Source organism: Felis catus, chromosome D3, assembly GCF_018350175.1.
Source record: "Felis catus isolate Fca126 chromosome D3, F.catus_Fca126_mat1.0, whole genome shotgun sequence".
NCBI lineage: Eukaryota > Metazoa > Chordata > Mammalia > Carnivora > Felidae > Felis > Felis catus.
The window spans coordinates 25,172,074-25,243,498 of record NC_058379.1 but is presented as its reverse complement, the minus strand read 5'-3'; the positions used below and the strand labels follow the sequence as shown (position 1 = coordinate 25,243,498).

Here is a 71,425-nt window from a genome sequence, read left to right as displayed (position 1 = left end):
CTCAGGTCCACATCTGAAGGTCTGAGAACTCGCAAGGCTGGAGGTTGGAAGCTCCAGGTTGAGTCTGAGTCAGAAGGCAGGCGCAGACCAATGTCCCGGCTCAAAGACCGGCAGGCAGGGAGACAGAATTCTTCCTTACTCCACCTTCCAAGCCCTCAGTGGATTGCATGAGGCCCACCCACGTTGGGGAGGGCACTGTGCTTGCCTTAGCCCGTGGATTCACATGTTAATCTCATCCAGAAACACCCTCACAGACACACCCCAGAAATTATGTTTAACCAAATATTTGGGCACCTCCTGGCCCCGGCAAGCTGACACATACAATTAACCATCCCATAATATATGCCAATAAAATGACAGCTGACCAGGGAGGGAAACATCACAGGGCCAGCACCCAGGAGCGGAATGAATGTGTCACTTATGCCCGGCGGGTCTGAGCAGGTCACAGAGACCAAGCGTCGGAAAGCTGCAGCCCGCAGGCCAAGTCTGGCCTGGTTCCTCTTTTTGTAAATAAAGTTTTATTGGCACACAGCTCCGCCCATTCATCTATGTAGCGTCTGTGGCTGCTTTGGCCTGCAAAGCCTAAAAGATATTCACCGTCTGGCACTTTACAGAGGAGTTTGCCTGCCCCTGCCTCAGACACATAGTGCCTCAGTTTTCTTGTTGGGAAAATGGGTACAGTAATAGTACCGGGAGGATTCAGTGGGGCTGGTGAAGGGCCAGGCATACAGCAGGCGCTCCACAACTGGCAGATTTCAATGTGGTCGTGGTTGTATTATGGAGTGCTGGTGTGGCCACCAGTTATGAGTATCCGATAAACCTGAGAAACCAGTTTGGGGTTGCCTCTGGCTCTTCAGGAAATGGATGCTGCTGCAGAGGGTTGAGGCGGCCGGTCCAGGCCTGGCTGGGATCCTTTTCAATACGAAGGAGCCATTCCCGCCCATGAGAAATAAAAGACCAACTGGGGAAGTCATGCCAGGCGTCCGTAATCGTCTGTGATTTGGACTCAGCCTCTCGCAAGACAAAAGGATTTTGTCAAAGGCTTTTCACAGTCCAGTGCCCCCGTAGCCCAAGGTCACTTGGATCACGTCCTCGCTGACACATATTTATTATCAGGTGGAAATGGCGCTTGGGTTTCTCCCAAGCTGTGCGCAGGCGCTGTCTCAGGCCGCCGCTGAACCCTCCAGCAGGTGACCTTGGCAGAAATGTGGCTGTGAGTGGGGCTGGCCCCGGGGTGGGTTTACCCATGAATGCCAGTGGCCGGAGGAAGAGTGGGTGGGAGGCTCTCCCTGCTGCCCACTCAGCAGCTGTGCAATACAACTTCAGGGCAGGCTTTAAACTGAGCCTCAGTTTCCCCATCTCTAAAATGTGCGTGAGCGGCACCTGTAACATGTGAACTATGCCTGGCCCACGTGAGTGCCAGATAACCCGCAGATGTTATGCATACTTTTGTTCACAGCCTCCTCATTTCTGAAGCCACAGCACAGTAAGTAAGAAAACAGGCTCTGCAAACAGGCTCTGCAAACATGTAGGATTCAGCTTCAGCACCTGACCGGATGCTTAGAAGCTATGGGACCTTGGACAAGCTGCCCTTCCTAAGACTCAGTCTCGCCTGCAAAGTGGCTTAGGGACAGCATCAACCTCAGACAAAGCACAGGCTTCAAAGCGGCCAACACACACCAGGGGCTCCAGAAATGGTCCCAACCCTCATGGGAGGATTGCACACCCCACATAATTCCACCATGAAGTGAAAAGACTGAGATGGGCAAATACCACGGAGACCAGAATGCACCCGGAAGGTACTGGTTTCCCCAAAGAAGAGAGAGGTGTTCTCCATCCCCTTCCAGTGGACTGCTGTGGGTCGGGGTCAGCCCATGCCTGATAGGGGCCAAGGCAATATTCCAGAGTAGCTAATGCCCTGCTCAGCTCAGACAGATTTGGGTTCTAATTCTCTCCAGGAGAGACTGAGCAAATTGGTTTCACTTCCTGAGATTCTAAACCCCCTTTCATTTTTTATTCTTTATTTTATCCAATATCATACTGAATGCCTACTATGCACCAGGAACCATCCTAGGTGTGGAGATACAGCAGAGAGCAAGATGGTCAAAGGCTCTTCCTACTGAATATGTGAGACAGGTGGCAAATAAGTAAGTGAATAAATATTGAGTGCAAGATGATAAATGCTAAGGAAAAATTAGAGTAGGGTGAGCATATTGAAAGGGAAAGAGGTGTTGCTCTAGGTTTGATGATCAGGGGAGACCTCTTTGCAGAAGTGACTCTTGAAAGGAAAACAGGGGTAATAATAGTATTACCTCCAGTATTACCTCCTGATATTGTCAGGCTTTATTCAGGTAACCAGATAAAGCTCTTAACACATTGCCTGGCACATAGTAGACACTACATGCATGTTGGTTGGATGGTGGGTGGATAGGATGGATGGATGGATGAGAGGATGGATGGATGGATGGATGGATGGATGGATGAGTGGATGGATGAGTGGATGGATGGATGGATGGATGGATGGGAGGATGGATGGATGGGTGGATGGATGGATGGATGGATGGATGAGTGGATGGATGGATGGATGGATGGATGGATGAGTGGATGGATGGATGGATGAATGAGTGGATGGATGGATGGATGGATGGATGAGAGGATGGATGGATGGATGGATGGATGGATGAGTGGATGGATGGATGGATGGATGGATGGATGGATGGGAGGATGGATGGATGGATGGATGGATGGATGGATGGATGGATGAGTGGATGGATGAGTGGATGGATGGATGGATGGATGGGAGGATGGATGGATGGGTGGATGGATGGATGGATGGATGAGTGGATGGATGGATGGATGGATGGATGAGTGGATGGATGGATGGATGAATGAGTGGATGGATGGATGGATGGATGGATGAGAGGATGGATGGATGGATGGATGGATGGATGGATGGATGAGTGGATGGATGGATGGATGGATGGATGGATGGGAGGATGGATGGATGGATGGATGGATGGATGGATGAGTGGATGGATGGATGGATGAGTGGATGGATGGATGGATGAATGAGTGGATGGATGGATGGATGGATGGATGAGTGGATGGATGGATGGATGGATGGATGAGTAGATGGATGGATGGATGGATGGATGGATGGATGAGAGGATGGATGGATGGATGGATGGATGGATGGATGGTTGGATGGATGGATGAATGAGTGGATGGATGGAGAGACAGATGGATATTTGATGCATTGATGAGTGGATAGTGGATAGATGGGTGGATGGATACATGGACGGATAGATGGATAGGCAGATGGATGGATAAGTGGATTGATGGATAGGACATAAATGGTATACTCAAATGGTGTAACTAAAGAGATATTAAGGAAATGACCATGCACAGAGGTGTGAGCAGGGCTTAGGGAACCAACAAGGAATGTCAAGGCACACAGGGGCTAGCTACAGAGGAAGATAATACCACTACTGGTCTTGAAGGGCAGAAGAAGCTAGAAATATACCAGAACCTGCACTGTGGCCTGACCAGAGCTATCACTATAGGTGGAAAACTCAGCCAAAACAAGGGCCCAGGAGGGAAGAAGGAGATCATAAATACTGGATCTCACTCCCTTCCAGCCTCTGATCTCCATCTCGCACCTGTCATTGATCCTGCTCACCCAGTAGCCAGAAGCTAAGGGACCCCAGCCCCATGTGGCCCACAGAGGGCACCGTCTCAGAACTACAGCAAAGCAAAGAGGGGTAGAGAAAGGATCTGGAGACAAAAAGCAAATGACCAGTGCTGATGGGCAGATGAATCTGGAAACGGGTCTGGAAGTTGCTAAATGAGTGCAGAGGCCTCCATTACAAATCACACCTCTGGCTCCCTTGGAAATATTCTTATTAGTCAAGGGAGGTGAATATCTTTACCATCAAAAAAAAATCTTAGTAACTGAACACAAGGAACATCTATTTCTCAGTCATGTGACAATCCAACGCAGGTTGTCCTTGAAGAGGTGACACGGGAACCAGCCGGGACTCCACCATCTTTCATAAGTGGGGGAAGGGAGAGCCACCAGGTGCAGCCTGGCTCAAGGAGGAAGTGATCCATCGCTTCCGCTCACATCCCATTGGCCAGAACTCGTCACATGACCCCGCTGGCCACAAGGAGTCTGGGAAATGCAATGTTCTTTTGTTCCCCGGGGAAGTTCTGTCAGATTTGGACAGCAGACAGCCCATCCCCTCCACATTATTTCAGGACGTGAAGCTGCCTGGTACAAAGAAAGAAATCAGCCAGCTCTGACCTTAAGGCAGTAAGATGTGGGCAAGTTGATACACGCCTGGATTTGGAGGGTAGCACAGACTTGGGCTAGGGGCCAGCTGTGTTAGCACAGACAGGACACTCGCTTCTCCTCTCCTTTGTGTCAGTGTCTCTAGGATGGAAAAGTGCCTGGCCCAGAACGTGTGTGGAGGTTTGCAGAGTGAGTTGACCAGCGTAGTTACGAGTCTGCAAGGTGGTGGGGCGGGTGCAGTGTGCCCCACACCGGGACACATACTGTGCTCTCCGCCCACACGAGCGTTGTCCCATTATCCAGGGCCCAGGCGCTGCCCGCTGGCGGTGAGCAGCTGATAATAGCCCTGGAGGGAAGGAGGTAATGCCTACCGAGACCACATTTTATGATAGAAAAATAAGGATGAGGGCTATTTCCCTGATTTGTGAATTTCTTTATGTGCAACATCTTCCATCGGTATAAAACTGACATCGCATTTAGTTATTCATTTCTCAAATGGCCTTTATGGAAAAGAATACGACTGTGTGGTGGCCTGGGAAAACCCGGCTCCATTCACTGCTGCTGGAGACTGCCGGGGCCGCACGTCCTGCCAGGGGAGGGTGTTCTAGGGACAGTTCCCACCCCCAAATAAAGACACTTAGGGATGTCTAGTGGTATTGGGAGGGAGCCGGTAAGAGCACAGACCATGCAGTCTAAATGTCTGCGTTCTGACCCCTACCCTCGTTCCTCGTTCCTCGGCTGTGTGGTCTTGGAGTTGTTACTAAACCTCTCTGTGCTTCAGTGTCCTTAGCGGAAGCAGTTGTGGTGCCCTCCCAGGATCTTTGTGAATTACTACCCAGGAGCGCTCTGGTGCTCGACCTAGAAAATAAGAAGTTCTCAAGAAGTTATCAGAGGAGGGAGTGTCCTTCTGGGTTACCATTCATTCAACAGACATGAATCGAACATTCACTGGTCCTGGTCACCAGGGTGAACCAGATGGGGTTCCTGAGGGCACAGCCAGAATGCAGGGGTGGATATGGAAGGACAATCCCACAGATGCCTCTTCATTTGGAGACTTTAAGGAAAATTCTGGAGTGAGAGGTTGACTGCAGCCCCTGGGGGTCCCAGATGGGCTCCGGGATCTTGTCTTGCCACCCAATGACTCCTTGTCCTAGGACCTGCTGGGGCATTTCAAGAGGCGGTGCCCCTGGCCCACATGCTCATGTGACATCAAGGCAGAGACCCCGGGCATGAAGGCCACAGAGCCACACAACAGCAGGTGCATGGCCAAGCACAGAGGCTGAGATGGAAAAGTCTGAAGGGCAGCCCAGCCCCCACCAACTTTGAATCCCGGTCACAGCCTCCACTCCTACCTAGGCTGCTGCCCAGCTGTGGCCCCTCTGTGGCTCCTGCCTCCCACTCTGTGAGCCTTGGGGGGAGCCACAGGCCTCGGGGGTATAGGAGAGGAGGCTCTGGAGACGTCAGCATCCTACAGGTCAGACAAAGCAGGAGGCAAAGTGGAGAGTGAGCTTGCCTAGGGGCTCAAAGACCCAGATTCCTTGCTTGTGCTGGGACCTTGGATAACCCTCTCTTCGTCTCCAGCTTCCCTATTCTCATAATAGCATGATAACAACGTCACCTCCTGGAGCCATGGTGTGGGCTGATAGGATGAGCCACTTAGCATGGACCGCTACTTGAGTAGACCTCTGTCAAAGGCAGCATGGCCTATCATCAGGGGGCAGGACCGGGCTTGGGAGTGGCACTGGGCTGGGTTCCAAACCCAGGGTTACTCATTACCTGCCATGAGGCACTGGGCCCGTCACCAGATCCAACCTCTCTGGGCCTCAGCTTTCCCATCTGTAAAATAGGGACAGTGGGAACTCTACTTGAATCCTTGGTCCATTGTGAAGGTTAAAAAGAAACATGAGATCAAAAGCATACAGCACAGTGCCCATCGGGGAGCAGTCAATGAGTAATTCTGAGCACTACTTACCTTCCCAGCACTTGTGACAGCGCCCGTGGAGTTTACAGTCAGATGGGAGAGATGAGCACAGATGAGGCAAAATATAGAATATGTTACATGAGGGCAGTAAGTAAGGTACTTGCTTTGGAAGAAAGGTAGGCAGAGGGGATGAGATGTGTTGAAGGGGCTGGAATCTTGCTGGGGTGGCCAGGAAGAGCTCAGAGAAGAAGTGACATCTGAGAGAGCCAGTGGCAGCAACGGAATGAGGCGTGGGATCATCCAAAATAATGGAGGTCTGGGCAGAGGCACAGCAAGGACAAAGGTCCTGGGGTGCATCCGAGGAAGGGGAGGGAAACAGGGGACAGGACCAGAGAAGCGAGGGGACAGATGTGGCCATCATAGGAGCTTTGGCCCTTTCTCAGGATGAGATGGGAGCCCCTGGAGGATTTTGAGCGCAGCAATGATGCGATTTGACATGTTTTGAAAAGAACACTCAGACTGATACGTTCAGTGCAGACAAAGTTGGACACAGGGACACCACTAGGAGACCATGGTCCAGGCCAGAGGGGATGGTGGTGGCTGTTGAGGAGGTGAATGTCACCATGGCTTAGCTTACCAAGCCATTGCGGTCTGTGGGTGCATGCCAGGCTCACGGTACATACTTCCTCCCAGTGCTTGGCCCCCTGATGGCTGGACCTGCCTACAATGGCTGCCCCCTGCAGACAGATTCACCTCCCCTGTCCCCCTCTTCCAGACATTTTCCAGCCATCCCTTCCCCACAGCCTGGCCAGGACAAGAGGTGTCAGAGACCTTCATCTTCCCCAGAGCCAATCCCCACGTTCCCTGGTCATAGCAGCTGGCTTGTGCTGGCTCCGTTCCAACACGTCTGCATCTGTCTGAGACCGAGGGGCCCAGAGTAAACTCCAAATGCCCTCCAGATAACCACAGAATTGTCCCAGCTGGAAGGAGCTTCAGACAGCCCAAGTCTGGTATCTCTGTTTCATACAAAACAGAGGGTTGGTGAGGGTAAGCCCCCTGGCTCCCTGGGGAATTGCACCATTGACCAGTTGCAAGCCACCATTGGAACTCAAGTCCGGGTCCCAGCTCTGTAATCTCCAGCTCCAGCTGAATGGTCCCCATCCTTTGCAAAACTGTGCCTCCTCCCACAGAGGACTTCATCTGTCTACTATACAGGTACATGTCCCTCCCTCTGCAGACCTGAGCAAAGGTGGGTTGTGACCATCTCTCATGGTGACCCCGGGCTCCACTATGACCATTTGATTTGCTCAGTTCAGGGGGCTGCAGGGTGGCCAGAATTCTTAGTTCAGACCTGCCACTCAGGAGGGAAGAAGCATCAGAGAAGCAAGGTGGGGGACAGGGAACCCAGGCAGGAGCTGGCCCTGGGAGGTAGGAGGGGTGTGTGGGTGCTTTCCAGCACTTTTCACCACTTCCCTGGGCTGGCACTGTCATGGCACTTGCTTTTCCAGGCGGCCAGGACTCTGTTCCCCTCACCCTCGCCCACCTGGTGTCATCGCACTGCTGATGTTTTGGCCAGGTAACGGGAGGTAACGGGAGGTAACGGGTGAAAATGGGACCCTGACACAGGTCTGATTTGCATTTCTCATTACAAAGTGAGGTTGAACATCTTTTTTCACTTGTTTTGGAAACATCTTTATTTCAATTTGTACTACTTCTTTGTGGAATATAACACTTAGAACTTTTCTGTGATATAAATTCCAAGAATTTTCCTGTTTGTCTTTCTTTTCAGTATAGATTTTTGCCACGCATTTTTAAAAATTTCGTTGAATGTATTGATATTTTATTCTATTGTTCCTGGATCATGTTTTTACCCCATGCTTTACTCATTCACTCATTTATTAAACAGTTATTTATTATACACCTCCTGCTTGTCAGGTCCCAGGAATGCAGAATTAAGCAGGACAAAGAAGGCCCTTTTCCTTCATGGAACACGGTCAGGGAGACAGGACATAGGCAAGAAACTGATACTTAGACAAGACACTCTCAGACAGTGGCAAGTACAGTGATGAATATGGAAAAGGTGGCTTGAAACATCACAAAGGCTGGGGACATACCTGTTATAATTGCATTAGTTACCTATTGCTAAGTAACAAATTATCACACATCTAGCAGTTGCAAACAATGTGCATTTATTATGCAAATGTTTCTGGGTGCTCTGTCCAGGGTCTCACAAAGCTGCAATGGGCTGCATCTTCATCAGGAGGCTCAACTGGGGACCAGTCCCCTCCACCCTCATTCAGGTGATTGGCAGAATTTAGTTCCGGGGGCTGTTTGACCAAAGGCCCAAGCTTTTTGCTGGCTGTCAGCAGGAGACTGCCCCTAGGTCTCAGAGGTCAGTTCATAAGGGACCAAAAGGAATCACTTGCCTCAGGAAAGGCATTCCCCACCCCCCACTTTAAGGGCTTTTACCTGATTAAAAAAGCCCCAGAGTAGCCTCACCTTTGTTCCATAGCATAACCTAATCACAAGAGTGATGTCCCATCACCTTTTCCATATTTATTGATTAGCAGCAAGTCACAAACACCACCGTCATTCAAAAAGAGGTGACTACACAAGGTAGGCACACCAGGAGGCACTGGAGGCAATGGTATAGCCACTGTGGAAAATAGTATGGAGGTTCCTTAAAAAATAAAAAGTGGGAATGGGGTGTCGGGTGGCTCAGTCGGTTGAGTATTTGACTCTTGATTTCAGCTCAGGTCATGATCTCAAGGTTGTGAGATCGAGCCCTGCCTTGGGCTCTGGGCTGGGTGTGGAGGCTGCTTAAGATTCTCTCTCTCCCTCTGCCCCTCCCCTACTTGCACAGGCACATGCTCCCTCTCTCTTTCTGTCTCTCAAACTAAAAAAAAAAAAAAAAGAATAACCGAATGATCTGATAATTCCATGTCTGGTTATTAATCCGAAGGAAGCAAAAACAGTAACTCAAAAAGATATCCACACCCCTGTGTTTACTGCACCACTATTTATAATAGTCAAGATATGGAAACAATCTAAGTGCCCGGCAGTGGATGAATGGATAAAGAAACTGTGGTATATATATACAATGGGATATTATTCAGCCACAAGAAGGAAGGAAATTTTGCCATTCGCAACTACATGGGTGTACTTTGAGGGTATTATGCTAAGTGAAATAAGTCAGAGAAATGCAAATACTGTATGATCTCACTTACATGTGAAATATAAAAAAACAAAAAAACCTCAAACACTGCACAGATCGCTGGTTGCCAGAGGTGGGGATGGCAGGGTGGGGAACAGGTGACATAATGAAGTTCCAGTAATAAAATAAATAAGGCCTGGGGACTTAATGGACACAGCATGTTGACTATGATGAATAATACTATACTATATATTTGAAAGTTGTTAAAAGTGTAAATCTTAAAAGTTCTCATCACAAGAAAAAAAACCTGTGATGATGGATGGTGAGGTATGTTCACCAGATTTATTGCTGTAATCATGTTGCAATACATACAAATATCGAGCCATGTTGTACAACACAAAACTAATATAATATTGTTTTTCAACTAGAAAAAAATTATTGGGGGCCACCCTAGGATCTGTCTGCCACATAGATTTTATGAAGAATGCCCTTCAGAAAGATGACAGTTAAGCTAAAACCCAAATAAACAGAAAGAGATGACCATGCAGAGCCAAGGGTGTGGAAACAGCAAGTGCAAAGGCCCTGAGGCAGTTATGAGTTTGCAGAAAATGTTGAAAGTTGGATGTGACTGGAGTCTATTGACAGGAGGAGTGTGGGATGATGCAATGCATAAATGCAGTGCACGTGTAATGAAAATAAATTAAATTAAACGAGCGAGCATTAGGGCTTGGACCACAGGGCTGGAAATCAGGAGACCCAGCCTCGACTCCTAGGCTAGCCCCTCCCTTGCAGGGCAACCCTGGGCCACTCCCTTTCCTCCTTAGTCTGATCCCTGCCTCTGTGGGATGGAGCCTGATGGCCCTGAGGACCTTCCTAACATGAGCAACCCTAGAGTCTCTAATGGACTGAATGACACCCACAGCTAATTAGCCAATGACACCAAATTAATTAAAGCCTGGGAAAGTGATTATCTCCACCTCGGGCTTTCTCACACTTCTTGGATGTCATTGGAGGAGCAGGGATAACCAGTCAACAAGAAGGAATGCAAGAAAACCCGGGGGGACAGGAGCAGGGGCTTTCAATCCCCCGGAATCAATGCACAGTGTTCCGGGCCCTGGCTGGAGTGCCGTGGGTCTGCACAAATCATTAAGCCCCCTCGTCAGGCAGGATACTCAGCACGGAGCCCAGCCCTCCTCATGGACAATCCACACGGAGTTAGTTTGGCCCCGGGAAGCGTGGGGGGATCAGATTTCTCTGCTTGTCCTTGCCATGGAAAAGCAGACACGTAGCGGTGGTTGGGAGTTTGGGGTTTGTGGGGGATTTTATTCTTCATATTTTTGGTCAGTTTCCGAGGAAAAGTTGACTTTCAGCCGATCTGATGGAAGGATAGGATGGGCCTAAATCTAAGTGGGACTCTCTCCAGATTTCCTGGCATCTGTTTTTGGGGAGAACAGACTGTTTCCTGCTGGGATGGGGGCAGGAGAGAGGGACAATGGATATTCTGAACAACTGGCTCTGCTTCACAGTCACCTCAAAGGCACAGAGTTCAAAGAGGAGTCTGGGTGAATGGAAGGCGTTGAGAGCACCTGCTAAGAATCAGGGTTCAGAAGGGAGAGCTGGGCGTTCCTCTAGGGTGTTGTCCCGCCCAGGGCCCATGGTCTGACAGCCCTCCACTGGCAGGAGACAGGGAGCTTGGCGATAAAACGTCCCAGGGTAATGACAATTGATATTGTTTTTGGAAATAGCTTTAGTGCTTTTGTAAAATCAACACTTTCCAATTGTGTGAGAAAACAGCAGGAAGGGAGAGAGGACAGAGAGATGAAGAGAGGGAGGACGGAGAGACATCGAAAAGTGGAAGGAAGAAAGTAAAAGTCGTCTCTAGTGACTCTAGTCCCTCTAGACTGTGAGCCCCTTGAGATGGAAGGAGCTGTGTCTTATCCCCAAAGTCTCTATTAAGGGGGAAAGTTGCTCTTTCAGGGAAAAACATGGTGAGCTCACAGATTCGCCTAGGAGGAGGACCATCTGTATCCAATCGGCTGGAAGCAAAGGCCAACACAGAGAGGGATGCAGGATCTCAGGGTGCCCACAGTCCTCCCTCTCCAGGATCTCATGCTATGCCCCGAAGGTGGTGGTTTCTGCCAGCTTTGCCTGAGCTCACTTCCTATAGCCTTGGGAGCTTCTGAAGAGGGAGGGAGCATGCAGCGTGTGGTTTCTGGGATTCATACACGAGACTGTTGGGTGCATACGGGCAGGGGTGAGAGATGAGGGTGCAGGGCTCTGGTTTCTATTCAGAAACCCTTGTCCTGGGCAAGCTGGTGCTACTCATTTTTCATGCATAGAGAGGCAAGTAGCATCTGGATGCCTAAATAGGGGATCATCTTCTCCTTACTGATTTTGTCTCTGATGATAATCTCCTACTGGGATCTGAGATGTTCAGTGACACAGGGTGAGAGCAGGCAATGGCAGAGCAAGCACTCCCAGGCACGCTTGATGCTCACAACAGGCTGAGGGTTTATCCTTCCTCCTTCTCAAAACTGAGAAAAGGGAAGCTCTGGGAGTTGATGAAGTGACCTCGTCAAGATCACAAGGTTACCCAGTGGCAGAGGAAAGATAAGCATGCAGACCTCCTCCCATCTGGTCTTCCCTCTTATCTCGCCAGCTTCATTTCTTACCACTCTTTCCCCAGGGCTTTGCCCAGCACCAGTTGTGAGCTATGCACACCTCCCACCCACCCTGCAGTTTCTCATCTCCACACTGTTGAACATGCTAGTTCCTCTTTTGGAGGTCCTTTTCCCTTTCTGGAAAGCTCAAGATGTATCTGGAGACTTAGTTAACACATCCTCCAGGCTGCCTTCCCTGACACCCCACAGTGAAGAAATGCCTTGCCTGTTTCTGCACTGTATTTGTGCCATTTATATTTATTGTTGTAGTCTCCTAGTGTGTACCTCCAAGTATACTGGCATGCTTGAAGGCAGTATCTATATCCAATTTAGCTCTGTGTCCCTAGAGCTTCACGCAGATAAATATTTCTTGAATGAATAATGAATTCGGAATTGTAAATATTATTCTCATAACTTTTTTGCTAAAGTAGCAACCACCATATTAAGCTGTCTCCTTCAGTACCAGGCATGGAAACAGAGACATGGGGGTACCGATGTCCTATCACGGTGATGCTCTGCTGAACTGAACATTTTTCTTTATCCTGTTCCAGGGCCACGTGACTCCCTCATTAAGCAGATGAGATGAGCCCACCTCACTCCCCAGGAAAGCAACGTGCCCTCGCTTCCTTGGGCTGTCACCAGCCGTGTGATGAAGCTAATATCTTCTCAATTATATCCTTTCTAATTGAAATATTAATTATAAATACTTCTCCTAATTTTCTAATGAAATATCCCTGTCTCAAAGTCCATCAACCTTAGGACCAGGAGGGGATGGAGATGATAAATGGCCCAGAATCCCTAGAAATCAGTTGGAGGATTCAAGGCAGCTTTCTTGCTCGCACAGTTGTCGGCCTCAGGCTGGGGTACCTGGATACTTGTCTGCACAGCCAGGGGCTTGCTCGTGTGACCTTGGACATGCCCATGGCCTCTTCTGGGCTTCCATCTCTCCATCCATAACACAGAAATAAATGTGTTCTCTACCTCCCAGGACTGCTATGAGAGGGCCGCACGCTGTGCCAGGCATACACCAAATGCTAGCCTTTGCTGTTACTAGAGAAGGAGCCTCTGGAGCCTGAATGCCTGGGTTTCAGTCCGGGGCTTGCCTCTTCACCAGCTAGGTGACCTCAGACCAACAACCCGATGTTTCTGACTCTCTGTTTCCCTCGTTGCCATAGGGGATGATAATAGCTCCTCCTTCACAGGAGCGTGAGGATTAAGCAATAATAAATGTAAGCCAGCGCTTAGAATAGTGGCAGATTACGCCCAGGCAGTGCTCGGTAAATCATGGCCATGTGGAGGCTGTGGTTGCCTTTATTATCTTTTTTTTTTTAAGTTGCCTATTCTGGATTTTGAAGAAAAATTCTAAAATATCAGAAACAAAAGAGAACTCGGGAATTATGGGAAGAAGTCCCTCCCATTATTCAGCTGGGCAGACTGAGTGGTTAGGCCAGTTGCTGGAGGTCACAGGGCACAGGTAAAAGCAAAGTCTCCCTGGCCCCCGCCTCCTGCTTCTGAGTCCATGAAAGGGAGGTGGCCGCGTGGAGCTGGGGTGGGGGAGAGAGCAGACAGATTGATCTCGAATCTGCTTTCAACTTTTCTCTGAGATATCTCTGCCCCATAGGAGCTGAAGGCTTTCATTTGTTACTGGTTACCAAGACTTTCCTCTTCAAAGGAGCTGCTCCCTCCTCTTGGGTGTCACTCACCCCCAGGAAGCCCAGGGTTCCAGACATAGCTCCTCTTCCTACTCCAGGACTGGGAAATGAAGGGGACGCTGGGGAAGCATTCCCAGCCACGTTGAGGGTGAATTTGACCCCGGGAAACAAGTCAAGACACAAGAGGAACAAGCAATTCCTGAGTGCATTCCACGTGAGCCAGTGGGGAGTCCTGCCCGGGCTGGAAAGCACATTCTGTTTGGAAGATGGAAACAAACAAATCAGTAGTTAAAAGGTGATGAAATAGAGGGGGCTGGGTGCGGGGGCCCTATCTATGAGGAGGACAGAGAAGACTAACCTACTACTGCTCACACAGTGCCATGGGCCCCCATTCGATCCCCAAATGGATTTCCCCCCAGAAGCCTAAGGGTCAGTAGGGAAATTAACTCCTGGTGGTTCACCCAAATATCCCAGAGTTCCTAAGGTGAGTTTGTAGACCAGCTTCCCTCCCACCCTCACCCCCTGGGAGAAAGCTTCAGCATCCTTTGTGTTTGCATTCAAATTCTGAATTCTCCCTTGGCTTATCTCTCCAATGTGACTTTGGGCAACTTATTTAACCTCTCTGAACCTTGGCTGGTTATACCAATACCCAACTCACAGGGTTGATAGGAAGAGACCAGGAGATCAAATATTAAAAAAACAAAACCAAACAAAAACACATAGCCATGGATCAAACCTGTTAGCCATTACCGATTCTTTTTCTTTATCCTTTTTGTCTCCTTCCCTCTTTTCTCCATTCCCCGATCTTTTACCTCTTCCTTTGCATCCTTTTTTCTGTGCCCTGTGCCTCCCCCTCTTGCCTCTTCCCCTTCTCCTGCTTGACTCTTCTCCCTTTTCCTCCAGGTAAATACCAGAATAGATTTTACTCAAACGAGGCTAAGAACCCAAATGCCCTCAAACTATCTCCCAATGGCCAGGGCAAGACCATGCTCTGCCCAGGTGATCAGAGCAAGAAAGTTTGTCTGGGAGACACGGCTGGCCAGCCTCCTGGTGGTAGACGGGTGGAGGGCTCTTGGCTCCATTTCCCTGGCACTGAGAGGGTGCCCGAATCGGCCTCCCTGCTGCCCAGCGGGCCTCCTTTCCCTCCAGCACCTTGGAGGACAAATACATTATGGCCATACTGTGGCGGAGCAGGGCGGGGTTTGGAGGTTACTCGCGAGAGGCTGGAACAAAGGCATATTGCTTCTAACTTATTTTAACAGTTTTCAGTAACATAATTTTCAGTTCATTTGGCTATCAAAAACACGCTTTTCCCCCCTTTCATTTTACCAAAAAGGTGAAGCAGATCTAGGCTGTGCTGGGGGTGCTAGTGGTTTGGTATTCTTTTATATATATATATATACATATATATATATATTTTTTTATTATTTTTTTAATCCCCCCTAATTTCTCCATGCTGTGGAGAATTTGTCACACGCGCAGGTCTGTTTGATTTCATTAAACAGAATATTTAAGCATAAAAATTGTTTAATCGCCTTGTGTCATTATGAGATGAATTTCATTTTGCATACATTTGCATATTTCATCAGAATTAAGGCTGCTAATATGCAAATGAGAGACAGGTTGCGGCTGAGGTGTTTATTGTAATAGCTGCAGGCTGTTCCACTTGGACAGCTTTCTAGGTGGTGGGGAAGGAGGGGAGGGAGGACTCGGGGTGGCTCAGAACACTTCAGGAAGCCCGTGCGGGTCTCTGGGGCAAAGATGGGTGGGCATAGCCCGCCTCCCTGCCCTGGGAAACTGACCAATCAGAGCTGGTGGGCTGGGGAGGCGGGAGGAGGCCCAGCTGTCTGCCCCAGAGGCTCCTGGGAGCTGGTGGGTACCAGTGCTGGGGTGAGGGACCTGGGCGAGGTTGGGGCCAGGCGGTTGGCCCAGATGCCCCTCGGGATGGGCAGATGACATTCTGGACGCCTCCACTGCCTTCTCTCCTGGTGCTGCTGCTGGTGTTTTTCATTCCCTTTGTTTTCTCCATGGCTTTGTTTCAAGCCCTATTGAGTTTCTTTTTACCCCTTATTTCTTGCTCTTTGTTTTGGCTTTGTGTGTTTCCTCCCGCGCTTCCCTCCACCCCAAATGGGCTGGCATCCTTGTCTATTGTCTTCTTTTTTTCCTCTGCTTCCTGCCCCCTTTGTGCTGTTTCCCAGCCTGCCTTGCTGGCTCCCCTACTCTCCTTTGCTCCTGCCTCACTTCCTCCTTCCTCCTTCCCAGCCCCCTCTCCCCCACCTCCCCGGCTACCCTGGAGGGCATCCACAGCCAAGAATGGCTTGAGGTGAGGACAGAATTAGGCGGAGGCCCTGTCCCTTCATCTGAAATCTTTGATGAGTCCTTGCCCTCATTCGAAGGTCAGAGATTAGATGCGTACCATTTTCCTCTCGAGGGCCGGCTCTGCTGATCCCCAGGAGAGCCAGTTCTAAGTGCCCGCCCCCCAACAAGTGGCCCCCCCCAGGCACAGACCGAGGAGAGAACTCAGTATTTGGTGTGTAATGAGCTGGCTGCGAGGTCCAGGAGTAGTTTGATACAGATGCCATTTTCAGACGAAAGTGGCACAGATACTCCCTGTCCCCTCCTGTTCTGGACAGCCGGTGACAGGCTCACTCACTAGTCCTGCAGAGGTGACAGGGCGATTTGGAAAAAGACCATCCTTACAGAGCAAAATTGAAAGGCGGCTTGAGCCAGGCACTGGCCTGATCAAACCAACCCCCTTCCCTAGGCCTCAGTTTCCCCATCGATCTCTTGCAATTCTCCAGAGACTTCACTAGCAGCTGCAGGCAGGGGATGATTTAGGAAGGGCATGATGTGTTCATTGAATCAGCCACTGTTTATTGAGCACCTACTGTATGTTGGACACTCTGAGCACTGGATACAGCCCTGAACTAGACAGGGCCCCTGCCTGCCGGCAGCTGACATTTGTGGGGGGTGGGGGAGGTGGGGAAGGCAGACCACAGGAGGAAAAAAAACAACATCATGTCAGGCAGTAATAAATGCCAGAAGTGGGGCTAGATCCCCCACCACCACCACCTTTCCACTGCTTTCTGGCTCATTTTCTGGGCCACACCCCCCACTGGCCTGTGGCCCCTTCCTTCCAGATGACCCAGAGGACTCTGCGGAGATACGTTGGGGTTTTTTTTTGCCCAGACTCTTCCAGCATCTCCCCAGAGTTGGTAGAGCAGCATCTGCGGGGTTAGGGGAACCACCCCTGCTGCTCCCCCCATCCCCCGCCAGATTAGCTGTTTAGGCCTGTGTTTTAGAGCCGGAGCAATTAAAGCAGAATTAATTGGCCAGTAGGCAATCACCTTCCAATCCGAACAGAGAGCTAGCAGGAGGGGTGTGTTTTGCTGAGTCAGCAAACTGTACACAATGCTTATCGACCAGGGACAGCGGGGAGGGGGTGGTTAGGCGAGCAGGTGGGAATCGGATGCGTCCCCCTACTCCTCGTCCCCAGCCGAGCACAAGGGCCAGCCATCAGGCTCCTGGGCATCTCTGTGGGGAATCCAGCTTTGCTGGCGTGGGACTTTCCGGAAGAGAACTTTGCCTTCGCAACTTTGAGAGGCCCAACCCGGGGATGTTTTGCAATTTGATTTAATTTTTAATATCTTTATTCTCTTCCCAATAGCAAAAGCAATGCATCCCGTATTGACTTTTTAAAAATCAAATATTGCAAGTATGTACAGCTTCGAAAGCCCTATAAAATGATACGTCTGCATATATATTAGCATTTGATAAGGGCGTGAAATCTGCAGGAATATACGGCAAACTGTCAACAGCAGTTAGCCCCGGTGCGCGCGTGAAGGGGGGCGTAAAGAGGGCTTGGTTACATGCAAGCATTTAAAGGAGAATCAACTGGGCACCAAGATGGATCATGTTGCTTCTTTTTGTTGTTATCGTGGATTATGTCATTTTGTTTTTAGCATTATGAAAACCAAGCGCGTTCACGGTGAAGGGGAAAAAGAGAAACCCACGCAGACATGTATAAAAGACTCCTACGCCCCATTCCCTCCTTCCTAACCGAGAGTGGTGAGCCAGAAATGGGATCCTCTGGAGGGGAAAAGTGTGGCTCCTGGGCTGGAGTTCAGGCTCCTCTGCCTGCTGGCCGTGTGACTCTCTCCAAGTCACTTGCCCGCTCCGGGCCTCAGTGTCTTGAGCTGTAAAACGGAGAGGAGACACAGTGGCTACCTCAGCCTCCCGAAAGAATCGCACATAAAGAACTTCCCACAGTGCCTGGCACACCCTGAGCGCTCACAGAATAGGAGCCATTAATATTGGTTACTGCCAGCGCTTCTGGCAAAGTGCCAGACACACAGGTTTTTACAGGAACTTGGCTTATCACGTCGGAGTTCTCCAGGATGCGGGGGCCACCGACATCTCCTTCGACTGTGCTACCGCACCCAAGATGACAAGAATAAGGAAGTTCTATTTCCAGGACACCCGATTCCCTAGTGTCTCAGGAGGTGTCGGGAGATTCTCAGACAACGTTGCTAAAAGGCAGTGAGGAGCCCAGAAGGGACGAGAGGTGGTGATGGGGAGAGAGTAGAAGCAGAGACGGAACCGCTTCGAAGTCGAGGTGACGCGGAAAGCCCAAAGATCCGAGTTCAATTCCCGGCTTTGCCACGTCCCATGGGCTTGGGCTCATCCCTTTCCTTCGCTCTCCAGGGCCTCAGTTTCCCCATCTGAGACATGGGACAAGAACAAATAGCTGATCTAGTGCCCATTCACCGATGGGAAAGCATTTTGAATTCGTATCACTTTTTTTTTCTGCTAATGAACTTGTGTATACCGTAGTCAGGGGTCAAGGGAGTCGGGGAGAGGTTACAGCGATGGCCATCCAGCTAAGTCCGAGTGTTTGTTTGAGAGTGACAAATGGGGGCCCGCAGGACTCTGGACAGAGGGCTGTGTTGTAGGGCCTCGGAGCTCCCTCTGGAAGCCGGTGGCTGCTTTAACCACGTGTTCCAGGAAATCCTCTGCCTGAAGGTAAGTGTTTGTGTAGGAAGCCAGGGCAGGGCCAGCCAGGAGGGGGCCTGCAGTGATCATACCGAGGAGGCCGTGAAACCTGAGCGCGGCCTGCCTGCAGTCAGACGGGGGTCACCAAACCCAGACTAAATAGTCTGGCGGGTTGGGCTCTGGGCTGTCTGGAAAATGATCCCAGGATGGAAGGAACAAGTTGGGGAGGGGGCTGGGAGGGGGGCACGGTCCACAACGCAGAGCCCTGTCTCGGTGGCCACTCTGAGGCCACCTCCCCAAGGTGGGGCCTGGCCACGAACGAGATGGAGTTTTTAGCTTTCATTTCAGTTTCTGCTTCTTAATGCGAGAGGGGGAGGTGGGGAGCCGCCGAGGGGAGCCCAGGGCCCTCCTCCGCTTGCCTGCCTAAGGCTCCCGGTTGCACACCTTGTTCTGTTCTTCTGGCCTAGCGCCAGGTCCTCATACCAGAGAAGGCTCTGAGTGCTGCCGTGTGGCCTTACGCTGTTTGATTAGCCTCGCTGTGCCTTGCCAGACTAGGGACGAGCCCGTGTGCCTATGCCGATCGAGACTGGGGAGTTCAAGAGCACGTAGAAGCCTCTGTGTGGCTGGAAGCTGTCCCTTGGATTTAGACCGGCAACGCAAGTACCTGGACCAGGTGCCCGTAGGCGGCAAACAACATAATCACGCACGGCGGTTCTGGGCGGGAGCATGAAATGAGTAAGGCCTCCCACATTCCTGAGCACCTGCTCTGTGCCAATCACCACCCTCGGTGCTCTAAATCTCACACCAGCACAAGGAGACGGGTGTTCTTTCCCTCTTCTTCCAGGTGAGGAAATTGACACAGCCGGGAAATGACAGCACTGGGGTTCAAGCAGAAGTCCCCCCCCCCCCGAAAGCCCTCTCCACTGCACCTCACGGGCTCATTAATCTCCATGCATGCTGATATTTCCTTCTCAGGCATCAGACTTGGACTGAAACAGCACCTCATGAGTTCACAGCAACACTATCCCCAATAGCCAACAATCCAAGTGTCCATCGGTGGTTAAACGAACTGTGGTATGTCCATACAGTGGATTATGACTCAGACTAATGAGGAAGGAAATTCAGACACCTGCTACAATGAACCTTGAACCTTGAAGACACCTTGAAGACAAGATGAACCTTGAAGACGAGATGAACCTTGAAGACGAGATGAGCCTTGAAGACGAGATGAACCTTGAAGACGAGATGAACCTTGAAGACGAGATGAACCTTGAAGACACCTTGAAGATGAGATGAGCCTTGAAGACGAGATGAAACTTGAAGACGAGAGGAACCTTGAAGACAGTCATGCTAAGTGCACTAAGCCAGACACAAAGGGACAAACACTGTGTGAGTCCACTTATACGGAGTACTTAGCAGAGTCAAATTCATAGACACAGGAAGTAGAATAGTGGGTGCCAGGGACTGGGGAGAGAGGGGGATGAGGGAATTATAATTTACTGAGGACAGAGTTTCTTTTTTGGGAGAGGAGCAACTTCTGGAAAAGGAAGGTGGTGATGGCTGCACAACAGTGTGAACGTATTTGGTGTCACTAAACAGCACGCTGAGAAATGGTTAAAACGGTGGGGAGCGGGGCGGGGTGCGGGGGAGGGGTGGCGGGTGGCGCCCGAGTGGCTCAGTCGAACATCCAACTTCGGCTCAGGTCACGATCCTGTGGTTGGTGAGTTCAAGCCCCGCATCGGGCTCGCTGCTGTCAGCACAGAGCCCGCTTCAGATCCTCTGTCCCTCCTTCTCTCTGCACCCGCCCCGCTTGTGCTCTCTCTCTCTCAAAAATAATAAATAAAATATCTTAAAATGGTTAAAACGGTAAATTTTACCATTAAAGTAGTGCAATGGAAAAAAAATGCTTCTTCAGGGAAGCATTGAGGGAAGGGTTTGTGGCTCCCCACTCCCCTCCCCGACGAGGCTGCTCCCACAGAGACCTTTGCTTGTCTGCACCCCCAAAACCATGGGTTTCGTTATCTCCAGGCTCCCTTCGGGCCCAGAAAAGACGGTGGCCTTGCCCGCCCGCATGACGGCAATGTGAGGCAACGCCTGCACACGCCAGGCGTTGGGAAGATAATTCTAAAGGAATAAACACCAACTGCAGATAAACAAGAATACTGTCTGTTTAAATGTAATCTGATTAGAAAAGAGAGTTTTCACTGGGGACTATAAAAAATCCGGTTTGCCAAACCGCACTGGAAAAGCTCAAGCCTGTGGTGCTTGTCTTGTGGGCGAAGCACAAACGCCCGCAGTTTCTTCTGGAAATTCCGGAGAAGCCCCTCGGCACCTCCTCCCGGCTTCAGCGCTTACAGAGCATGACCGCCTCAACCAGGGTACAGTGACCTCGCTCTGTTCCCTCTGCGGATCTGAACACAGAGCACGTTGTTCTCCAACCCGTCACAGGACGCGGGGGCCTGGCTCTGGTTCCCAGTGCTCAGCGAGCCAAGCAGATGGCCGCGAAATCCAGAGGTGGCCCGGTTATCATGACGCCTGGGTCCCCCCCATGAGGACCCCATGAGGCTCTGAGGTCCTTTCCAGACCTCAGAGCGCCTCGCTGTGCTCCAGGTGGTTCTGGAGACTTCCTGCAGAGCGCCGGCATGTACAGAGAGATGGGACATCCTGAGCCCAGTTCAGAGTTGGTGAAACTGAGGTCTGGACGGGGACTACAAGACCCTTGAGCTGGAGAACACGGCGATCCAATTTTCCGATGTTTGTGAGTACTTGCGGGCGTGGGGCTGGGTGCTGGAGATAGTGTCTGGAGAGTGTGTGATCTGCTTTTAGGTATCTTTTATCTGAGTCCAGGGGTGGAGACAAATGTGTAAACTCTCCCAAGTAAAAGCAAACTGGGAACCGGGAGAAAGGCTGAGAAACGGAAGAAATGCGAGCCCGGAGAGCTGATGTAAGAAGAACGCTTGATCTCCTCTGGGGAGGCCTTTGTGCAAGGCTTCCCTGTGCGTCCTCCGATTAAGGCTCCTGATAAGCAGGCTGAAATCTGATCATGGGGAGGAGGCAGAGAACTTTCCAGACGGAGGGAGCACCACGTGCAAAAGCTGGTATGATGGACCGAGCAAGGTAAGCAGCCACGGTCAGAGAGAAAAGGTCACTGTGGCCACAGAACCCAAGCGGGAGGCGGGGCCGGCTAGCCACGCCCCCGCTCCAGGGACTCTAGCCACGCCCCCTGCACCAGGGCTGAGGCAGGACCCAGGGAGCCTGTGTTTTGAAAACACTGCACTCGTTGCTGAGTGTGCAGTGCGTGGAGGGAGCTGGAGGGCAGAAGAGAGATATGTTGAGGGCTACTATAGGCATCCAGGCAAGAGGCGACAGTACAGGCGGGCCCGGCACAGAGGAGCAGCGAGGATTGGGGAGGAGAAGTGGGATTTAGGCAGGAAATCTCCGGACCCTTGCTGGTGATGGGGGAGAGGGGGCTAGGGAGAGAAGGGGTGCAGGGAAGCCAGACTACCGTGATGGGACCTTGGGAGAGGAGGCATGGGGAGGAGGGGAGAGGAAGAATCTGCAATCACAAAATGCTTCTGGAGGTGGGCTAGTCAGTGCCCTGTTCATTGGCAGATGGGGAAACTGGGGTACTTAAAAGCAATGTGCCTCTTCTAATGCAGTGAGGTTGCTGGGAGCAGAATTCAGGTCCCATATGATGGATGATTAGACATCAGCTACAATCCAACCAGGAGGAAAACCTCATTCATTCGTTCATACGTTCATTCATTCATTCATCCATGCTTTCATTCATTCTTTCATTCGTCCATTCATTGTCCCATTTTTTCATTCAATAAACATTTTGTATTCCATTTCCATAGAGATGGAATATAGAGATGAACGCGTCCCTGTTCTGGCTCTCAAGGATTTCTTGGTGGGGAAGACAGACACACAGACTTGCCATCATAACCTGGATGGGTGAGGATCCAAGGGGGATCCACTCCACCCCGCGGGAAGCACAGAGAGAGGAGTATTCATGCTGCCTTGGGGGTGCATCTCCAGAAGCTTCAAGAAGGAGGTGGTGTTTTGAGCTGACTCTCTCAGTCTGTGCTTGCTGGGGGTCCAGGGCAGGGAAGCAAAGTCAGGCATCAGGTGTGGCAGGTGCGAGGCTCAGGGCCAGGAAAGTGCACAGGGCACATTCAGAAGTGGCAGAAGCAGCAGTTTCAATGGAGGGTAGAGGCAGCAAGCAGGGCTGGCCAGGGGCCCGGGTCAGACAGGTGTGCTCCAGAGGTGGAGTGTGGTTCTCAGGTAAACCTCCCTCAAAGCCAGGACCAGCCCTGCAGCTGAAGGCTTTGCTCGTTGTTAACTGGAAGCCTCCTTAAACGATGGGACCCTCATTTGCTTTTCCCGTGGGCTGTGACACTTCCTCATTTAACTGAGAGGCAGCTGAGGGTTCTGGGTGACCAGGGCACTCGGGAACACCCTGGGTCTGGGTACAGACTCCAACTCCATGCAACCCTGGGTAAGTCACCTTACTCTCTCGGTGTCCTCACCGGTAATGTGGGGGTAAGTCCAGGATTGGGGAGACGAACACGTGCACAGTGTTTAGAAACGTCTCGTTGAATGTTAGCTGTGTGTATTGACTTCACAATAATCCGGGAAGAAACATGCCTCTACCATCATCTCTAAAGATGGGGAAGTCGGGGGCTTAAAAGGAATATAACTTGGCCAGAGTTTCACAAACAGAGGTAGGTAGAGCTGGGAAATGAACCCAAGTCCCGGGTTCTTAAGTATTCTGCTATTCTGAATCTGATCTACATCTTTTTTTTTTAATTTTTTTTAACGTTTATTTATTTTTGAGACAGAGACAGAGCCTGAACGGGGGAGGCGCAAAGAGAGAGAGGGAGACACAGAGTCTGAAGCAGGGTCCAGGCTCTGAGCTGGCAGCATAGAGCCCAACATGGGGCTCGAACCCACGGGCTGTGAGATCATGACCTGAGCTGAAGTTGGACGCTTCACCGACTGAGCCACCCAGGCGCCCCTAAATCTTTTTTTTATGTTAATTTATATTACAGAGAGACAGAGACAGAGACAGAGTGCAAGTGGGAGAGGGGCAGAGAGAGAGGGAGACAGGGAATCTGAAGCAGGCTCCAGGGTCCGAGCTGTCAGCACAGAGCCCGATGTGGAGCTCAAACTCACCAGCACTGAGATCATGACCTGAGCTGAAGTCCGATGTTTAACCGACTGAGCCACCCAGGTGCCCCCTGATCGAAATCTTAAGGTCAAGGCTACAATCAGGGGATTCTAGATCAGGGAATCCAGTTTTAAGCTGGAGAAGGATGTAGTCGGCCTCCGTCAAAGCAGGGCGGACATTGTCATCAGGCACATCCAGGGGACAAGGGGCTTGGCATCTGGGCCACACAATTGCTTTTCCAGAACTGGGCATGGCCATGGTGGGGATACAAGCTCTGGGGACAGGCAGCTGTAGGTTCAGATCCTAGCTCTGGCCACTTCCTGGCTGAACGACCTTGGACGAGGCACTCACATCTCTGAGCCTCAGTTTACCCATCTGTGAAGTGAGGCAGCTGGCCAGCGCCGACGTGACCGCTAAAGTAACAAAAGCCTGCGCGGCCAGTTCAGAAAAGGGCATCGTCACGTCTCCCTGAGATCGGCTTCGCTGCGCCCTGCGGCCACCTAACCTCTCTGAGACGCCGGGGTACTTGCCTGATAAGCAGAATAAAAGTAAGCAGTGCCCTGCCTCCCTCTCAGAGTTAGTGTCTGTGCACACGACATGGCTTCGGAGCCTGGCGGCTCTGAGGTTGACTCCAACATCTGTCCTTCCCCGCTGATGCCTTTGGGCCAGGCTGCATCTCGGGATCCTCGTCTGTAACACGGGCACCCCAATGCCAGGTTTGCAGAATTTGACTGAATTGGAGGCAACATACGCTCAGCGTCGGGCACACAGTAGGCCTGCAGTTAATAGGAAATACCGCTCGTAACACCAACAAGAGCTGATATTTGAGGGCGTCTTTTTTTGGGCCGGGCGCTGTGCCGGCGTTATGCGTCCTGACCTCGTAGCATAACTCAGGTGAAATGTGCAAAGGTGCTTTATAAAGGGTGAAGTCCCGCGTGCACACACAGGACCCCCGCGGAGTCATTGAGTGTCTCCGGGACCTCCTTAGGAGCAGGGACCCTGTACCTGGAGACTTCACCGTCACCACCGCACATGGTGGGCGGCCCGGCTCCCCACCCGAAAAGTACTCATTTGTTAGGATTCAAGACCCGCGCGCTGTAGCAAAGTCCTCGGCTGCTCCAGCAGGGCACAGATGAGGCACCCGTTGGGTTCTTTTCAAGTTCCAAGAGCACGTAATGACGGCCTTTTCCTCCATTCATAAACCACATATGGAATTAATAGCCACTGGAATCAAACCAGACCAGGCTGGGTTTATTCGCCAGAAACAATGAGACGTTAAGAAACCAAGGCCGGGAGAGGCAGGGAAGGGCTTTAACAAGCTTCTAGGTGGGATTTTTTTTTTATCCCCCCTCCCTGTTTACTTTATTGAATCTGGTCCTCGCTGATTTGGTTACAGCCTGTGATTTCAGCTTATGATTCAATAAGCCATTTGAAAGCTTGTAAATAGCACCGTTCTGCTATCTGCTCCCTCCTCCCCAAGGGGGTTGCCACTGAGGAAAGGGGGAGCTTGCTCCCCCTCGCAGCTGGTTGGGCGGCCCTTGGAGGAGGTTCTGAAGCAGGGTATGCTGAACCGAGTGGATCCGGGGTGGGGTCTTGACCCTTGGAAAAGGTGGACTCAGCCTCAAGCATTGACTGGAAAACAGGGAGGAGCCAATAACATGAGGACTTCCTCCACTCCTGACATGACCTTGTCTGGGCATTCCTGACCCTCCTTATCACAACCTGGGTTGGGGACCCCACCGTACAAGCCTGGCCGGCCCCTCGGGAGATTCTGTGAGTTCTCACAGCCAAATATCCCAGAGCTCCCTCGACACTCCCCTGTGTCCCTCCCACACCTCCTCCGCCTGCCTCAACCCCCTGCTCACTGGCTAGCCTGCCAGGAGGAGGAGGAGAGACACATGGACAGGACCCCACCCCCAGCAAGCCCGGTCTGGAGCAGAGCCCTGTGCAGACCAGCGGATGCACACATGGACTCCGACAAGATGAGCCCCAGACAAATAACTGCCCAGTAAGATATCCTTGACATGACGCACTGATTTGGGGGTGGTTTGTTCCGCAGCTGTAACTAACCAATACATCATCCGCTAGGGGCTTTTCAGCTGTGTTAACCAAACGACCACATGAACAGGTGAATGGCGCACTTCACTAAATCCTTGGGTCCGTGAGCTGGAGAGGTCTTAGCAGTGGGATTCTGTGCTTTGGGGGTCTCTGGGGCTTAAATTCCTGGAGCAGAGAGTCTCTCCAGGGAAGCAGCATGGTCGGTGCAGAAAGTCCATGCTGATCTTTGCCCCATCCCGGGGCTGGCACCAGGCAGCCGAGTGCGAGGGAAAGTAGGAGCTGAGGTGTAAGCAATTGAACCAGGACACCTCCTCATGACTCCCATGCCCACAGGGAAAAGCCCAAATGCCGTGGAGGGACCTCCAGGCTCCAGCTTTCTATATCTTGTGGCTTCTTCTACTGCTTATACACACCATAGTCCCTAAGGTGGGGCACACAAGTCTGCCAAATGGTCTCCAAACACACCAAGCTTTTTCATGGATCCCTGCCTTTGCTCCTACCATCTGCCTTGCCCGATATGCCCTTCCTCCTTTTAGCTACCTCATCAACTCCTAGTTGCACTGCAAAACCCAGCCAATATAGCCCTCTTGTGAAGTTATCCCCAAACTTAGCTTACTTTTCCTATGGTACTGAAGTAATTCAACAGCATGTCAGATCACACCCCATTCTCCCAATTAGACTGTGAACTCCTCCCAAACATGTTCAATATAATTGAAGACAGATGAATGAATGAATGAATGAATGAGTTATCAGTGTGGGTACCTTTCCAATAAACAGGATGGCTCTGCAAAAACACCATGGGTTCAGATGCAGATCATTGTTATTCCATGACACTAGGCTGGTTTCATTGTTTCTCAGGTCTCAGTTTCCCCGTCTGTAAAGTGGGACCACAGAGTGATGATGTAATGGCATTCCACGCCCAGGGGAAGGACTCCCTCTCTTCCTTTTTTCAGAGAACTCGAAGCCCTCCTCTTCTGGGGGTCCCTGCCTCCTGGGCCTCCTTTCTGGGACCTCTCCCAGAGGCGAGAGGTCCCAGGAGGATGGGAATCAGAGGGAGGCCGGAGTTCGAGATTCTCTGAAGGCAGCTTTCCCTGTATGAGAAGATCTCTGTGAGCAGTGTGATAGCATCATCATCCTCTAATGAGGACCTTCCATTCATTATCTCACAGCAGTCCGATTATCCCCATTTTACAGATGAGGACACTGAGGTTCAGGGAGGTGACAGGACCTGGCAAGATTGCTTTCTTGGGTGCTCCCTCTCTCTCCTCCGTGTTCTAAGGATCTTTTATCTTAGACCTTGTGTCTCTGTGCAGCTAGTCTTGGGGAAACCATTTTTTTATTTGGAACTGATCTCAACGAACCCACGGTTTGGGTTTCCCGGGTTCCTGACTGCTCCCCAGAGACCAAGGGGGAGAGGGTGGGAAGAAGGACCCAAAAGACTTGCAGTGGACTTAGTGAGGCATTTCTGTATGTATCAGCACACTGTGATGGGTTGTCCCCACTTCCCAGATTCCCGCACTTGACGGACACTTCTTCAGTGCCTAGTGTTCTCCAGGCTCTGTGCCGGGAGGAGGAGCTGCTGAAATGAATGTCACTGTCGTGCCCCCAAGAGCTTCCCAGTCTGATGGCTGAGGCAGCCACGAAGGCAAGCTTCTAGAGGTCGTTTATCAGTAGGCAATGACACTTGGGAGTGGGAAGCCATTGAGGCATCATCCTGATGCCAGCTCCAGTCAATTGCTCATGGCTGCCTGGGGCTCCAGGGCTTGAGAAGAAAGGTGCGTGATTGATTAGCAATGTCTGCCAGGTGCATGGCTAGGAGAGTTCTGGCCTGTGTGCCCGTGATGTGCCCGTCATCTGCCACCCCTGCTTGAGAGAATGCGACCCTTACCATCGGTGCAGCAGCCAACCTAGTCAGTAGGCTTGGAGACAGCAGCCATGAGCACTGGAGGTTTCTCCAATCCCGATCCGAGTGTAGGCCATAGAGTCTTGGAAGGAGGAGGAATTCTGCCCCTGGGAGAATCTAGAAGACTCTTCAGAGGTACTGACAAGTGAGCCAGGTGCAAAGGGTAAGATTTTAACACGTATAAGTGGATCCCACTGGTGTTTTTTGAGCACCTGCTGCGTTCCGTGTATTTTCCAGGTGGGGAAGATAGCAGAGAGGACCTTCCAGGCAGCCTGACCAGCCAAAGCAATGGCACAAGGGACGTCTTGGATGCAGTATGGCAAGGGTGACCAGAGAAAGGAGTGTGAGGACAGCTGGGAGGGGCAGCTTGTGAAGGTTCTGGAGAGCGGAGTGCGGCTTTCATCCCACAGACCCTGGGAGCAAGGGGTGGGGGGACCTTGCACTTGAGCACAATTTCTCTGGCTCCTTACAAAGGGGCCACCTGTGAGGGGGTAGCTGCCGGGCTGAGGAATCTCCTCCCCGAGTGTTCTCACCAGGCTGGAGGACCAAGCTCTTGCAGCCATGGGGACGTGCTGCTATTTTAAACCACCTGCTAACACCCGCCTGCCTCCCCCGCTTCTGCCTTGACATGCGGCTCCTGTGACAGAGAGCCCAGTGTTGCCCCAGGAGACAACGCTGGGCAACTGGATGCAGATGGCACACCCAGGCAGGGGACAGCTGTAGGGGCCCCAAGTGCCCTCCCACCCCTAGCACCTGGCTTCCTTGACCCGCCAGCCTTGGGAGGTCCAGGGAACCCCACCTGCCTGCCCAGTTCAGGCAAGGCAGGCAGACTGGGTCGCAGTGTGACTACCAAAGTAAGGCTCTTATCAGAGCCTCAGTTCCTTGCCTGTAAAATGGGTATGATGACGATACAATCGGGGCGGTGGAGGAGCTCTTTATGAGGCGTCTAGCACAGTGCCTGGAGTGGAGATGGAGAAGATGGAGAAGATGCCCAAGAAGGGGAGAATGCTTACGCTAGCCCTCACCACGCTCCCTCCCCCCTTCCTGCCTTATTCTTCACCACCTGACATTATGTTGGGTATCTGCTGGACCACGACAGCAAAGATTTTGGATACCTAGCCTCTCTGAACAGTGCCCGATGCATGGTAGGTGCTCCGTAGTTATTGAACAAGAGAATGGTCTTTTTGAAATGGCTTCACTTCTCTGAAAAGCATTTATCTGAGCGGATGAGCATTCATTCAGCCATTCATTCATTCATTCATTCACCCATGGGTCCCCGAACTCCTACGATGCACCACACACTGTGTGAGGCTCTAAGAACCCAAAGCCCTGTGAGCGGGCACGACCCTTGTTAGAGCGTGGAATCAAGATGGCACCCGTTTTCATCTCATGAAGGATCAGATTTCTGATTCTAAAAGTGGACCAGATGATAGACATTTGACCTCAAAATGGGTGCACCTTTACCCTGTCCCCTTGTCATTCGTAAAGCAAGACCCATAAAGCAAGAGCCACCACCAGATCCAATCGGGGAAGAAGGGGAGGGTGAAGGGGGATGGCGGTCACCAGCCTAAGCGGGGCAAGGGGAGCATTTGGTGATGGAAAGCCAGGTGTCGTTCCAGCACCCATAGTTCCCAGAGAAATCTGGCCCACCCAGCCTGGTGGGAGAAAGTTAGCAATTCCACCAGCAGGTTCTTGAACACGTCATCTATTGGCAGGACTGAGGTTGACCTGGAGAGAGAGGGAGACTCAGGAAGCCCTCTGCCTACAGGGTGGGGCTGGGTGCGAGTGGCTTTTCTCAAGCAGGTCCAGACCCCCAGAGACTGATTGGTCCTGGCCCAGATACCACCCTAACCCTTCCCAGTTATATTTCCCCAGGCCAACTGCACTCTGACATTTCAACCATAGCGTCTACGTCCAAAATTCAAACTTTTATATGACAATCCATTTTTAACTAGAGGGTCTGCAGTCAGCCTGGCCTCCAACCCTGGCCCTGGTCTTTATCAGCTGTGTGACCTCAGGCAAATAACCTAACCTCTCTGTGCCTGTTGTTTTTATCTGTGAAACAGGGCAACAATAGTACCTACTTTCTTGTGTTCACAGGAGGAGAAAATGAGTTGATATATATAAAAGCACTTCAAACAGTACTTGGTACTGTAGACATTGGGTAAAAAATTGCCGTTTAGATTATCACTATCATTTGATTTGCAGACCCTGGTATTATTTAATGAGAAGCCCAATCTAGAGGTTAACAGGTATAAGTCTTTTTGTAAATGTTGTATTTGCTTCGGGCAGTGGGATGAAAGGTTCTGATTTCGAAAAAGGATTGTTCTGGAGATTCCGTCTATGGCAGTATTAGACCTCTACACCCCAGCCATGGGCTCAGGGTGGTGGACACTTACTCCATCACCCCTCAACACCAGACTTGCCTGTGTGGTTTGCTTTGGCCAATGGGCTATTAGCAGACGTGATACAGGCAGTGGCTAGAGATGTGACAGCACCTTTGCCATCAAGGAGCCTCCTCCTCCAGGCTGGGCCCCGGAATGAGACACATGGAGCAGATCTGAGCCACACCTGCAGTCTGCAGCCAAGCTCCGCTGAGCACAGCCGAGATCAGTGCAAGGCTGACCCACCTGCAGACCCCTGAGCAAGAAAAAATAAATATATGTTATTGACAGCTACTGAAATGTGGAGGTCATTTGTTACGCAGCATTATCATGGTAGAAGCTAACCAATATATCTGCTAATGCATTGCCATCAAGGGGTTCTTGTCTTTGAAAGAGACAATGCATGCGAGATGTTTAGTTCATATAGCAAGACTTCAACTAACTTTCTCCTCCTCCTCCTCCTCCTCCCTCCCCACAGCACAGCCAAAACTCTGTCTTCTCCTAACCTGAGGTCAAGTGCCCTCCAAGGGCCCAGCACATACCCCCACCTGCTTCCCAACCTGCCTCTCCTTGATGTTCTGAAGAAATGAGAAAGAAGTGTTAAATTTGTTCTTGGCTACTTTTCCTTGCAACTCCCAGAGGCCCTGCTTACAAACTGAATCAGTTATCAGCTAGTTAGGCTGGCGGTCCCCGGAGGTGCCGCTTGAATACAGATAGGGACCCATGCATTATTCAGTGCGAAGACGGGGAGAAATGAGCAATGCGTCCAAAGCCAGAACAGCAGTGGCAGTAAGGGAATAATTAGCGAGCTGTCACTTGTCCCTGTCACTGTTTCCTCCCTTAACACATGAGGGAAAATAAAAAAATAAAAAAATAATTTTTTTAAAGGAAGAAGAAAAAAGGCAGGGAAGATCATCTTGCTTCTCGAGGCAGCTGGTAGGTTAAAATGTGACACATAAAAAGGCTTGAAGCAAGGGCTCTGGTTCAGCTCACAAAAGCCATGGCCTGGGGACCCCCCCAATATTTTATCGAACTCCCCTTTCTGCTTGATGATTCATGGGCACTGCCCCAGCCTGCCATTCAGATTTTCTGCACGTTTCCATAGCACTGGGAATTAATTTCTCCCCTATAAGGAGGAGGTGGGGATGCTAGGAGGGGGTGGGAGGAAGAGCCGTGAGGGGCAGAGCCACCCCGGCCTGCAAAGGTTTGAGGTGACCTTCCAGGAGGAAACTGGGATAAGGGTTGACAAGAGCTGTACTTGGCTCATTTGGGGACTGTGCGATTTGATTATTCATGAGTTTACGCACACAGAAAGAAATCATTTTGTTGCGTGAGTCCTCGTCATTTCTTGTGGAAGCTATTTTTATTTATCTATTAATGTCTTGTTAGAATTTTTTTTTCTGTGGCACGTACTGGTTTGCTGCTTGGGGGTGTTGAGCCAGACATGTGAGGGTCTGAGATGTGCTGATGGTGAGGCCAGTTTTCCCAAAGACTTCCTCTCACTTTTCCTCTGGAAAAAAAAAATTACAGAAAGGGTAGTGTTGGGGGGAATAGGGTTGAGAATATTTGCTTGCTTGATTCATGCCTCTGCTTTCCATTAAAAATGAGCTGGTCACCTTCGGGTAGGATGGTTGCTTTATAAAGTTCTGCTATGAAACTCAACAAGATGGAATGTGGAAGATGCTTTGTATAAGACGAGGCAGAAAGACTCCCAACTGGTAAACAAGTCACCCTTCTTCATAAAAATCTGTCAGCTCCCTCACCGCATAAAGAGGACCACTCAGGGTTGGAAGATTTTCTCATCAGAGTCCAGAGAAGAGGACTCGTTTACGAAGCCACTAGCCCAGATTTAGCTAGTCCATGGCATGCAGACCACTGCTTCTTTACCCAGTGCTGGGGGCAGACATCGCTAATCGATCCCAGAACCCTCGACCCACTGCAGACAGCAAAGGATGCCCAAACACAGAGCTCTGTGCCATATGAGCTCCCTCAGCCCCCCTCACCCTTTCAGACTCTAGACCACTTTGCATGTCGTTCCTTTGGCCTGGAATGTTCCTTTCCCCCTGGCTGCCACCCACCTGGGATGCATGCATCCCCCCCCCCCCGCCCCCCGCCGGAGCCTTCAGAAGCTAACTGTCTCAAGTCTTTGCAGGGGAAATTATTCCCTCCCCACTCACGCATCCTTCTCTATGATATCTTCACATTTGCTGTGCATGTTTAGAAATGAATGGCCAGCTTAATTTGCCTTTTCGCTTCTTGATTAGATTGGAGGTCCAGGGGAGAGGTTGGGAGATTTCGTCACCTGTTTCCAGCAGTCGGAACAGAGGTTGACACCTGGAAGGGATCCAGTGACGGTTTCTTGAAGGGAGGAAGGAACGATTTGCTGTGTCTCTGGACAAACGAGGCTCCTCTCTGGGCCTGCTGTTCTGGCATTCAGCCCAAGCTTTGACAGGGGTGACCTGGCTGTGTGCAGGCAGTTCCGGAGCTCTGGGGGCACACGTGGGGGACACCACCCAGGCAGCCTCCTCTGTGTCTCTGTCACCAGCCTCGCAAAGCTGACGCTGAGGGGAAAAGCAGGGAGAATCTGACACGGGAGAGTCAAGGCCCTGTGGTCAGTGGGAGAAGGCAGGCAGGTTTGGAATACAATAGCTCATGCTGATGATCCCGGATAAAAACCCTTGGGTCATGTGTAGGCTGAAATACAGTCCCTAAAGACACCAGGGAGCTACAAATGTTACCTTGTAAGTAAAAAGGCTTTTGTAGATAGGATTAAATTAGGGATGTTGAAATGGGGAGGTGATCCTGGAATATCTGGGTGGATCCTAAGTGCCATCACATCTGTTGTAGGAGGGAGGCAGAGGGAGACTGCACACACAGAGGACAATGTGATGTGACCACAAAGGCAGAAATTGGAGTGATGCAGCCACGAGCCAAGGGAATCAGTAGCCACCAGAAGCTGGAAGAAGCCAGACCCTCCCGTAGAGCCTCTGGACACACCGTGGACCTGCTGACACCCCGATTTTGGTGCAGTGATGCTAATTTCGGGTTCCTGGCTTCCAGAACTGGAAAACAATAAAGTTTGGTTTTTCTAAGCCACCAAGATGATGGTCATTTGTTGCAGCAGCCACAGAGAAAAAGGGGGGGGGAGAGGAAGGACAGCTGGGCTTATCTCCCCCAGATGTCAACACCCACTGGGGCTGTGCCACACCACCCCAGGTGACATTGTCCCCTGCTCATCCCTGTGTCCCTTGGCAGACAGCAAGGCAACAGCAACCTCAAGCATAGAGGTCAAGAACACTGGCTCTGAAGTTCTGTTTTGTTTTGTTTTTTTAAGTATAATTGATACACAACATTATACTAGTTTCAGGTGTTCAGAGTAATGCTTCAATGTTTGTATATATTGTGAAATGACCACCCCGATAAGTTTGGTGAACCTTGGTCACCATATGGTTACAGAATTTACTTTCTCGTGATGAGAACTTTTAAGCTCTGCTCTCTTAGCAACACTTGGATGTTAAACTGTCCACAGGCTGGACTCCATGGGCTCCAGAGATGACCCTCTAAGAGTTGAGCTGAGTGGTGGGGTGCCTGGGTGATTCAGTCGGTTGGGCATCCGACTTCAACTCAGGTCATGATCTCATGGTTCAGGAGTTCGTGAGTTCAAGCCCCGCATCGGGCTCAGTGCTGACAGCTCAGAGCCTGGAGCCTGCTTCAGATTCTGTGTCTCCCTCTCTCTCTGCCCCTCCCCCGCTGGTTCTCTCTCTCTCTCTCTCTCTCTCTCTCTCTCTGTCTCTCTCTCTCAAAAATAAGTAAACATTAAAAAATTTAAAAAAAAGAGTTGAGCTGAGTGAACGTTATTTGGTTGATACAATGCCATATATCTCATCGACAGCTGGTAAACATTTCCTGGTTTGGACTCTGAAATTGTCTTAATGTTTTGTAGCCAGTGGATTTGAGGAATGGGGACAGTGGTCCCAAATGTTTTGGTGAATCCTTGAAAAGCTTGTAGCAAAGAGATTGTGCATTAGAGGAAATCTCTGCCCCATCTCTCTCGCTCTCTGCCTGTTCCTCTCTCAGCTTCTCTCCATCACCGTCTTCTTCTATTTCTGTCACTTGGTCCTGCACACACACACACACACACACACACACTGAGACCTCAAAGGTGAATGATCATAAAGACTTTGCTCCTGACACTGTCCCTTCTCAACAATTTTCTCCACCCCCCAGGCCACTCCTCCTATACAGACACTCTCTAACGGGGCACACACACATCGGGATCATGCCTCCCACCACCTTCCCTTTCTTCCCTATGCCTTTCCAGCCAGTGAAGGAGAGAATTTCCCTCAAGTACCAGGGTCTGCTTGAAGCCTAACATGTGGCCAGAACACACGCCCTCATCAGGAGAGAGCTGTGAGATTATTGTGGAGGGGGTAATGGGGTCTTAAAGAGAGGCAGATCAACTGGCAGAGCCTTGGCACAGAGGGATCCAGCTGCTGGGGAGCCCAGCCTTCCCCATGGAACCTGGCAGGGCTCGAGACGACCAGGGCCAGGGTGCAGAACTGGACGGCTCTCCTGCAGGGTATGGGTCCCGGTGGCCACGACGTGTCCCATTCGATTGGCATTTACCAAGAGCATCCTGCGTGCCCAGCCCTGTGTGGAACACTCTGCTTCCCAGAGTGCAGGATGATTGCACACGGCCCTGTGACTCTCTTGATCCTTTAAAAAAAAATCTTATGGGCACCTGGGTGCCTCAGTTGGGTAAGTATCCAAATCTTGATTTTGGCTCAGGTCATGATCTCACGATTCATGAGTTCAGGCCCCATGTTGGGCTCTGCATTGGCAATGCAGAGCCTGCTTGGGATTCTTCCTCTCGCGCGCTCTCAAAATAAATAAACATTTAAAAATTTAATAGACTTTTTTTTATTGAGGCGTAACTGAATTATAGCAAAGTGCACCGACAAGAAGTAAACAACTCACTTAAGTTCTGCAAGCACATGTCCACCTCCCAGGTCAAGATATGGCCCATTTCTAGATCCCCGGGAGGCTCCCTTGCGCCCGTTCCTGTCCCGATACCTGCCCTGATATAACCATTATCCTGAATTCTGTCACTTGTCTCTCATCTCCAAACCTCGTCAGATAAGACTTAGCCAGGACATATTCCTTGGTGTCAACAGTTCACTTAACATTACGTCTTCATTATGTTGGGCTATGAGACAGTAACGTGTACTTTTTTGTTGCTGAGTAGTATTCCGCTGCATGGCGATATCACAACTTATGTATCCATTGCACTACGGATGGGCATTTGAGTTGTCCAAATAAAGAGCTGCTATAAAATAATCTTGTGTCTTTTGGTGGTTCCAAGCATGTTTTTTCCCTATAGTTTGGGTACCCAGGACTTGAATCACTGGGCCAAAGTACAGCATAGAAACATATAGCATAAATATGTGTTTAGTTCTGGTAGGTAGTGCCATATGTTCTTATGGAGATGTGTGTGTGTGTGTGTGTGTGTGTGCGCACACGCGCATGTCTGTTGTGGTTCCAGGCATATTTTATTGCTTAGAATGAGAATATAGTGTTAAAAAGTGGTGGTAGCTAAAATTAAGTTAAACACACGAAGTCAATAATGACTCTGGTGACCAGGTAATAGGCCGATGTTCTAAAACCCATGTGGATGGTGTGGAAAATGGCTGCTACTTAGGGACTGCTCGGGTCCTGAGGCATATACATTCAACATGTGTTCCTAGTAATTATTCGATACATGCTTCACTGTTTTAGTTACCTTATCTGTAAAGTGTGGATGAGAAAACACCCCCTCCTGGGGCTTCTTGAGGAATTAAATGGGGATGTGACACCCCACGTGTATGTTGGGAGGGTGTGTTTCATTATCATCCCCAGGTCACAAATGAGGAGACCTGAGCTCAGAGAGGCTGATTTTCTGCCTGAGGTCACACAGCTGGTGAGCAGCAGAATGGAAACTCGCGTCCGTGTGGTTCCCGGGCCTGTGTTCTCCTTATCACCCCCTGAAGACAGCTGTTTCTTGGTCACCATGAAAGCAATCTATTCCTGCAATATTATATCAATCAGGGATTGCTCACATGGAATCAAAAATCCAAATACAGCCATGTCCTCCTCATTAGCGTAGTGGTGAATATCTCCTCCTATCAACTAGACATGGCTTAAACATGATGGGGGATTACTTATCCCGCTTCTGAAAGAAGTCAGAAAGGTGGCAGCTCCATGATGTTGTCAGAGATCCAGGCCTTTTCTGGCTGGCGTGGTGTCATCCTTACAGTGTGTATCCTCATGCTCTCAAAATGGCTGCTGGAGTTGCAGCCATCATACCCTCCACCCAGACTAAAAGAAAGGGAGACCAGGGATGCAGACTCCACTTTACAACAGGAGCTTTCCTGAAAACACACCCAGCAATCACTTCCACTTACAAGTTATTGGACAGAAGTTGTCACATGGCCATCCCATATGCAGATAAGCTTGGAAAATGTAGAGTTGGGTTTTTTTTTGGGGGGGGGGGAGTGGGGTAAGTTATTACTCACCTCTTGTACAATAAATGTTCTCTAGGTAAAAAGAAGAGGTGAATAGACATGGATGGCCAATAGTAGTCCCGACTACAGGGATCCAGGGTCTTGTTTCCATCAGGAATAGGGAAGGATAGTAAATATAAAAAAATCCCAGTAACTCTTACAGTGCTGTATATACATTCAAAGTGCAGACCTAAGAAACCGAGGGCAATGCAGGGTGCAGACTGGGGATCGCAGAATTAATAAGGGACAAGCCCAGGACTTGGGTCTCTGGTCTGAACTCCCAATGCAGTGCTCTTGAAAGCATTCTTGGCTATTTCTTCTCCAGACTTGGCCCTTTCCTTCTACTTGTGTCTCAAAATTGACCTTGCATACTATGTCCTCATTAGTGCAGATGACTCGAAATTTTTGGCTTGCTATCCTCCCTTCCTGAACACGTAGGGCTGCACTTTATGCCTACCTGAGTTGGGATAGAGACACATGAATAATTCTGGCCGATGAATGGGGGACAGAACTGGAAGATGTCAATTCTGGGGTCAATCTGCTAACTAATACAGGACCCTACACAGCTCCCTTTTCCTTCTGGCATTCAGACAGGCAACTGTCCATCAACCTGGGTACTGAAATGACAATGATGAGCAGATCTTCTCGCCAAGTTGAGACGAATATGTGGCATGAGTAAGAAACACACCTTGCTGCTTCAAGCCACGGGGAGTGGGTGGTTTCTTGTTACTGTAGTGTCATATCTTCTAGCCTGACCGATATATGTAGTATTTATGTTTCTTTTACTAGATTCCAGACTAAGTGACCCAAACTGCTGCCCAGAACTTCTTCAGTTGTGTTTCCTGAGGGCAAGTAAGAACCAAACCACTAAGGAAAATCAGAATAAGAGTTTTGGAATGAGTAAGACTTCTGGTTCCCAGGAAGCGGCCACCAGTTACATGTGACTATTTGGATTCAAATTAATTGTAGTTAAATACCATGGAAATTCAGTTCCTCCTCAAAGCTAGCCACATTTCAATGCTCAGTAGCCACATGGAGCGACTGGTTACCATGCTATCATACCGGTCGACACTCGTGTAGAATATTCCCATAGTTGCGGAAAGTTCTCTTGGACGGCACTGGGATAGAGTCTCAGAAGTTGAAGCCAAAGCCCCAGGGCCAAGAAATAATGGAATCTTAGAAAGGAAGAGTGTGCCATCTTAAAATGTGGGTATCTTAGTTCCATGAATGGACTCCCAAGACATTCTCGGTCAGGAAATGGGAGAACACATCTCCCTTCTCGAAACGACAGATGCCACCATCAAACCCTGGCTGTCTGCAGGAGGGACTTGGGAGTTACAGAAGGATATAAATATGGATAAAAATGCAAGCAAATGGCAGAGGATCTCACTTTGGGGCCCACCAGGGTCAGCATCCCTCTGTGTTAATTAGAGGACCTTGGTGCCCAAAGCTGGTCAGAAAACCCTCAGTGGGTTTTGAATGAGCAGGGTAAGAGGGAGACAGAGGTCTCTCATTCGGGCAGAATGTGAATTAGGTCAAGGGCAAGATTACTAACAGAAGACTCTACAGTGAACCAATCGCTGCGTGACCGTCACTGAGTGACCTTGAGAGTCCCTCCACCACCATGAGCCTCAATTGCCTCATCTGTAAAATGGCAATAATAATTCTTATTTGTAGAACTCTTTGGCTGGGCGATGTGCCAAGGATGTCATATGCTTCGTATCCTTTTTTATCCTCACAATAAGCTCAGGAAGGAGGTTCTAAAATTACTTTTCTCTGTCTCTCCTTAAAGAAAAACACAACGATTGGCCCTGTCTCCCCAAGTTGAATGTGAACTGCTAGAAGGCAGCTCATCCCTTAATCCAGAGCACCTGGTGGAGAGCAGATAACAACGGACGGTTTCTTCTTCTCGCCCTTGGGATGAATGGAAGGCACACTGAAGGTGAGTCTGAGTGAGGTCCCAACCGTCCCCCTTTTCAGGGACAGATACATTTACTTCTCCCCAGTATTTCTAATTCACCTGTCCTCAGGAACCCTGGGAAGGTTACTGAAGTCAGGCAATTGCACATAAGCAGATGGAGTGCATCACTTCCAGGAAGAAGAAATGAAGAGCCAGAGCCTGGTCCTCCATTCTTTCTTTCTGTCCCCACTGTGGAAACATGTGTGTGACGGAGGTGCCATGAGATGAAAGCCTCCGGGGTGGCTGACCTGCCATGCCAAGGACAGCTGCCCTGGAGACTCATCCAAACTCACCACAAACTTCGCGAGAATAAGAAGCAAGCATTCACTTTGTCAGGTCGCTGACCGAGGATTATTTGTTACTGCAGCACAACCTGACCTGTGCTAACATGTCCAACATTGAATCCCACTCACCCATGGCCATCTGTGAGCCCCTCACTCATAGCTGATACTAGTGGTCAATAGGGGGTAAGTAGGGGTCCGACCCAGACCACTAAGTGGACACTACAAAGTCTAGATCCCTGGGAGGGACAATGACTCCTTTTACTTTCTTACAGGCATTTGGCCTTGAGGCAAGCCATTGCACACGTAAAGCTCCCGAGGAAAGCCCTATTGTTTGACTCTTCCCATTCAGTTTATGGATAATCAGCCAGAGACTATGTCTGTTTTTGAAGTTATCTCCTCCTTCCTTGGGAAATAAAGAACGTAGAAAGTTTTCCCCAGTGGCACATGTCCTGGGACACGAGCTGATTCTGTCCCAGAATCCTCCTTTCCCAGAAATCCCTGGTTTCTGCTCTGGGAGGCATAGGCTTCCATGAGGAGACTCATGAGCATGTGACTCAGGAGGACCTATCAGAATGCTCCTTCCCTCTGAGCACAGAGATTGGCTCAGAAGTGGGCGTAGGAACCGAGCCGTCCAATCAGTGGATCTCAGGGCTTTCCTCTTGCTGGGCGAGAAACATAATAGCATCTGCTTGTGAGCTCTACAAAGAGATCTGCAGAAACCAGAGTTGGAGTGAAACTGGCACCATGAGAGACAGATGAGAGAGAGAAAATAATAGTGGTCTTAATGAGTGACATCACTGAGCTCCTGGACCAAGCTTTACTTAATAGCTGAAGCCTCTCACTTTTCTCTGGACTCTTCATTTCTAAGGTCATTTGAATCAGGTTTTCTGTTACTCGCAACACATTGTCCTAATTGGTACACAACTTATAAACTGGGAACCAGGTCTCCTGTCAACCCACTCTCCTCCCGGTATCCTAGAATTAGAGACCCCAGAGACACAAAATTTTCCTGTCCAAGGCTGGGAGAGTTAAGAGATGTGTCCAAGTTCACTCAGGAAGTCCCTGGAAGTTCCTGGCTCCTCATTCTATTCCCAGAAGGGAAATTGTGTTGGATGTGTGCACATAGTCAGAGAGAAAGGGAGGGAAGAAGGGAGGGAGAGAGAGAAAGAGAGAAAGAGATGTTCCTTTTACAGGAGTGAGTGCTGGCTGCCTGCAGCATAAATATATGCAAATTTATTCAGAGTAGCTCTGCATGGCATGGGCAGATATAAGCAAAGTGAGGAGGAAAATTCATCTCAGTCCCAGGGATTTTGCCTCTGATAGGGTGTTCCTCGAGATCTCTGTGAAACCCCCATTATCCCTCCTCTTTTCTCCAATGGGTCCCCAAATCCCAGATGATTCTACTTAAAAACCCACCTCTCTCGAACCCACCCCTCTGAACAGCCCTGCATCAGCCCATTGGGTCCTGCCTCATTTGTTTCCCAGGGGGCTATCTCTCCAGGCCCCACCCCAGGATCCCTACCTCCAAGTTTATTCTCTGCAGGGCAGAGCTCCCTAAGATGCCAATCTCTGAGCCCTTGCAATGGCTGCCTGACATTCTCAGGACAACACCGAGTTCTGTATCCTAATATGCAGGGGCTTTGAGGTCTCTTCAACAGACTTACCTCCTCCCTTCTGCCCCAAGGGTCCCATGCTACTGCCATGCATCTCTCCCCTTTTGTTGAATCTCCAGCTGCACCCTCAGATCACAAGGCTTCTGAGTGTGCTATTCTCACTGATGGAAATGTCACTCCCTCTGGTACCTGAGAAAAACTTCCCTCTTCTATAGACCCAACTCAGAAGTGATTTCTTCTGGAAGGTCTTTCTTCATCTTCTCTCAGTTAGACATAATTACTCTTTCCTCCTGAATATAATAAAATACAATACTGTGTAATCATGTAATATAATAAGAGGTCATAATCATAAGCAGAAGAAGAAGAAAGAGAAGACCATTTGTGAAGTACGGTGGCCGCAACATTACGTTAAGCACTTTATCTGGCTTGTCTCATCAAATCATTCCAACACCCCTGCCAAGTAGGGATCATCATTGTTATTACTCCCTCTTCCTATTTTACAGATGAGGAAGCCAAGGATTGGTGAGGTTAGGTTGTTTGCCAGTGGTTTCCCAGCTAGAAGGAAGCAGGCTGACCAGAGACCATGCTCTAACACATCACAGCATTCCACATGTGGGTTGTGCTTTTTAAGGCGACTTAGGAGTTTATTGCACACTTTTATGCCCGTTAAGTAATCTGAGCTTCATGATGATCCTGAGGAGTATGTGTTTGTCTCCCTTACTTAACCATGAGGTCTGTGAGGATCCTGTAAGTTTCTTAGTCATCTCTACACCCCTAGCACTCAGCTTGAAGGCTGTAACTGTGTGTTGGATGGATGGATGGATGGATGGATGGATGGATGGACAGGTAAATGGATGGACAGATGGATAGCTGGATGGGTGGATGGGGGGACAGGTGGATGGATGGATGGATGGATGGATGGATGGTGGGAGGATAGATAGGTGGATGGGTGGATGTTGAATGGATGGATTGAGTGGAAATAAGTGAAGGGAGGGGTATATGTATGTATGAATGGATGGATGGATGGATGGATGGATGGTGGGTTGGGGGTGGGAAGTATGGAAAAGTAGATGTGTGGATGGTTGGAAAGATGGAGGGATAGCTGGATAGCTGAATGGAAAAATGGATCAATGGACGGATAATCAGACAGATGAAGTCATAAACTCCAGTAAACTTCCTGTTGTAAGTTACAATACTTCTTTGAATCCAGGCACCTCCCTAGCCATGAGAGTTATGTGAATGAACTAAGAAATGCAAACCCGCTATATCCCAACCTTTTCCTTCTTTTTCCTTCACCTAATCCCTGATCCCTGCAGAAGAGGAAAACAATTCCTTGGGGAAGGCTGTCGTTCAGCCTCTCATCTCCATGCAGTGACGGGGCCTAGAACCCCGTGTATTTGCACATACTGGGGCACTGAATTTGCTAATGGTGGAACTAAGCCACGAGACTCAGGACCGGCATCGCTGACTCCTGCTGGGGGGGAAGCAGGCATCCCACGCCATGCAGCCCTCTGCAGCCTTCCCCGACCACCGTTGTCTGTTTCTAAATAAACCCCGAGACAGAGCCATGTGGGGTTATAAATCAGCCGGAAATCAAATGCTAACATGTAAATAAATTGCAAATCAGCTGAGAAATTGGTTTCATTTTGAGACGATAAAGCGCATTTCTCCTGCGCTGATTTTGTAAGGCGCCCCTTAAGAATTGTAATATTTCTGTGTGGTAATGATAAACATTAGTGAGTTGCTTTAGAAATGAAAAAATAGACAGCCTCTGGGGATTTGAAAAACATATGCACTTCAAATTTGAAAATCCAATTTAACTGTCCATTATAAGGAGAATAAAAAGGTAAGGATAGGATAATTTTGCAGTAACACAGCATTTGACTAAATCTGATTCCACGATGACAGGCACACTTTAAAAGCTACAAGTCTGAATGCAAGGAGACAGCAAATCATTTATTTATGATTGTAATCTAGCTCCTGTCTAACAAGTTAGAGACTGCACTGCTTGCTCCCTGGCTGCGGACGGCGTGTATACACTTGTCAGCCAGCGCTCTTAAAAACACTTCTCACGGAATTTCTGGGTTTGGGAGGGAAAGAGATGATAAAGGAGAGAGAAAACAAAAGAGATAATCCTTGTCAAATTTACCCAAACAGGCAGATGTTGAAAGGGCGGAAGTTGAGGAAGAAACGAATCTCCTGTTCCTTAATTTTTGCTGAAAAGTAATGCTGGGAAATGTGTGAGCGTGTGCACGCATGTATGCACGCCCACACCCCTGTGCACTTCGGCTCGGGACTGCGCACACCTATGGCCTCGCCAGGAGACCGTCTGCGGCTGGAAAAGTTCGGGCGAGAAGCTTCAACTCAACGGTCGGTCTTCCTGTGGAATGTTGGCTTCCTGTTGGAATGTTCACATTGGGCATCTCTGTGGTGATGTCCCTCCACCCCTACCGCCCTACCTGTGGGAGCCCTGGTATTGCAATTAACTTGCAAATGTGTTTCCTCTAAACCGTGACCCCGGAAGTACACTTGGAAGGTTCTGGAAGCCTGATGGGCAGGGAGAGGTCAGAGAGGCTAAAACAAATGCAGAGTCCTTAAGCCCCCATGCTTCGAGTCCCTAGATTGGGGACTCTACCCGTTACATAGTATTAATTTGGACTGCAAATAGAGTCGTGAGCCACATAGAATTTCCCCATGCTGGGCACTGGGTTAGTCTACCTTTACGCATCAGGAGCCTCTAACATCCCACAACGGTAGGAGAGAAGTCTAAGTACTATGCCCATTTGACAGATGGAGATATTGAGGCTCATCGGGGTTTAAGTTGCCCAAGATCACAAAACCAGGATGTGGTAGAGTTGAGTTCACCTGTCATCATTCGAATCTGGTGTGGGTGTCCTATCTGTAACTGTGTTCCTCTGTTCCATAAAACAAACATGTATTGAGTGCCCAGCGGATGTCAGATGATGCTCTAGGCAGTAGGGATAGGGCTGTGGGTGACAGAGGAGATCTTGCCCTGGTGGACCTCACAGTAAGGGGAGAGAGATGGCAAATGAGAAAAAAAAAACAATCAGTAATCACTAATAAGTGCTATATAGAAAATTTGGGGAAACGTGATGGCTGTGGAAAGGGGGCCAGGAGGGGCTCTCTGAGGAGGTGGCTGTTCACTGGAGACCTCGATGGCAAGAAGGAGGCAGATCTCTGGAGCCCGGGACGGAAAGGCATTCCAGGCAGAGGGAACAGTAGTGCAAGAACACTGAGGCAGGAATGAGCTCCAGTTTGTGGCATCTAGAACTAGAAGGCATCAGGGCAGCTGGAGGGAAGTACGGGGCCTGTGGGGTGCTGCAGGAAGATACTAGAGAGTTTATTTATTCCGAGAGATAGAGTGCAGGAGGGACGGGGAGAGGGGGAGGGGGAGAGAGGATCCCAAGCAGGCTCCACATTGTCAGCACAGAGCCCCAGGCGGGGCTCCAACTCACGAATCTTGACATACGAGAGTCAGACGCTTAACCCACTGAGCCATGCAGGCGCCCCTCACAGAGCCTTTATAACTGCCCCAGCTGGAGCTCTGTGCCTGGCCTTGAGTGCAAACAAAACCCGTAATCACCGTAATGGATGAGCTGCGTAAGGTGTGTAGACGGAGCAGCAGAAGGCAGACTCCGCTCCCGTCACCAAAGTTGGATCTTCTCATCCAGACACGCCTCCAGGCACCCGGATTCGGCCTCCCGGGGTGACGGTGGGGATGTATTTCCACTGCTATGGAGGTAAACTCACATCTACCAGGATGCCATTCAATCATCATATCGGAGAGGGAGGGGGCAAAAAAAAAAAAAAAAGAAAAAAGAGGTAAGTTATTCGTCCTTGCAAATGGGGCGGTTGGAAGAAAACGCCAGTGGGCGGATCATAGCCCACGTGTGGCAGTCACGTGATTTCGTCCGCAGGGTGTCCCTCTCGGGCACCCGTAGGTGACGACACAGGAAAAGGGCTTTGGAGCAGGACCTCCTTCGCGTGCCTTCGAACATCACTGAGAACGTGGCCATGCCAGAGATTGTGGCTGTTCGAACCATTATGTGCAAGGGTAATAATGAAACCAAGATGTATGGACTCCCCAAGCTACGTGACAGACCCTGGATGGGGGCTGTGCCAGCAGCATCTGTCATTAGTACCACAGCCCTGTCGTGTCCCTGCTCTCATCACCCCAAATTCAAATCTAGGAAACTGAGTCTGGCAAGGATTGGAAGCCTGCTCGAGATCAGGCGGCCCCTGGCCGACTGCGGATTCCCGCCCAGACTGTCCGGCTCCCAACCCCACCTCTCTCTGCCCACGTGCGTTCACGTCCCTCCTCCTGACGAGGTCCCGTCTTGGGTTTTGTGTGTTTTTTTCTGACACCTCCGAAGACGCGTTGCCATAAATACACGTGCAGTTGTTGAGAACATCTGGCGGCCCCTCAGATGACAAAATCTCTCTCGCCCAGGTGGTGGGGGCCATGGTGGTGGGTGTGCATGTCGCTGACTGACCCATTCAGGTCCACGGGATCTGGTTGTGATTCTAGCCGTGCTCACTCGCTGCTTGTCACCCGGGAAGTTTCCGCGAGATTTGATCAGAATTTCAGGAAACCAGGCAGAGCTTGTGTGGAGCTGTCAGATGAAATAATTTGTCAGGGATGATTGTGTGAATTCGTAAATATTTATGAATTCACAAGTTATAAATGTGCAGCTTTCAGGAGGGTAGAACACGAGACTCACCAAGTCACAGATTACAATGAATATTTACAGAAACCCCAATCTGCTAATATTAGTTCTTTGTGCTTACGAAAAAAGCTTTTCTTGGGATTGTAACCCTTTCGGGATAAAGCGTCTGAGGGAAAAGAAGGTTAGAGAAAGGAATCATCTCCCCGATAAAAACAACAATAATAGTAATAAAATCCCGACGCATCACATTTATATGACGCTTCAGATCCTCACTGTGTTCACACAGTCTCATCCCTCTCGCTAGCCGTTCTAAAGCTGGTTGTCGAAGCGTTTTTTCAACTGAATGGGATTGAAAAAGCCCAAGATGGCAGGTGGTCAAAAGACCTTTCTCTCTCTCTCTCTCTCTCTCTCTCTCTCTCTCTCTCTCTCTCTCTCTCTCTTTTTTTCAGTTCTTGCTGAGTGTCCTGACTTTTCTGAGGTCTGTAAATCCCTCAGAATCTGTTTTTATAAAGGGTAGCGTTTCACAAATGTAGTCACGGACGTAACCACTTCAGTAACACTTCCCGTTAAGCACAGTTTCTGGAAAGGCACTGAGCCTAAGGCCTGCCCTCTTTTTGTTAAAAAATATTAGTAAGCATCGGAGAGGTGTTAACGACGGAGTAACACCCAGTCGAGACTTTCTCTTTGATGAAGTCAGAAGAAAATGAAAGGGAAGTCAAAACGGAACGCGTTTCTTTCTGTGCCTGAGAAGCTGTGCACCGCACAGCACGGAGGTTTGGATGGAGACCCGTGGAGCCGGCCGCTTGTGGCTCACTGGCTCTGTATGACCTTGACCAAGGACTTAACTCCATGCCTCAGTTATGCATCTGTGAAATGGGGAGAATATTGGTACCTACTTATAAGGATTGCTGTGACCAGGATGAAGTGACCTACTGTCTGGAGAGCGCTAGAACTCACAGATAAACGTTCTGTCTGCGTTCGTTAGAGAAATACATGACCGTGGCCTAGGTTCACCCCAAGTATTGTATCAAGTCTTCATGAGGATGGAAGGAGACCCAGCGAGGTGTGAGCCCTGGGTGTCTCATCTCACTGAATAGATGGCCCCAGTCAGTGTCGCCCATGATCTGTAAATTGGGACAGAGGGAGGGTTTGGAGGGAACGGTTGGATCAGATGACCTCAGGGGACCCCATCTTGTAGGGTCCATCCAGCAGCCTGGGACCCGAAACCGGACTGGCGATAACTTTCCCATTTATAGTGCACAACGGGGCTGTTTGGAAAGCTCCCTGAAATGAGACTCATGGGGGATGCTATCCGGCTTTCTAAACCCCATCCCCTCTGCAGACCCCAGGCCCATACTTCGCTCTCAGGGGGCAGCCCGTGGGAAGTAGACTCCCTCGTGGCCTGTAACGAAACTTTTCTCGAAGACAGCCGTGGTTTTGTAAAGAAAGGCAACCCCTGTCGGTGCTGTTTTCCAAACTGGAGTTTTCTTACACTGCTGATCAGTGTGGCTCTGCTATATTTTGAACAGCTCTCTGACATGGAACCTCAGTCTCCCCATCCACAAAGTGGGGGCAAAACTCATTATCGCCACCTGACGTGGTTATCCTATGTCTACAACTCGGGCCGTCTGTCTTCTGTAAGGACAAGTGCTAACAAGCCTCCACCTTACCCTGCATGCCTAGTCCGTGCACATGGTACGCGTGGCTGTGACTCCTTTGACATGGGCACCACGGGCTCAGTCTCAGAGCTGAGCACGGCTGGAGAAGTCACCCCCGGGGAAGGAGGGAAACAGCACCCTCCTGAGCTACAATCCTTTTCCGTGAGCAGGAGGTCGGGGGCCCGACAGGGTGATGGACTAGGTATAGGTTAAGAATCTTGTGTCTTGAACACACAAGGAAGGTTCGTATTCATTCAATTATTGCTGAAACATTTACCTTGCTTTTTTTTTTTTCCAATTCAACAGTCTTGTGAGTATCACTGCCTGCATTTTGCTGATGGACACACAGAATCGCACGATCCCCTAGCTGGTACGAAAAGGCAAAGGCACACAACATCTGTGAGGCTCTAACAGCTACCGATTCCCCACCGTGGGCACCCCGCGTAAACATTTTCCGCCTTGCCTTCTCGTGCTAACAGAAACTACGTGTTGTGCCAGGCAGCCTTCTAAGCTGTTTATAGGCACTGTCTTCTTGAATCTTCATGGCCGCTAGAAGGCGGGTACTTTTAGTACACGCACATACGTGGTAGCTGAGGTTCAGAGAGGGGAAGTCAGTGGCTGAGGGACTCACAGCCGGAAAGTAGGGAAGGTAGGATTCCACTTATGGCCAGTGGATGCTGGGTCCCTGGGCCCCCGAGACAATACCAGTGAGTGTTGCCAGGGAGGTTGAGTCTTCCAGAGTTGTGGCAGTCATGCCCACATCCAACATAGAGCCTGGCAGAGACTATGTGCTTCGCAAATATTTGTCAAATGATTTTTTTTTTAATGCACCAGTCTCCTGATCCTTAAAAATCTCAACTTATAAACAGATATGTCAGGGAGCAATTATTCACATTACTCAAGATGTCTTCATTTTATAAAAAAGGATTTACATCAGAATTCCTTTAAATAGCACGTCCCCCAGCGCATTTAAAAATATAATTCAATTTATAGCTCGGGATTACACACATGCTTTCAGAAGCCCTCACTTGAGTAAAGGAGGCTGGCTGGCATGAACGTCATTCATTCATCTAGGTTTTCAACAAGCAATTATTGAGCACCTACTACATACCAAGCGCTGTGTAGGAAGCTGATGATTCTGAGGTAAACGTCATGGCCTCAGCCCTTAAGAGGCATCAGGTCTGGTAGGGTAGGCAGAGAAATAAATAGATGAATTTTCCAGGTTAAGCATGAGTTAGTTGATGCTTTGGGAAAACAAAGGAAGGAGCCCACTCCCTTCTCTCCAGGAATTCTGGGTAGAAAGTCTTCCCTGAAGAAGGGCAATGTGAGCTGGGCCTCGTGAGATATGTAGGAGTTTGCCGCTTAGAAATACCCCCAATCGAAAAATTTTCTCAAAATTAGAACACCCTTGTTTCTAACCTTGAGAAAGTTGCTATATATATAATTCATCAAATCCATAGGCAACACCATGCCTTGGGTGTCATACTCATGCTGATTCTCAAAAAAAAAAAAAAAACCATGGTGAGGTAAGAATGTCATGGAACTTTCCTTCTGTGTTGTATGACCACACAAGCGAAGCATCAAAAATACAGACAAGTGGGACATCTGTATGACGTACAATTCCCACCCCCAACATATCCAAAGTTTACAGTTCAACTTACATCATTCAAGGTGTTTCCTTTGGTGAACAGGTGCTGTCTGTTTGAAACTAAAAATAGTTTGTGGTTTCGTGATGCGCACCCAGCTCTTTGGAAAACATGGCACAACACAAGGAGAACGTCTGTCCATGTCATTCCATGGTTTCCTACAGCCAATCTCAAAATGGTTTTGTGCCGTGCCATTCATATGCATATTGTATCTAACCAATCCCCGAGTGTTGGGCAGCTAGGTTGTTTCCAACTGTTTTCTCCTAACGTAAGTAATGCTGTGTTAAACCTCCTTGTAGCCACATCCTTGTGGTACATATTCGTGCTCCTTTTCTCCCACCACCCCACCCCTGTTAAGTAATATCACTGAGTCAGAGCATAGGCAGAGTGTAAGCCTTTGCATGCAGGAAACATGATCCCCATTCTGCAAGAGAAAAAAAAACAACTAGGAAAGTTCCCAGACCCTGAGCAGAGCCTCCTGCCTGTCAACCCCAAGCCCTTCCTTCCCACAGGCCCACCTGAGCCTCCCGCCATCAGAGAAAATCAATCCTATGGGTAGGGGGAAGGCTGGGGCAGAGAGATTGGAGATCTGAAGTGATGCAGAGTGATGTCTTTTCCCCTTCCATTCTGATCTTGTTCATGGGCCCAGAGAGGCAGAGAGAGCGTGTCTAAACTGAGGCAAGCCCATGCAACGTCCGGCCCCCCCATCCCTGCCTGGAGGTCTCCTGGCAATTAGAGGGGTGTTTCCAGAGCCTTCCTTGTCAGACGCAAAGGCTGGTCTGCTCAGGCAGTCAGACGGAGGAGTGCTTATCAGGTTTCTGGTGATGGAGGAGGGCAGCTGGCAGGCAGAAGGCTCAGTCCCAAAGAGCACCTGAGACCTTGCAGGGGGCTTGGGGGCGTGCTCTTGCCCCCGGTCTTGGTCTTGGGTTTTCCCATCCGCATAACAAGGAATCCAGGCTGTGTGTGCTGTGTAGCAGGGAAGGCTGGGGGTGCAGCTTTCCCAGCGGGGAGATCTTGGGCAAGCCCTTAACCTCTCTGAACCTCTTTTAAGTCCACAGAGACTCAAGGGCACCCCGCCACGTGCCGGATGGACACCGCCCCAGAAGCTAACGCCACCGAGCCCACCACCGCTCCCCAGGAGCGCCCGTCCCAGTTGAGGGACACAGACAAACAGACGCGGCCCGCACAGATGCCCAGGAAGGTGACTGCCAAAGGTGATCGGTGCTCGGGTAAACAGAAACCCGGCAAGGTGATGGAAAACCACAGGGGGGTGGCGCAGAGCCCGGTGGGGGTCTGTCTGAGGCCGTCACGTTGGAGGTGAAGCCGTGATAAATAACATGGTACCAGGAGGGGGTGAGAAGGAGTTTGTCCTGTTCCGGAGGGAGAAGAGGATGGGCCCGGGGGAAGCACACTGAGCAGGGGGAGAGGGGCACAGGGTGAAGCCAGGTGAGCATGCCAGCTGGAAGAGAGAGATGGGACTTCATTCTCCGGCTGTCCATGAGACCGGGGTGCCTCAGTTGTCTTGTTAATAAAATGGGTTTACAGGTGCTCCGCTGTCAGTGCATCATGAGAACTGGCCGGGAAGGAGCAAACGGAGGGCTTGCTGGTGCTGGGCTGCAGGTCAGAGTTTCAGGGTGATGTAAGGGACTCACTCAGCTGCATGGGAGACGGCCTTCTGCTCAGGGACTCGAGGGCCAAGCCATGGAAACGCGACAGCCACCACATTCTTCTTAGGGGATCCAAGCTGCCAGCCCCCATCTGGGGTGTCCCCACATGCATCCCATACAAGACAGGCCCTCCAGATGCTCCCTTAATACAGTGCTTCCAAAGACACCACTGTTTCCCCACTGTCCAGAACACTGGGTGCTGCCAGGCACTGAAGGCTCTGACAAGTCCTGCAGGCAAGAACCTTACTGAATCTGCTCCAACTTCCTAAAGCAAGGCTGGTTCCTCCTCCCCACGCAGGACCACTGCCTCGGGGCCTCACCAGACCTTCCCTAAAGTGGTCCTCCCCGACCTTCACCTGTCACGCCCTGCTCCAAACCTTGGGTTTTCCCGCTCCGTGGCATTTGTCACTAGAGGAACATATCTTACTTGTTCATTTGTTTTTCTGGTTTGAGGGCTTCCCCTTTAGAAGGTAAACACTGTGAGGGCAAGGATAGGGTCTGTCTTAACAACTGCATGCTTCCTGGGTGTTTAAAAATTATCGGTTGAATGAAGCAGGGTGGGGGAGGGCTGGAGGGAGGGAGGGAAGATGAACCAGTGTTTCCCAAACTCCGTCGGTTCCAGAACGGGCTCTTTGCCACGCTCACCTGTTTGTAACACGAGGGATACAACCTGGTAAAGAAAACCCAAGCCACTGGCGGACCGGCCCCATTACAGAGGGAAGGGATGGGCATTTTCATTCCCAGACCTCTTTAGCTCGGCCTGCATATGTACATCATTTTATTGCTTCCCTGGCATTTATGTTTTCAGCTTCTTACCTGCCCCCCCGAGAGCGACGACCCAACTGCACACGCGCGGCGGGGCCCCCCAGGGCACCGCGTCACTGCTCTGTGCCCCCAGCTGGCCCCAGCCCGGTTGACCCCCCCCCCAGCGGGGCGGGGGCAGGGGCGGGGGTGGGGATGGGGAGCCGGGGGTCCTCGAGTCAGCAGAACAGCCAGGCCAGGCTGCAAAGCCCCCGTAGTGCTGCCTCGGAGGGGGAACCAGATCTGAATGGGAACGTATGGATCTGAGGAGTGTGGGAGTCTGTCTGTTTTAAATTGCATCAAACCCTTCCCTTGCCTTGAGAGCGCTACATTTTTCAAAGCCGCGGAACAGGGTGCCAGGCTGCAGTTTGCTTTTCCCCCGTTCACCTGCCTTCAGAGCACCGAAAAATAATGAACCTCTCCCCCCGCCGCCCCCCGCACCTCCCCTCCAGCCTGCAAAAGGCGGGAGGGAAAACAAGCAGGCGCCTTCTTCCTAAACATTTAACATGCCGTGACGCCTTCACTTCCCCCATAGAAGGAACTGGCTTTTTTTTTTTTTTTTTATTCCTCTTTTTGCAAGAGGTGTTTGCGGCGTGCAGATCAAACCCCTTTCTTCCCAGGCTCTTGTCGGCGCCTGCGTTCCGGGACTTCAGAATACCACGGTGGGGAAGGCAAAGCTGGGTCCCACGGAAATCTCGACCAGGCGGCGGTTTGCGGATGGCGAGGCTTTCACTCGTTCGTTCATCATTCATTCGTTCACACAGGGAGCCAGGAGCGTCCATCCATCCATTCATTCGTTCGTCCATTCATTCATTCATTGTTTCAATGAGTTCCTACTATGCGCCGGGTCTTGTGCGGGACACCCATTCACAACACAGATGCAAATTTCAACGAAGCCGGCTTCAAAGACACCACGCCTCAACTTGTAGATGCAAGACCGACTTTATTTTTAGCGGGAAAGCTAGTTGGAAAGCTACATTAGCAAAGACCGTCCCCGGGAAAGGTTTCAGTGCCTGGAGGTGAAAGCTAGAGTTTGGAAGTGGGGGCGAGGAGCAAAGAGCTGGAAACACAGGGCGCATTTCACTGGGGGCTCCCCAGCACCCCGCAAGTGATCCCGGGCAGCCCCGTTTTGCATCATTTGCTAAGGGGAAAACAGACTAAGAGAAGAGGCAAAACCAAGCTCACGCTGCAGATTGGCGGGGCCCCGTGTGGAGAGTAGGTGGCCAGGATAAGATGACACCAAGTTCACAGCAGGGTGGGAGGGGGCATGAAGGGGGTCCCCGGCTTTGTATCACTTTACCCATAAGGACTCTAGTGATACCATTCTCACAAGGAGGGTGTGGTAGGTTTTGTTTTGCAGATGAAGGGATTCAGGCTCAGAGAGGCTGCTGGTTTAGTTAAGGTCACACAGTAGTAAGAAAACCTACTCTGGGATTAGTCTCAAGTGTCCTCTCCCCAGTATAGTGTTCCCTCTCTCTCTCTCTGTCTCTCTCTCTTTAAAACACACACACACACACACACACACACACACACACACTCATCTCGGCTTCATTCCGCCCACAGCAGCCTGAGGACACTCGGAGCCCTGAGTGTGGCTTTTCCCGACAAAGCCAGAGCTCAATTATTGGGAAGTGGCTCCCCCAGCCATTTCTGGATCCATTTGAGAAAAATAAATAAAGCTGGGGACTGACTCTCCAGTGACGACAGGGGCAGATGGAGAGGGGGGTCAGGTGGCTTTGCAATGCCACTGGTGAGAACAGGCCACGTCCCCCATCGCTAATGGGGTTCAGACAACACCCCCTTTGGGGCCCGAGGGAAGCGCTGGTAATTGAATCTGCATAAACCTAAGGCTTTGGTACTCCTTCCTGTCCATTTCATCCGATTACTTTTTTGTTATGGCAACGACACCTCTAATGAGGTTCAGGTAAGATTAAGGACATGGGGACGGAGGAAGAAATGCGTATTTAAGGTCCTGCCCCCGGATCCAGCTGGAAAAAAAAAATTAAATAGTTTTCAGGAAAGGTAGGCTCTGTGTTAGGTCAGGTCAGCGAAGGACTTTGCATATCTATGTCTCGATCAAAACACCCAGGTAATTCATTTCGTCTTGGGTTGTCCCCAGCTGTCACCTTCCTTTCCCGGACTCCTCCCCTACCTAGGAGATGTTATTTTTGTTTGAAGGGGGGATTATTATCCATCAAACAGAAATATTGCCTCCAAATTTGGAGTAAGCGGATAATGAGGCCACTCTGGTAATTTCACACTGATGACAAGAGAAACATCTCCATGGCTGACTGACAGTTGCCGTGAGGAGACAGAACCCTCTGGAATCCCTCCCAGGCTGGGCTGGGAGCTGCTCAAAGGAGGGTGGGGGGAGGAAGCCTGGTGGCCTGTCACCCCTGCCCGCTGCCTATGGGGTCTTCACCACCTCGTCAGACATCCAAGCTGACAATGGTGTGAAATTGAAATTGTGGAGTAGATTAAATGATGTATTTAAGGCTGCAGGACAGGAGGGGGGGGCAATGGAGGCAGGGGGTGGGGAGGAGGAGAGGGTCCAAGAGCTGGAGGGAGGCAGGGAGGGGAAAATGGGGGCAGGGGTGAGAGTGAGGAAGAGGAGGGAGGACCAAATAAGGAACTGAGAATGTGGGGGGGGGGGGTGGATAAGGGAGGTAAGGAAAAAGAAATAAGAAGGGAGGCATGTATGACCAGGAGAGAAGGAGGAGGAGGGAAAGGAGGAAGGAGGAGGGAGAAGAGGAGGGGGAGGAGAAGGGGTGGAGGAGGGGAGGAGGAGGAAGAGAAGAAGAAAGAAGGAAGGGGAGGAGGAGGGAAGAAAAAAGGGGAGGAAGGAGAGGAGGGGAAGAGTAGAGGAAGAGAAGGAGAAGAAGAAGAAAGAGGAGGAAGGGGAGGAGGGGGAAGAAGGAGGAGGGGGAGGAGGGAAAAGGAAGAGGAGGGGGAAGGAGGAGGAAGGAAGAGGGTGGAAGAAAGGGGAAGGAGGGAGAGGAGGGAGGACAGAGAGGGAGGAGGGGAGGAGGAAGGAAAAGAGAAGAGGGAGGAGGGGGAGGAAGCTGAGGGAAGAAGTGGAGAGAGGGGAGAAATTGGAGAGATAAGGGTGGAGAGAGAGAGCAGAGCAGGCAGCCCGAGGGGGCTGCGGAGGAGCCAGGTGGGGGGGGGGGCTCCGAAGCCCTCCCCGTCCCCCCTGCCTCTCTCCCCTGTAATGTGGGGAGGGTTTATCTCACCAGGAGCAGCAGGCTCAGTCACTGATCTAATCAAATTATTCAGCATTAAAAACTGCCAAGACATTCCAGTACTTCAGCTTCCAGAGACCCAGCTGGGATCAAATGCTAATCAACATCGCCACGATATTTATTCCCACTGTCAGGCTGCTGCGTGTTTGTTTTCCGAGGGCTGCATACTAAACCAGAGGAGGAGGATGGATAGGCCCGTGGCAAGGGGATCAGGACCAGGGATGGTCAGGAGGAGGGCGGGCGGGCGGGCAGGAAGAGGAAGGGACCCACGGGAGGCACCTGTGGAGCGGGACGCACGGACCCTCGATGGCTCGTGCTAGACGCAGGCTGGCAAGGCCGGAACCCTGGGCTGCCTTTTCCCGCCTCCGGGATCGGGAGTCCCGTTCAGGCCAAACCAGCTGCCAGTTTGGGGCTGTGTGATGACCCCTGGCAGGCGGCGGGCCCTCTCCGAGCTTCACGATCCGCCCCCGGCTGGCTGTGGGTTCCACGAGAGGGAGGTAACAGAGGAAGCGGTGCAGGCCCAAGCCTTGGCTGTGTGACTTCACACAGGTTACTTGACCTCCCTGCACCTCGGTGTCCTCGTCTATAAAAGGACGATGATAATAATGATGGTGCCAATCCCGTGGGCTCACCTGTTGTGACATTTAAGCGTGCGATTACATGGAAAGCGTACCGGGAGAGCTCAGGGTACGTTAGGAATAATTGCTAGCTTTTAACATTATTGCAAGGGTTGGATGAAGTAATGTCCGTAAAACATACCAGGGCAACTGCAACAGATAAAGTCTGACGATAATGGCCATCAGGACGAAAGACTGGATCAGGTGGCGGACACTGTCGCGGTGTGGGGGGTGCCAGCCCCTCCCCTTTCCCCGGGCCCCCAGAGGGGCCTCTGCGCCCAGGCAGGGACGGACAGACTTCCAGGAAGTTCACAGGCCTCGAGATTCCTCAGCAGCAGCCAAGCAGAGAGGACGAGCCCCACGTTCGCCCCTGAACTTGGCACCTCTCTCCCGGGATCCAGCCCCTGCCCCTCGCCCACTCCCTGAAGGTCACAGCGCCCGGGGGGGGGGGGGGGGAGGGGGGAAGCCTAATTAATTTCCTTTGTTTTTCAGAGTTTCATTTTTTAAATTACAGCCTTCCCTCCTCTCTAATAAATACTCAACAATTAAAGCTTTTTTTCCCAAAGTGTGATTTCAACATTTCAATGTCCCTCCCCTCCTGTCACCTTCGCTGCCATAAACAGATTCGTAAAAACTGCTTTTGACGCCCCAGCTGCCATTAGCCACTTAAAATCCCGTAATTATCATCCTATCATGGGCCTGTTAACGAGCAGTAAAAATAAGGCCATTGAATATGGTAATTTATTCGTAAATTAGCCTAATGAGAATAGGTTTCAGACACTGTTTACTTGCGGGCTGCCTACGCCTGGCCGAGGCAGCGATGTGCCTGGGAGGGCGGTCTGGCGGGGCAGCGAGCCCACTGGGCGGTGACGCCCCCTCCCCACGGCTCCGCGCCCCTGACGTTGATCCCCGCTCCCTTCATCAAGACGGTGCTAGGCTTCTGTGGGCCACAGGCCACGGAAAGGCCCTGCCTGCCTCGTCCAGGTGGTAAGACTCGGCCATTGCCTGAATGCCTGTGCTGACCGACCCTGGGAGGCATCTGTCAGCAGGCTGACCTTGGGCGTGTCACTGTGTAGCCCTCTGTTTTCTCATGTATATAATGGGATTGGTATGCCAACTAAGGAGTTATTTTAAAGATTGATTGAAATACACACACACACACAGCTATTTATATATATTTATAACTATTAGGTCATTGGGAGATAAAATCTAGAAGGCTTGACTTTAGGAGCTGGCTGGCTTACCCTTAGAATGTATCCTTTTTTAAAGTTGATTTATTTATTTTGAGAGAGAGCACAAGCAGGGGAGGGGCAGAGAGAGAGGGAGAGAGAGGATCCCGAGCAGGCTTTGTGCTGTCAGAGCAGAGCCCGATGTGGGGCTCGAACCCACAAACGGTCAGATCATGACCTGAGCCGAAATCAAAAGTCGGATGTGTAACCGGCTGAGCCACCCAGGCGCCCCTAGAGTGAATCCTTACGGTAGTGGGTTGAACAGCGGCCCCTGCAAAAGTCACGTTTACCAGAAACCTCAGAATGTGGCTTCCCTCAAAAATAGGGCCTTTGCGGGTGTAATTCAGTTAAGGTGAGGTCAAACTGGATGAAGGTGGGTCCAAAATCCCAAGAGTGGAGCCCGTAAAAGATAAGGACCCACAGGCACAGAGGAGAGGCAGGGGCCACTGGAGGCAGAAGCAGCTTCCCACCAGAAGCTGGGAGAGTCACGGAAGGCTCCTCCCCTAGAGAAGGGGTGTGAGTCAGCATTTGGGCCAGAATGCCCGGAGGACGGAGTTGTTTTTTTCTGAGATTTGGCTTTGGCTGAAATTTGGGCCGAGGAAGAGCCTGGGGTCTGAGCCGGACTCTGCCGCGTGAGAGCCCCGGCATGTGAAGGTCTGTCCTGCTTCCAGAGGGCAGGGGCTCTGTCCAGCGTGGCATAGCTTATTTTGGGCGTCATGAATATTTGTTGAGCAAAAACTCAGCCACCAGTCTGTGTAGGATGTTTACAGAGAGCCCTCACCAGTGGGCCAGGTACCTCGCTGGCCTTGGACCCGTCTGGCTGAGACCCAGGCTGCTCTCCAGGGCTCCAGGCTGATGTGGGTGACAGGCATCAAAGGGACCTTTGTAGGATGTACTACCAGCATCCATCAGGTGAGTCTGAAGACCCTGGAGCCCAGGGGAGGCCCCGACAGGGGCTGGGGTCTCGGGGAGGTCTGGATGAGTTCAGCTTTTCAGTCACATCGTGACTGCTTAGTAGACGTCAGCCAGGAGAGGGACCACAGGGGCCGAGTCCTCAAGGCGACAGCGGATCGTGGTGCGTGCTGAGGCCGGTAAGTCAGGTCGTGGGTCTGAGCCTCAGTTTCCTCATCTGTGAAATGGGTTCAATGGCCTGCACCTCCTGAACTTGGCAGGGAGTCGGTGAGATATAGCATGGCCAGTGCTAGGTTGTGTGCGAGCCAACAGAAGCTGCCATTTCTCCACTGGTGGCGTTGTCCTTGACTTGGGGGGTCAAGTTCTCCTGGGGCTGGAAGCCTAACAGGTTGGCCAGGTGGCCCCACTGCTCTACCTTGGTGCCCCTCTCTCCCTCCACCCTGATCCTTTGCGCTCCAGCCATGCCAACCGGAACCGGGCTTGAGACAGACCCCGGACTCAAACTCTCAAGAAAGGTGGTGTTCCCATGTTCTAGATGGGGAAACTGAGGCCCAGCTATGTGGAGAGGCTTGCCCAAGGTCACCCACATTGCTGGCCGCTCTGCCTGACCATGTTCCATTGCTTCCTTAGATCTGGTCTCCATGCCCAGTTTTGACGTCCACCCCAAGGCCTTCCCAGTGCCTGATGCAGGGATATACAAATCCAGCCCCACACTCAGACCAGTCTCCGGGGGTCCTGAGGCTCCTGTGGCTGAGCTCCAGTGAGCTGAATGGATACGCCCTGTGCCTTGGGGCTCACAGTCTGGTGGGGGGTGGGTGGAGGTCGACCCTATTTTGATTATTGTTGGGTAAGAAACAGGAACCTGGTGTCAGGACAGGGCATTTCACATAGCTGGGAATCAGGACATGCCTACCTGAGGAAGTGACGTGGAACTGAGACCTAAAGTAGGACAAATGAACCCGGAGATGGGCACAGCTAGAATGTTCCAGGTAGCCAGGATGACACGTGCAAAGGCCCTGGGGCAAGAGAAGCCCGTTAAAAGGACAGTGTAACTGGATCCCAGATATGGAGGGGTAACTGATGTGGGGCAAGGTAGGAGCAGCAGACAGGGCCTGGACCATACAGGCGTCTCTAGTCCTTGGAAAGTAGTTGTGTCTTCATCCCAACAGTGATGGGAAATGTCATCAGGAAGGAGGGCTTCCTGGGCCCTCCCATTCACGAATGGTATGTTAAGAATGCCAACGAGGGTTAGAGGGAGCTATGCATGCAGACAAAGAGATAAATTAGGAGGCTGTTTCATTCATGGCTTTGAAGGAATGAATAAAAAGAAGGAAGGGGCAATGGACGCCAAGTACAGCTAACCAGGTTGGTGACTGCATAAAGGCTTTGCAGAGCCATAGGCCCTGGGGCAGGGCGAGGTCCACTGGAAGAAGAGGTTCTCTCTTCCAGAAGTGCCGTAAGGGCTGTGTCTGCTGTGGCAAGAAGCAGCCCGTGTTCCTCAGCCCTCTCATCCTGAACCCATTGTGCCCTCTGGGGCTGGAGTCTGAGACAGTCTTCTCTCTCTTCACTGAGAGGGGGCCCTGGCAGCCTTGAGTGGGGAAGCTGACCCCACCCCAGCTGGCAGGGAAGGCAGCTCCCTTTTGGAATCTCCTTTGAAACCAACCTTTTGGATGACTCAGAGCTTTGGGCCCTGGAGATCTCAGATGTCACAAAAGTATGCTGGTCCTAAGATCATCATTTCCTCTCTCCTCTGGGTCTCTCTGTGCAACTCATGCTTTTCATTCCTATGCTCCCTCTCAATATCTCTCTTTCTCTCTCTGTCTGTCTCTCTCTCTCTCTCTCTCCTCCCTTTTTCCTGTCTCTGGCCCTCAATAATATAACCTTTCCTGACTTAGGCTCCTGTTCCATGCTGGGGCAGGTGCCAGGGACCTGCACCCTATGTTCTCAGGGTCTCCTCACCACAGCCCCATTCCTTTCATTTGCATAAAAGTGGGAAACTAAGGCTCAGAGAGACCAGTGTCTTACCTGAGGACACAGCCTGGAGCGGGCAGGGCCATCACAGCTCAGACCACAGTCCATTGCCCTGTCCAGGGTTTTCCCTCTTCCTGTGGCTGTTGGGAAGAGAACCGCCAGTTGAAGCTCTGCCCTGGACAGGGATCCTGTCCTTGGCGCTCCGCTCGCCCCTTGGCTAACAAAAGGTCCCCATGAGGTCAGAGCAGGTGGAACTCAGATTCATTCTGGCCTTAAAACCAGAGGAGACAAAGGGGCGCCTGGGTGGCTCAGTCGGTTGAGCGTCCGACTTCGGCTCAGGTCATGGTCTCGCGGTCCGTGAGTTCGAGCCCCGCGTCGGGCTCTGTGCTGACAGCTCAGAGCCTGGAGCCTGCTTCCCATTCTGTGTCTCCCTCTCTCTCTGCCCCTCGCCCACTCATGCTCTGTCTCTCTAAAGAATAAATAAAAGCATGTTTTAAAAATTAAAAAGACAAACAGAGGAGACACGTGACTTCACCTGCCACATCCACAGCGTCAGCCACCGTATACTCAGGCCCTTGTCAAAGCTTGGACTCGGGGGCAACGCATCTGAAAAATCGCGCACCCCCCGCCCCAAGGCAGCCCCTTCGTGGCCCTGCTGCCTCCACATCCGCTGGGGACCTGGGCCATTTTTCTTCCGTCCCCTGACAGAGGCTGCGAGTTTTCAGGGGCAACCGTGATGAGGTTTCCGACCGACTTTTGACCAAACGGATTTCCAACTGCATTTGAAAAGGAAAATATCTTTCCAATGTACCAAATAATGAAAAATGACTGGGCGAGTTTATAACTGTTGATTTAGCCACCAAGTTCCCCCCAGCCCTGACTCGGGTTCTCTGGAGGTTTTCATCAAGCATTAATTCACTCTCTTTCTCGGCACGCAAAGAAATAGGCCCTTCCGAATCCATCCGGCGGTACATTAGCTTCAAGGCCTGTTGGAAATGGTTTAGCATCTGCTCTTAATAGACACCGCAGCGCACGAGGCGGACGAGGGCTGGGCTGGCGACTCGGGGAACCGACAGCCTGGGAACTGCCACCCAGAAGAGCCACAGGGCATAGCAGGGGAGTGGGCTTTGGGGGGGGGGCAAGGGGACACGAAACTGGGGGTCCCCAGGTGAGCTAACCCGCATGTGAGGCCTCCAACCAACTCGTTAAAGCCGCCAAGGAAGTCAAGGGAAGGTACCACGACAGGAAGAGGTGTTCCATCAATGCTGTGCACTCAAAGTCCATGGAGAGCTCTTAAACACCCCAAAGCCTGGCCACGCCTCAGCTCAAGTACGTGACAATCTCTTGGACGGAAAGGATCCTGGGGAGCCAAGACAGTTGTAAAAATGACTGCAAGGGGTTCCAGCGCACAACCAAGATTGAGAACCAGCGGCTGCCTGAGCAGGGGTTCCCAAAGTAAGGATCCCCGGGGCCAGCAGCGTCAGCATCACCTTGTTAGAAATGGAAGTTGCCCAGGGCCCCCAGCCCAGACCTGCTGAATCAAACATTCCTGGGGCGGGCCCAGCTTTCCAAGAGATTCTGACGTCTATACAGGTTTGGGAGCCACTGACCTCGCCGGGGATAGGGAAGGTATGTTGGTTTTCCTGGCTATGCACTCATTGATTCATTCATTCATTCATTCCCCCAACTGGTCGTGTGTTCGGCACGCAGAGTGTCTCTGCAAGGAGACTAGCACTGACCCAGGTACTGGGCATCCAAATGAAAAGTCAAAGGTGTGATTGTGCACCCAAGGAGTTTACGGTCTTCCCATGGAATTTCCTAGATGATACAGACAAAAGCGAGGGCTGTCAAAATGAGGAAAAGCTTTGACCTTTCAGTAACAGCCTCTTTTCCCTGCCTGCCTGAGCCTTCTTTTCTTCATGGGTTGGTTGGAAGCCTCGCCTGTGGCTTAGATCGCCTGTGTGCTCCCACTTCGAGCAGCTAGCGCCCCTGCTAAGAGGTCCACACGGGCATTCTCCTACTCACATAGGCGTTTGGCATCTAGGAGCCACCCCCGCTCTGAAAAAAAAGTGGCTTCCCTGCCCACTTCTCTCCCCTTCCTGTGTATTTCTCAACAGGAAGTGTTGAAACAGGAAGTGGTCACCTCCCATCTTCTGGGCATCCCAGCCGAGACGCTGTCACGGAAAACGCTCACCTCGGCCGAGTCCTGCGTACGAGATTACCCATCGCCGCCTCCCTCCCAGTGACCCAGGACCACCTATGAGCATCAGGGCCCAGCGGATGATCTCAAACTCTTCACGGTTATTACAGGTGTCAACAGGTTGGAAATAAAGCCAGAAGCTCTGTCGAGATTCGGCCGTCAAGATCCAAAAAGGAGCATTCTGCTTCCCGGCATTCCTTGCCAAGGATGATCTCAGATTCATCTGTTCCCATTCACAGTGAGCAAAGGCCTCAAGTTTATTAAGGGTGCGGCTGCGATTTCCCCTTCTCCTGTTCCTGAAATTGCGCCTGGGTGGGGATGCTGATGGTCAGAACTGGGGCGAGTCCAGACAAGAGTGTCCTCATATTGGCAGCCCAAGATGTCTGCTGCCTACAAGGGCTTTGGTGCCTCTCCTTGCTGGTCTGTCCTCATACCATTAGTGCGCTCGCTCTCTCTCCTCTGCCTGCCCCATCTCCACAGACTCATCTATTTTTTTAATGTTGAGCATTTATTCTGGGAACTCAGAGTTGGATGAGGCGCAGCCCTGTCTCGTGGAGCTCACAGCTGGAGCACAGGATGGGGGCAAATGGACAAAGAAACAGACAGTAAAACATGGCTGTAGGAAGCATCCCACTGGAGGCAGTTTGCATACAAGCGTGGGGAGAACCATTAACACCGCCTAGACAAATACGGAAAGTTCTATGAGCAAAGGATACCCAGACCGAGGCAGGTTTGTTTAATATCTCTGGCAGAACCTGCCTGCCTCCCTCAAATCTCATTGATGCAGGGTGCTTCGCTGCAGGTCTCTTTAAGTCTTAGGGAATAGTCTAGAGATCCACAGGGTAGGCTAGAAGTCCCAGGGAATTCACCAGCCCCAATGGAGAGTGGCCCTCACCCACTGACTGTAGCGAGACAGTGTATCAATACCTCAGTTCCCTCACTCCTCGCACCCTGGATGGTGCTGAAGTTTGTGTTTGACGGTGTTTTCTAGAATTTCTCTAGAAATTAGATTAATTTAGACTAATCTAGATTAATCTAGATTAAACACCCTCAATAACTGGCTTTATAGCATTCCCCACTCCCCTGTTGGGGGCATCCTAGGATTCCCCTCTGCAAATACTTCTTCCCTTTGCATCTCTATCTCCAAGTCTGCTTCCGGGGAGATTCAAGCTCAGATGGCTTTCAAGCAGGAGCCTGATGTCAGGTTTGGGTGTCTGAGAAGGGCTGCCCTTTCTGTCCATGCGGTTTGGGAGTTGGACTCCTAGGTCTCGGCATGGACACGTGAGACAAGACAGCCCGTTATTTTGTGCGCGTACTCTAGGACACAGCCCAGCCTTCCAGACCTCGGAGTGCTACCAACCTCCCACGACCACAGTCCTGATCAGCTTGCAGGGGTGCTCAGGTCACCCACGAGTGAACACCTGCCCAGAGACAGAATGAGCCCAACTGAAGACCACACAACCCAGCTCCCCCAACCCCATCCCTACGCTCGTGCCTGCACTCAACCGAAAAGCAAAAGACAAGGTGCCTACAAGATAGAAAGTATCCTGATATAAAACCTCGAGAGGAATGGGACGCCTGGGTGGCTCAGCCGGTTTGTGGCAATCTCACGGTTCGAGGGTTCCGGCCCCGCGTCGGGCTCTGTGCTGACAGCTCGGAGCTTGGATCCTGCTTCAGATTCTGTGCCTCCCTCTCTCTCTGCCCCTCCCCTCCTCGTGCTCCGTCTCCCTCTCTCTCTCAAAAATAAACATTAAAAAAATGTTTTTAATGCAAGAAGGATAGCAGAAAGGAAATCTCGTAAAGTAGCATAAAATAGCATAACCATCCTATCAGACCCCTCCCCAGTACACTCTGCAGAGCTTAACTATTTTCAGTATGCATAGTCATACCTGTAGCTCCTTTTTTTGTTTAAGTATAGCCTAGTTCAGCCTAGTGCTCGCAGGTGCGGGATACAGTCAGCCCAGCTCCGCAAAGCAAGGTCAGGTCAGGATGCACCAGCCCCTCTGCATCCCAGAGAGCATCCTTCTCCTCCTCTAAGCCTCAGACTCTGCAGATGCAAACCCAGAAGCTGCGGGGAGGTGGAGGATGTGACTTGCCCGTGGTCACTCTGCCGTCGCCGAGTCGAGGCGGGATTGGGGCCAGGAGGACCCGGCTCCTAGGTACCTGATCCGGCATATTTTGAGGGAGGAACTGAGGCCCAGAGGCAGAAGTGGTCTGCTCAGGGAGACTTCTGAACCCAGGACCGCTGACAGCGCGGTCGTCATTGAGTACCCGCTCCATCACAGGGTCGTGCCAAGAGCGGCCATCTTCACCCTGTCTGCCGTGTCCTCCAAAGTGATCACACTTACCCTCCGGTGGCTTTTACGCGACCGAGTCCCTGGTGTGTCTCATGATTGAAAGGGAAAATTAACAGTTAATGGAAAGGAAGGGAACGGGGGAAAAGGGAGGAGGGAGGGAGAGAGGGAAGGAGGGAGGGAGATCAACCTCAGAAGGACCGTCCCCGGGGAGGTGAGTTAGACTACGAAAGAGCTGATTTCTACACCTGGTTGCAACTCCTGAGAGCTTTTACACCTGGCAACAGGCTTCTTCATGTCTTTGCGCCTCGTCCAATGGCAGTCTGCCTGATGCAGTCACGGACACCATCGAAGACAGCGATCCTAATAATACTTCCGAAGAGCTTGCTCTGCGCTCGGCCCTGCCATATGTCCTTTATGACCTTGCGTCCCCGGCTGCTCAAAATGACCCCACGGGAGGACATGGATCCCACCCCACCTTGCAGACGGGGAAACTGAGACACGAGTGTGGTCCCATCACGTGCGCAGGGCCACGGGGCTAGGGAGTACTGTGCTGGCACGTGAGCGCGGGGTCGGTGTTTGTCAGCATCTGGCCACGCTGCCTCTGCTCTCCAGCTGGGCAGCATGTTGACGGGGCCGCTGGCCACTGGGTGGGAGGATGTTTGTGACAGAGCCCGGCAACGGTGCTGGGGTGCTCAGCAGACAGTCACTCTTTGCCTGGCCTGCCGGCTTCCACGCCCTCAAGGCCGGGCTTTGGAATCCACAGACACCCCCCCCCCCGTGCCCCCTGCCCCTTGCCCCCTCTCCTCCCAGGCCTCCCTTCCGTTAACCCCAGACCTGATGGTCCCTATGAGGGTGGCCGCTCCCGGCAGGGGTTCCGAGCCTGCTCAGGCCAGCCCCTTGGCCAACCGCTCGGTGCCCAGCACCCCATTATCATTCCACCGCCTTCCAACAGAAATTATAAGCACTTTGTGTCAACCCCCGTCTGCCCCAGCAGCTGCGCCGAGGGAGAGCGATTGAGGTCAGCGGAGGCAGACAGCCTACCCATCACGCCCGCCGCGGCCATTCCTCACGCAGCGACATGCAATCTCCCGCCGAGGGTCACCTCTGGGGAAGCGATTCCTCCAAGCCCAGAAGAAGTGCCAAGTGGCAGCGTGGCCGAATCATCATGTGAAACACATTGGAAATAGCAGCCTCAGTAATAGATGGTTCACCAAAGCGGCCCCTTCCTGCCGCGTGTGACCAAGACAGGATTTACTGTAAGCACATTAACCTATTCGTGCTGTAGCACATGGCCCAGGAGCCCGCTTGGCAGGCAGCACAGGGCAAACCCCAGCCGGGCTGTGGGGGGACGGACAGGAGCGAGCAGATTTTATCAGCCGGGGAAAGGAAGAGGTCAGCAGAGGCGCCCAGCCTGCTGCCGGCCCCCGGTCCCCGGGCCCCATCCCAGGGAGACGGGGCCGAAAGGGGGGCTTGGCCGATCGCAGCCTGCTGTCGCCTCCGAGCCCCGTGGACTCTGAACTAAGGCTGGATCAGAGGAGAGGCGTCTGGGTTTCTTCCTGCTCCTGCGGACATCGGCAGTGTGGCAACTCCAGACTCTCCAGACCAGTGTGTTTGGGGGCAAGGGTGGGGGGGGGCGGGGGAGGAGAGGGGAGAGGAGGAGCAGGATGGCGAGACACAGAAATATGAATGGAAAGTAGAAAAAAAACCGTGAAGACGATTTGAAGACTCGGAGGGGGACACCCTCAGATGAGAAAAAAGAACATCACAGGAAGAAAACATTCCGAAGGAGACAGAGGAGGAGGCGGGGAGGACAGGGGGGCAGGGAAGGGGCGGGGCGAGATGGAGAGGGCAAGAACCTGCCTCTGGAAAGCTGGGTTCTGTTTCCACGGAGAAGAAAAAATGTTCTTTGTTATCCAGAGCCTTGAGTGACACCAGCAGACCCCCCAAACACCCCCTCTAACACAGCGGCACCCAGGTTAGCACCCACACGCACACACATGCACACACACTCACGTGCACACATGCACCCACAGGCACACTCACGTGCATGCACCCAAGCACACTCATATAGACGCACACGCACGCACACTTACATGCACACACACACACTCGCTACACGCGGCCCACACTCAACCCCCTGCCCCCCAGCCCTGAACACAATTCACTCCCAGGACAGATAGAGCATTACGTGGTCCCCTCCAAAGGAGACAGGCCCAAAGCAGACTGGGGCTGGGTGTGGGGGAGGGGAGGGATGAGCGGGGCGCCCTGGGAGGGGCCCAGGGAAGACCCCAAATGCGATTGGAGCTCCAAGAGCCCTGGGGCCCGCTGTGGGGCCGCAGCCGCCCCAGGTCTGGACCTCCGCCTCATCCCAGCATCAGGGTCCAGTCTTAACGGGCTGTGGCCCTCCGCTAGCTAGAAAGGGCCACACGGGTTCCTGGACCCGAGAAGCTCCTGCAAACAGCAGCCGGTCTCCGGGCCCAGAGCCGAGCTGCAGGCTCCTTGTAGGTGCCGCGACCCCCTTCTGAAGCCGGTGGGCAGCTTCCGGCCACCCTCTGCCTGCCTGTCTCCTGCCGCCCCTGAAACCTCCCGGTAATTTGCCAGAATTAACAGATTTATGGCAGCGCGTTGGTTTGGATCAACTTTTCGTATGTACTTTGTGAGAGAAAAACATTTTCCTCTTCCCCGACTTACTGTTTGCCCATTAATACGCTCCACATTCGCTGGTGCTTAATGACTGTTCAAATTTTCTCTGTTCATAGAGAATGTTGTTGTTGTGATTAAGGGTGCCAGGGCTCTCACAAGTACAAACACACCAAAGCCATAAAAAGGGCAATTAATTCTTAAAAAAAAAAAATGCAAGAGTGGGAGAGAATGGATGTTCTGTTTACAGAAAAGCAAGAAAGAAAACATATTTCTAAGAGGTGTCCCTTACAGGACAGTAAAATCTCCTGTAAACCACCAGGAAAATGTCACCCGGCAGATATCTGGTCGTTGGACGGCCACGCGTCAACCGCTTAGAAAGCCTGATTCTGGACAGGTCACTGGAAAAAAACACAGCGTGTGGGCGAGGTGGATTTTCTGGCCCGGACTCCGTCCCCAGCTCTGGATACGTCACCTCTGCCTCGGAACCTTGGATTACACATCTGCAAAATGGGAAGCTGGGCCGCCAAGGACAGCGGTCACGATTCAAGAGGAAAAATGTGTCTCAAAGGTTCCTTTGGTGTCTGGCGAAGAGGCAGACAAGAATGACCCGGCTCCTCGTTTGTTCGCACGTTTGTGGAGCGTCTTCTCTGGGTCAGGCCGTGGGCTGTGTTCTGGGGGTACAGCAGCAGCAAAGACGAAGGGACCAGTCCCGGGCTGTGTAGAGCTGACGATCCAGGAGTAGGGGACAGAAATCTGGAGCCCCAACACGAACTAAATGAGAATAAGAGGATGAAGAATGTGAGGTGGGGGAGGACAGGCAGGTGAGTTGGGCAGAGACAGAGTGAGGGGAGGGGTGACTTCCTCAATCCCGTTCATCGTTCCTAACAATGTGTTTCATAAACTCTGAACCCCTCCCTTGATGGCCCCCACGTAAGCAATTGGGACACATGGAGAGAGAATCATTAAAACAAAGGTCAACACACATGCAGTGGCAGTTTTCCTTTAAAATATATGTATGCATTTAAAATATATATATTATTTTAAATATATATATTTAAATATATATGCATATATATATTTAAATATATATATATATATATATATATATATATATATGGCATCTGGGTGGCTCAGTCGTGAATGTCCAACTTGGGTTCAGGTCATGATCTCACAGTCTGTGAGTTTGAGCCCCACATCAGCTCGCTGCTGTCAGCACAGAGCCCCACTGCAGATCCCCAGATCCTCTGCCCCCTCTCTCTCTACCCCTCCCCCCTCACTCTCTCTGTCTCTCAAAAATAAACATGTATAATATATGTATATATATGCCAGAGTTTTTATATTTATATAAATGTATAGATTTTTTTTATAGGAAGTGGCAAGAGGCATGGAGAAACCAGATATAGTCCCTGCCTCCTGGCGCTTAGAGGCTGGGGTGGGGGGCTCTGACCATGAACTCACGCAGACATCATGATTATTTCAAGAACTCTGGCAGGTGTTACAAGGAAGGAGCAGTGAGGTCCTGGGTCTGTGGCAGGGGCCTGGGGATGCTAAGGCTGAGGAAGGGCTCCTGGGGGAAACAGCAGTGGCGCTGAGTGGGGAAAAAGTGGGGAGGTGAAGGGAGGGTGAGAGATGGCAAAGCATTCCTGACAGAAGGAACAGCATGTGCGTGGGCCAGACCAGTGGGAACATGAGAGTGTACTGTGGCCAGAAAGGCCCAGGTTCAGATCCCTGCTCCCCTCCCACCTCCCAGCTGTGTGACCTTGCGTAGCGGCTTCGGGTCTCTGAGCCTCAAGGTTCTCATCTGTAAAGCGGGTTTGCTGAAACGGAGCTGAGTGAGGGAAGCAGGTAGCAGAATGAAGTCCCAAACCCAGGTTGATTTCTTGCAAAGTTGTCACATCTGGGGACGGGACAGGCTGGGGGCAGTGGTCAAGACACCTGGCATCTGGTTCCTGCTCCTGTTCTTGCCTCCCTCGGAGGCCGTTGGCACCATAAAATGAGGGATCCGTTCCCCGTTTTAAGAAAGTAACGTCCAATGAGAGACCCGCTATTAACCGAGCGTCTCCGCGTGCCCATCAGCGAGCTTAGGAGCAAAGGCGACGACCAGAAGCGGAGCTGACCTGGCCCCAGATTCGGCCTAGTGTGAACGGCAGGTATGAACCCACTGAGAACAGAGGCAAACACCAGATGGTCGTCTCTGTGCCGTTTCACCTGGCCGATCGCAGATTCCCCGGTGGCCAAGATGGACCCCGTCTTGTGGGGTCTCTCTGATTAGCATCGCTTTCCGCCTCCTTGAGAGGGGTGCTTGGCTGGCTTCCCGGGCAGCCCCCCATTCTGCTCTGCCCCCACCCCCTGGCCCCCACTCCGGCATCGAACACCCTAACTTCACACGATCACAGCCCAAACCTTGATTCTGCTACAATGTCCCACCGCACAGTGTCTCCGTTTCAGCGAAGGACTGCACCAACCTTCTTCTGTCCCCATTTCAGGAAAAGCCCTTGGAGTTGCCCTGAATGCCGCCCTCCGCGTTGCTCACCCTGCACATAGAGCTGATGCTGTCGGCTCCTATTTCATAATTTCTCTGGAGTCTGGACACATCTCATCCTCTCTGCAGCTACGACGCAAGCCCAGGCCTCCATATCTTGACAGGAATGTCGTAGCTGCCTCCAAATGTCTTCATACTGCCCGCTGACTATTCTAAAAGCTAAAATGTATAGCACGTCTCATTTCCCCTCTGCTCCGGTCCCCCAGTGCCCCCCAGCACTCCCAGAGCAAACGCCCTCGCCGTCTTCACTGCTCACTGCACCACAGCCTCACGGACATGACTGGCCTCAGGGCCTTTGCACTTGCTGATTAGTCAGTGTGGAACGCCTCTCCGCAATATGGCCACACTCTCACCAATCCCAGGTGTCTCTCAGATGTCATCTCCAGGGGGGTGACAAAACACCCCCTAGCTCTAACTCCTAACTCTTTTTAAGTTTATTTATTTAGTTGAGAGAGAGAGAGAGAGAGACAGAGAGAGACAGAGAGAGAGAGAGAGAGAGAGAGAGAGAAAGAGAGCAGGGGAGGGGCAAAGAGAGAGGGAGAGAGAGAATCCTAAACAGACTCTGTGCTGTCAGCACAGAGCAGGAGGCAAGGCTCAAACTCACCAACCATGACCAAAACCAAGAGTCAGACGATTAACCAACTAAGCCACCCAGATGCCCTGCTCCAATTCCCATTTTATGTTCCTTCATAGCACTTGGCCCCTTCTGACAATCTACATCCATTTTCTTTTCATTCACTCCTGTGTCTTTCCCTCTCTTCGCTAGAAGTCTGGCTCTTTGCGGTCGGTTTAGAGATGGGGACCCTCGGTGAATATTTGTCAGGTGAACGATACCTGTGACCCAAGCAATGATTCACTCACCAGCACCTTCTGGCGAGACCCCGGGGATCCTACCTGTGAGGGGTCCGACTCCCCTTGAGCTAGGGGATGCCACTTGACCAAGCTGCCTGGAGGCTGGCCAGGGGAGAAGAGGCAGTGAAGAATCCTGCTTCAGACGGAACCCACTCGAATCGCAGGTCCGCTGTGTGGACTTGAATACCCGGTGCTCTGTTTTCTCTCCCATAAAACTGGAGAGTGTGGCGACTGGAATTGTGTCTCCAAAAAAAGATACGGTCAAGTCCTAACCCCCCGGGAATGCAATTTTATTTGGAGGCAGGGACTTTGCAGATAGAACTAGTTGAGATGCTGTTATCCTGGATGAGGATGAGCCCTGAATCCCATGATTCATAGCTTCACAAGAAGCGGAGAATTTGAACACAGGCACAGGACTGCATGGAAAGAAGGAGGCAAAAATTGGCGGGATGCTGTCACAAGGCAAAGGACACCTGAGGTTCCCAGAAGAAGAAAAAGTGAGGAAGGATCCTCCCGTGGAAAGTTGAGAGGGAGACAGCCCTCCAGACTCCTTGATTTGGGACCTCTGGCACACGGAACTGTGCGACACTACATTTCTGTTGTTCGAAGCCACCTAATTTGTGGTGCTTTGTTACAACAGCTGCAGGACGTGAACACAAAGTGATACAAAGTGACAGCCTTCTCTGGGGGCACCTGGGTGGCTCAGGAGGTTGAGCGTCCGACTTCGGCTCGGGTCATGATCTCGTGGTCCGTGAGTTCGAGCCCCGCGTTGGGCTCGGTGCTGACGGCTCGGAGCCTGGAGCCTGCTTCGGATTCTGTGTCTCCCTCTCTCTCTGCCCCTCCCCTGTTGGTGCTCTGTCTCTCAATAATAAATAAATGTTAAAAAAAAATTCAAAGTGACAGCCTCCATCCGGGGAGGACTGCAGGATGTACAGAGGGCTCCTGAGGGCCCCGGTCGTAATAGCGCCTTAAATGTCCCGTGGCCCCTCTGCCATGCCAGAAGCCACCTCTACCTCCCAGCTCCGCTCTCGAAGCGGCCCCTCTCATCCGCGGAGGGGCCAAAAGCCCTGAAGGGTAGGAACCGTCTCGAGCCTTCAAAATCTCACTGAAACCTCATCTCCGGGCCGCTCGGAGCCACTTCTCCCTGACAATCCCTGCAGAAACACAGCCGGATTTCCCCATCGGATTCTTCTAAACAAATCCAGTCGTACCCCGCACCCCCCCCCGCCCCGGCCCCCCGGCCCACCTCCAGCTGCCCCTGCCCGCTGACATTTGGACCCAAGAGCTAATTGCAGCCGCTCCGTCTAAAAAGGAAACCACAAACACGCTCTCGCCCACGTTTTACGACTTTATAACTCACCAAATAAACCTGATGCCTATAACCATAAAACAAAGCCGAAACGAGTTGGACATGTACCAGCGAGGAGAAGCAGGAGGCGGGGGGGAGATTGCCAGAGGGGGGCTCTGAGCTGTGGAGAGGCCGCGGTTCCCTGTGTGGATTTCGGAGCTGCAGCCTTGCAGAAACTTAATATTCCAATCAGCACCCAAGCAAGGCATTAGAAGCCAAGGAGTGCATGAGTGCCCCCATAGCTGGGGGAATATTACTCACCAGGTCATGGTCGGCTGCGTAAAATACAACCCTCATATATCATTATAACTGCCAGCCAGCGACAGTTATAATTGAGACGGCAATAACTAGGAGAGAGTTCTTTAATTTAACATCCAATTATTACAAGTTATCACTTCTTAATAAATGTAATATAACAGACAATCAATGTTGCATGCGACGGCCCAGACTGCAATGGGATGGGAAATTTATATCCTAGGGAAAAAAAATATACTCTGTGTAGAGTGTGTGCGTGTGCGTGTGCGTGTGTGC

At 51.3% G+C, this 71,425-nt stretch overlaps 2 long non-coding RNA genes across 3 annotated transcripts; both read left to right on the top strand.

The window, feature by feature from the left end:
* The first annotated feature begins 20,798 nt into the window (after positions 1 to 20,798).
* Positions 20,799 to 33,282, top strand: LOC102899630. Its single transcript, XR_441524.4, has 2 exons — positions 20,799 to 21,787; positions 33,033 to 33,282. It is a non-coding gene; the product is annotated as an uncharacterized LOC102899630 (long non-coding RNA).
* A 23,367-nt stretch (positions 33,283 to 56,649) lies between these two features.
* LOC109493289 lies at positions 56,650 to 65,118 on the top strand. Of its 2 annotated transcripts, XR_002147436.3 has the most exons (3): positions 56,653 to 57,041; positions 61,130 to 61,450; positions 62,534 to 65,118. It is a non-coding gene; the product is annotated as an uncharacterized LOC109493289 (long non-coding RNA). The 2 variants fall into 2 exon arrangements; XR_006588111.1 differs by lacking the exon at positions 62,534 to 65,118 and having other exon boundaries at positions 56,650 to 57,041; positions 61,130 to 61,388.
* The last annotated feature ends 6,307 nt before the right edge of the window (positions 65,119 to 71,425 follow it).